Raw genomic sequence first — 72,089 nt, forward strand, 5'->3', positions numbered from 1 at the left:
TTAACATCTCAGTAGAACGCGATGAGCTTATTTAGGTTACTAGCAGCCACTCCATGAAGAATTTATGCTAGCAAAGGAAGTTAGTAGCACTATACTGACCTGGGTGATTTGGTGTATCAGGGCAGGCTATCCTGGTGCAAGCCCATTTGTTTTGGCCTAAACACTTGCTAAAGAGCAAGAAGAAATAAATAAAGACGAGCTATAGCGATAATTGATCCTCTCAAATTGCAGATATACTGCTAAATATTTCAATAGCGAACAATAAAAGCATATAGAAGTACTGATAATGAAGGAGCAGCAACACCTACCATTGATTGCACTTTTGCTTAACTGTTTCGCCTAAGCGGAATAGTTTCTCTTCGAAGATACACGTATCAGTTCCATTTGGCCTAGTTGGTTTAGTACCTGAAGAAAACAATCATATCATTACTAAACTAGAACTTGTAAGATATTTTCTAGAAAGAAATTCCACAGTTAGCTTGCATCATCGTTGGCCTCCTTTGTTATGAAGCACTAACCCCTATAACCAAATCTATTTACATCCATTATCGTCTAACGAATATGAAAGTAAAACTTAAATACCATTGTTGCATTGATCCCTGCGGACGAGCAGTTCTTCATTTGGATTGCATCCGTTAGAATTTTCGCAACATCTAGTTGAACAAAAATCAATCTTAATAATGCGAGATTTGAATACTCTGATGAGATTAGAATCATCTGTCCAATTCATTGTATGGCTTTGGTAATTTAGCCTTGTTCTCAGTTAGTTTACTCACTGGCTGCAGTTATCCCTCTTACAGAAAGTAGTGACCATCATGGGGCAGATTCGGTTATCTTGAGGATTAAAGGGACATCTTGGCAAGTTATTAGTTCCAGTAGGTTGGCAAGCCATCCTAGTGCAGCCCCAGCCACCATTCTTCAAGCACATGCTATAGAATGAGTCAAAATTTTAACATTAGATCTTGGCCAATTTAGCTGGATCATGCTATCAACTTATACTAACCAGGTATTGCAACCATCTTCAGCCTTTCGGTTTTCTCCAACTTGATAATTTATGTTGTTAAATTTGCAAGCTAGAAAAAATACCAATATCATCCATATAAGATTTTATTATAATTATCTTTAAATAGCGATCGAGAATCATTTAAAACCCAGCTCTATAACTTACTGGAACATGCTCCTTGTTCAAAACGGATAGGGCGGCCACTTTGACATTCAAGTCTTCTCAATTCGCATAAATTAGAGATGGTAGTGCCGGTCTCCGTATTGCAAATAGGTTGATAGATTTCAGGACATGCTTCATTACATCGACAGACGGCTTGGCTATTGAGGACTTGGCAAGTCTGCCTGAAACCGCATCGAGCGCGCATACATTCGGCTATTACCGGTAGAGAGGACAGCATTAAAATCTTTATTAGTAGCTTGGAAATCGATGATACTGAATATTACTAACTCTAGAGCAAAGATGTGCAAAGTACCAGTGAAAAGCTGTTTGTACTGTAAGCTACGTTTTGTCATAGTAGGAATTGGTATGATCATTTCCATTTTTTACTCCCCTTTTCGTCAAGGAATAATTTCGGAAATTATAGTAGACTACTTATATTATTTCATATGTCAATAAGGGATATTTTCTTTGCTTCAGTAGAATCAACAGTAGACAGAACTTTTGCATAGGTATGCTCATATGTTAGTTCAGGATTTTACAGAGCGAAATTGAAATTCTCAACTTTTAATTTGCAAGGATTCCGATTTGACTTTTGAGAGTAGAAATTCCTAGTTTCTTAGTATTAAAATGTACCTAATATGCTCGTATGCTTAAATTTGAGAATTCTTCAGAGCAGAACCTCGACTCTTCAAAACTAGACAGGAATTTTAATTTGCCTCTATTATAAAATAGGTCATATAATGTTCTTTCCCAAGTATAATATGCTAGGGTTGAAAATTTATCACAGCAGAATTTCAATAGTTTACTACGGAGTTTTTGACTTGCCCCTATAGCTAAAAGTATCTTCAATTTTCAAGCATAGTATTACAAAAATTCAACTGAGTAAGCTGCAGGTAAAGTAAGGTTAGCTTAGTTAAGAATCCTTGAGGGAAGAATCTTAATTCTCGGATGTTAAAACCATCAAAATTTTTGGGTCAAAATTTTGTAAAAATACAGCTAGTTCCGCTGAAGCATGAACTACCAGAAATTTCAAATCTCTGGCGGTCCATATCTGAATTAAAATTTCTGTAGTTTAAAATTCTTTAGAGTAGAATTCGAACTCATGGGTGTCAAAATCATTCAATTTTTGTTTTGCAAATATGCCATTGAATGCACCGTAGTTACGTTAGTGTAAGAATCCTTCGCAGAAGAGTCTTCACTCTAGGATGTCTAAACCATCAAGATTTTGAATGACCTCTACAGCAGTTGAAACTACTCTCCATTTTTACGAACAGTAAGGCAAAATGATCACTAGAATAGCCAATTTTACGATAGAATGGCATGAATGATAAACTACCGTATAAACAAGCATCAACGAATGCTTTGACGTCAAGATTGGCCAGCTCCGCTTGTTTTTGTCAACAGTTTTTAATCTCAATCAATAACAAAACTGAGAAAATTTTTGAATTGATAACGTTGAGAGTTATAATAAATAGACGGCGATTTAGATTTTATACGGGAAATAGAGTAGAACTGATTCTATTGCGCAATCAGTGTTAGCAAATAAACTACCCTGTTGTTTTTACGTCATCTAAGCCTAGAGTAGTTTATTTACACTTATTTATACACCCCACGTTGCGAACGGCATGAGATAAATGGATAAATTGCAGCTGGATGTACTGTACGATTCTAATATTTGAAGATCGATTAGAACTCAATACTAGAACTCTCTATAGTACTTTCAACGATTACGCTATCGGCTGTTCCGTCCAATCTCAGAACTAGGTGATATTGACGTCAAGATAATATTGCCTTATTACTATCAAAACAGGCAAGACGACAAGCAATTTAACAACATTATTTTGTTATAACGAGAGTATAGCAAGATAGATATAGGCAAATGGACTACTTATCTAATTAGTAGCACGATTTTTCAATCATGATAAACAGATGGTTTCATTGGCTGTTTAAAATTGCATAATAATAAATAATGTTTACTACAATCTCTTCTCATGGACTGTATTCGAATTCATAGTTCAAAAGTTCAATTTTAATAAGGATTGGATATGCTTCAAGTGCATGAATTGACTAGAAACGAATTAAAGTCTAAAATAAACGTAATATTTATAATTGATGTGACTTAGAGTTAATAAAGTAACCAATGCTTACTAGTGATTACATAATGGAGAAAATATTGGATCAGCTTTTAATCCAGCAGATAAATATAGTAATTTGTGTTCTATCCTTATAAAATTTTACTCGATGATAGCAATAAGCGTCAAAGTGATATTCGATAGGGGAATTCTTGCACGATTCTAGTCTGAAAAATAAGCCACTAATATACTGCAAAGTAGTTTAAAAAATGAACCAAACGGAAATAGAATAATACTACGCGAGAACTAACTGGAATGAATTGGAGGAAATGTCTCTTGCGACTGATTGATCTCATTTGCACTTAAGCCATATTTCAAATTTAAAGCGAATTAAATGCTACACTACACCATAAACTTAACTTGGGACGCGAGTCTAAAGTAAAATTCTTTCATTAACTAAGTTTGAATAGATAGGCATTAGGCTATCTTTGTCCACTAAAATAAAATACCTATGAGGTACTGATATAGGTGATCATGAAATTTCACGTATTATGAACTTCTTAAATGAGCATACCGATCACATTATTAATTAGAATCTAATTATCATACCTTAATTATGTATTTCCTTAATTAATGCATATGGAATTTTGGACTTTTCACATATAGTTTATGGAATGACTACAAAGATCTAATTTGCCATTCTTTTTTTATATTTCTTGCTTACTATAACAACTAAACATAAACGACTACGGCGGTATTTATAAATATCATCAATCAATTTTAGCTGGTATAAAATGCAAGCTTTGCTCATCAAGCAAACTGAACATTCATGCGCGTAAATACTGAAATGATTCGATACTCTTCATTGCATAAATAAGCGACTGTTGTCAGTAAAAAGTTTACATGAGTATTATAACAGAGCTGTAAAAATAGATAGAATAGCTTACCTTGCATGCAGGTGAAGTTTAATTGAGGTAAGCGCCTGAATGTTTCTCCAATGATTGGATTATCGATGGCTGTTTGGAAGGGAAGTACGCTACCATCGTCTTTGCGATGGGCGCAAAACAATCCCTCTCTACAGACACCTTGTCCGACAGGGCTCATTCCGATAGCGCAAATTTGATTTTCATTTTTGACGCAAGTTTGGCAACAACCGCAAAAATCAGAAGCAATTGGTTCCTCACAATCTGGCCTAGGACATCGAATTATTTCGCATTGTGGACACGTAGTGGCCCAACAAAGGCTTACGGCACTGGCAAGTGCCAATGAAAGAAAAAGGAATTTCATAGAGTCGATCCTTATAGTTAAGAAAAAGAACAGACGAACAAAGATTAAAAAAAAAATTGGCTGCATCTACCGCTCATTCTCTGTCAATTTTAAATCTTACAACTGAGCTAAAAGCACTTCATTTAATCTAATGAGTAACTATTTTGATTAAATCGTATCGATTAATAGTCTGTACTAATTATATCAATACTATCATTACTTATCTTTCCTATTAAAAAGATGAGAATAGGATAGCAAATAAAATGACGCAAAATTGAACACCTAATTCTAGTGCAAGACTTATTTCGATATTTTTTCTTAGTTTAGAACATCATCTTAATTCTTAAATTTATCGATTGCAGTCTTTTCAAACACTAAGCAATTATCATCTAAAATTTCCTTTTTAATCGATAAGCGATATTTTATAAAACAAAAATTTTGCTGCAATAAATGGCTTGCTTCATGCTATCGTTATTTTCTTTCTAGCATTGGTTAAACTATATAAATTTTCTAAAATAGGAATTCTCTAATGTCAAAATTATTAACTTGAAAAAAACTCAGCAGCAATCACAAAAGAACTGAGACCTATTCTAAGCTTACTGAAGTTCAAGAAGCGTATTAGAATACTCTATCTAGGAATCCACTCGTTACCATTTTGAAAAATAGTGACTAGGGTGAGTAAAGCTGTTTAAGTTTTATTACAACGTTTCTTGCAATATTAGAAAGTGCAATAGTATTTAATCAGGAAATTGCAGAGCTGATTAATGTAATTTCGTATGATCAAAGACTAGGAAGTACACGTATTATGCACTAATTTTTGCTTCACTATAAACATAACTTTTTTTAGATTACTGAATTGGAAGTTAATGAGAATAATTTTATCTGTACTTTTATCTCCTTTTTTTAGATAAAAATATGTTTTGTTAATGTTATCTAAGTGATACTGATTTGTTTACGTATCTATGGTAGAACTCAATTGGTTTTTCCATAAAATTTAGGTTACCAAATTTAGTTTTAAGTAAATTGAAGGATGTGTTTTCACTGTACCCTCCTGAAGACAGGAAACGCTTAGTATTTTTAAGTTATACGAAGTGCTAGAAGATTTACGCTTACTGTCTCGTTGCAAGCTCAAGTTTGTAAAATTTTACTCCATTTTCTCAACATCTTACTCTAAAAAGTTTGTTACTAAAACGGATATTCGTACTGCTGAAAACGATCCCTTATCTATCTTCATGTACCGTGAAATCAAAGACTATCTAATTAGAATTTGAAAATCTTGAATTTGCAAAATGAAATAAAAACCTACAAAAGAATTTGAATTCCAGCTACCCCAAATATTAAGTTTCTTAATATTTGTTACTTAATAAAGCATCAATGTCATTAATAGTGTAAGAGAAATCCATCAATTCTAGAGTGAACTAGTAGGGCTTTTAAGAGTAATTTTTTTCCAAATTTTACCTTACAAAACGTGATCTTCCCTATAAGATTGATTTGGACTTGATAGATTGGGTAAAGTTTAATCAATCGGGTCTTAAGTGATGTCAGTGCCTTGCACTCGTCTATATAGGTATGGATTTGAGCAGTAGGTGGTCTAACAAAATGATATTTATGAAGGCATTTGATTGTCATTAATAATTTTACCTATGATTGGTTACGCCATTGAAAATATTGAAATTTTTTCGTGAGGTTAATAACATGCACGACCCCATTCTAAGTTCGTTTCATAATATTTTTGCACTGTCATTCATCCTAAGCTTACCACAATGATATCTGATGCCGTAGCTTATACGAGCACCGAAATCAGTGAATTCAAAATGTGATGAAATAGTAGACATTGTCAAAATACACAACATGCTACCATGCGTAGCTGATCGTCATTCCATGGCTATTTGATGTATAGTCATTAAAATTCACAGCAGACCCCACGGAATACTTTAAAAGTCAAATGAATTAATAATATTTTTCCTATAATGAAAATATACACTACTATCGAGTAGAAGCACGCGGTGTTCAACGGTCCTTTTGGAACAACTGCTATGCATCGAGTTAGAAGACAAGCAGTACCGTTCTATTAATCAGACACTTGTTATTATTTTTATTTTTGAGACGGTATTCAGGTATTAATTTAGATTGGCTTTTTTTATCCAATTCAAAGGATAATCACTCAATATCAAAGCGTATATTCCTAGATTGAAGATTGCTGTAATTTGGTATAGCAGCAGTGTTCAATATTCATTCCACCATTTTATGCAAACGCTGCATCCATTTACTCATTGGTCTAATATTGCACTAGTTTCTAGTTTTGATATACGACATGTATATCAAGTTCAAGCGTAGCAATAGCCTGTATGGCTCCAATTTAAGAGCACAGATGAAATTCAAAAATAGTAAAACTATTCCAAGCGCCAGAATTAACCTCTACGTAAATATTATGCACGAGCGATTGCTCTCGACTGACAAAATCACTGCATGTAAATGTTTAACGGCGGCTTAAGTTCGATATTGATCAACAGATAGCTTTCCAATATCCATGTAGAAAGTATTTTCTTTAGCAAAGATAATGCAAACAATTGGGTGCATGCATAAAATTTAAGTAATATTCTAGGTTCAAAATGATGTCATTAGTACTAACGATTATTTGAGTATGATATTAGAATATGGCTTGAAATGAACGCATTGTTTTCGTCTGCGATTTTATGACAGATAGAGAGTAAATTTATTCGTGGATCGAGTGTGTTTAGGGTTATATGCATATTGATCTTAATTTTACTAAAATACAATATGAAGTATAACGTACAATGTGAGCAGCCTCTGTTATATACTTAAGTTTGAAGATGCGCTGTCGCTACGACTATTACAACTGGCTTCTATATATCATTATAATGAGCACCATGAATATTCAATATTTTCTAATAGCAGATAAATCTATTTGCACCAACTATGCCATATGTGACTTCGCATAGCTAATAAATTGTCGCTTTGGCGGCAAATTGTAATTCTTCGAAAAATATTGCACCAGGTACGAGCATGTTCGTGGTGATTAAAGAATTTATATTTTGATATTTAGATGAAAACCAAGTGTGATAAATAACTTTCGACACCCTACAATCGACTTTAGCTTTACAATAATCTTAATAAACTTGGTATTGCCTAGAATTTTCCCAAATTAAAGTATTTTAAAAATTTTTATCAGCATTCCTTATTGATAATCGGAATTTAGGAAATGAATGAATGATTTACTTTAGACAAATAGAGAATTAAAATTAGATAAATTTTTTTCGCATTTTAAACCCTGCATGATACTATCATAAATCCTGCATCTTCGTATGAAATAACTGAAATATCTAAAATTTGTTACCCGTTCTCTTATATTAAAATACTGCAGCTGAAAATGAAGCCCTGCAGTTGTGTCAGCACAATTTTTCAACTGCTAACATATTTTAAATGGATTTGGAAATACCATTCATTGAATTCCTTAAAAATTAATCATTTTTGCGTTGTTTTCTTTATGATGCCACTAGTTACCTTCATATAAAATCAACTAGGAGAAGATAGTCTATTTTAGCCTCTTTTTTAAAGTAAATTTTTATTAAATGGAAATAGTAACCGTTGATTCTCGAAAATTTTTGTTTGATATAGGCTCCATCAGACAGTAACGCTGTCCGGAGATTGATTTAAATTTGTTTCATCACCCTAAGCGGCGGCTATTGACAGTTACCAGGCGAATAGTTTATGGATCTAGTAAGCTCTGTTACTCGTTCATACCTTACATACATCGCATTAAACGCTCTACTTCTGCATAAACAGGAGAGGAATAAACCTTTTGCTACGTATATCCTGTGTTATGATAGGATTACATCGATATAAAATCAATAAACATTTAAAAACAACGCAGAATAAGATCTTTGTACTCTATTAATAAATTGATTATTTGATCTATATATCATAACAGATTTTAGCTTCTACGAGTATTCATGTAAAGACAATATTGAGGTATACATACGTTGAGTAACATAAGAAAAATCATTATATGTAAATTATAATGAGAACAATGCTGGCGTTTTAATTTTTGACTAGAATGGTTAGGATTGGTTATTCGCTCATTAAATTACCAGTAAAGAAAACAAATTAAGCCAGAGTAGTAGAAATTAAACACAAGTGATAGGCAAGAAGAGTGACGAAGTTAAGTTTAGCTCACCTGATTTCATTAATGATAAACAATAAGCAGTCTTGAATATTTAGATCTCTTCTTTATTTCTAGAATACAAGCAAAGCAAACATTAAAAAGTTGAGATAGTTGAAAGCGATGAGAAGTATAGAAATATCATTATTATCTTGAGTGAGACTTTGGTTATATTGATATATCAGCTAGTACTAGACATCAGCGGTCCTCCCAATATACTATCGCAGAATACTGTATCCGAATACATATTTTTGATTATTGCTTTAGTTTTTATAGCGATATCTTTTTTTGATATGCAAGTAGACTCTGATTGACTTTCGATGACTGCTCGATATTGCTTTAGTTTTCATAGATATAGCTTTATTCATATGCAAGTAGACATTGGTTAATTTTTGCTCGATATTGCTTTAGCTTTTTCAGCTATGCATGTATTCGTATATAAGTAGACAGAGATAGCAATTCAATTGTTTGAACTGAGCTATGCTATGTGACCAACTTATCAAATAAGTGAAGGTCTTGTCTGACGCTAAGTTATGAATTTTTTTATTTTTTTCATAAGATCTCTAGTGACGATGAGAACGGGTACCGGCTAAATCGTTTTGAATTCTAGCTGTAACTAGATAGTAAGATCGACTAATTCTGACTCTCCTATAGCTAAATTTAATTAATTTTTCAAAATTTGGATATAAAAACAAACTTTTACTTACCACTGCATTAATTATGTTTGCGGCGTATTGAATTTAATTACCGGTTTTAACCTGTCTACCAAGTACATTAATATGCAAATACTTTGCTCTATGACGTGCGAGTATGTGCTAAAATGCTGACTGTATGTATAATCAATCACAGGTTATACGAGATTTTACCGCTAAGCAGAAATTATACATCCCTATAACCAGAATTAGTCACTGAAGCTATTTATACTGGCAAGAAGAATGCCGTAAATTAGCTGCAATGCGATAGTAGCTGTAAACTATCGCTGCGGTAGCTTGAATGAGTAACTTTTGCTTTTATTTACAGATGGCCATCAGAATAGCAGTTACAGAAGTAACATCTGCTAAAATGATTTTTATTACCATGCTAATTTGAGGATTATGTTAGATTACCTTTAACTTCGGATTAAAGCGGACACTGTTGGGTTTAGTAAGATATTCTAATATGAGAAGGTATTAATTACCTATTAAAAGCGATAAGTTACTACAGAGTTCATGTTTGTCAATCTTATAGTTGGAATAGTCTAGTGTTATGTGAATATATTTGGTGTAGGAATAAATTACTGGGTGTTAAAAATCAATACTGTTTGGCACTTTAATATTGACTTGAGCTTGTTTCTATTTCGTTGTATAATAAATTTTTTACCTTTAGGAATAAAATTGAATGCAATTTCAATAGATGCTTATAAGACTATGAAGAATAGTCGACACAGATCAACTCGCCGTAAATTAGGGTAGGAGCCAATATTGATATGACAGTATGAAGCAAGTAATGCCAAATTAGGAAAGGTGATTGTGTTTTCTATTAAAACTGAACAGTAAGGTTTACATGGGAAAAGGGTATTGCTGTTCTACTGTAAATTAGCACCGTGAAAAGTTTAAACGCTCTCACACCATTACACGTATTCATCAAATGTGTTTGTAGCCGTTGCACTATCGAATTCTTCCAATGTAGCGATAGCCCTGCAAGGAAATTTCGTTGTTGATTTTAGCAAAGGCAATCCTATGTTCAAAGTCTACGATTCTCTTTTGACTGAAATTGCACCTATCTAGATGCTAATTATATCATTATTCTCTCATTAGTCGTTATTCATATAAAACATTGTTGGTATTAAGATATTAATTAAACTAGGCATTCCAGTATGGAGGACTTTAACCTTAGCTCACAAATTAGTGTTACAATTTCTCAAAAATAATCTTTCTCTGCATGTAGAATATAAATTGTTCAGTTTACGATCCTGTAGCGGCAGGTATGAATATTTGCCAGCCCGGATAATTCTTTTGAGTGAGATCATAAATCGATCGCCTAATTGCCAATGTCAAATTATTTTATATTTATTTTGATAAATCAGCAAGAAAATTAGAAATAGGAAATGACGGCTAAAAATGTAAATATAACAAATGGCATACGAGTATGTCTGCGAATGCAGATTGCAGACTTGATATGTCTTCTAGCTACTGTATATTATCTTTGCCTTTATTGCTAGAGTGGAAGAATTCGTTACCGATATGATTTTATAATTTCTATGTCTGGTAACCGGACCATATACCCGTAGTGCTAGACGACAATTTCTACCAGTTGCACAGTGGGTGTGGAATTCAGAAACGAATCAGTCTGCACTTGGAAATAGAAGCATTGACTAGCTAAAAGTTCAATAATAAAAACTACAGTATACCCGATACCTATTTGCCTGCTCGTATACGAGATTGATAAATGTTTAGCCTGTTTGATCCTGTGTTAGTATTGAGTTGCTTTTACTTTAGGCTGTAGTAATAGCAGACTAATTTTGGATAGTTTTCCTTAATAATTATAAAAGTTACAAATGAAATGATAACGCAATCTTAATTGATAGAGTATGATAGCATTAGTTAAACATTTTTTACTACAGCATCATTCGATATATGGACTGCAGTTAGTCAGTCACCATTTTATTTGATTGAACAGCTTCATCATTATATTTCTAGGCTCTTTTTGGTAATTACTGTAAGAAAATGTTCCAAGGTTGCCATCAATCAATGTTAGTAGTTTATTAATAAATACTGTTTAAGATCATGTAGCACGGCATTGCAATCTGTTATAGCCATCTTCGAGATAGCTTATCTCCTATGGAATACGCTACCATGACAGGAAGGCACTTTATTTCATACCTTTACATGCCATCACAGCCTTTGCCGCTATATCGTCGATAGGACATCATCAAGTGCCTCTATTTCGTCTTTTCTTACATTAAAGGAGAGGCTTGACGAAGAAATACCACATGAACCTGTTGCAGCAATGAATCTATCTAATGACATTATTCGATGCATTTAGTAGCATTGTACTGTGCAATAAATAAATGAAAGTATAAAAGCTGGGACGAATGTGTTTTGGTCATAAAAATTTTAATTTACAGCTAAGCCTAATAGCTAGATCCAATGTCAGACCTTGCAGTTTAGGCAACAGCGATGGCATGCAATTGGTAGAGCTACAAGAGATGTTCATAATTGCTACCTTGTCCAATAGCAGTATCTGAACACCAATGCTACAGTGCCCCCCCCCCCCAAAAAAATAAAATAAAATATTTTTTCTTCCATTTCTATAATCGAATTAGATTTCAACTTACTTCATATGATGGCAACAGAGATATTGATGGAGATGTGAGACTACTATACCTGCAAGTCACATTGTTATAGAGTTACTCCAATTTTATTCTTGATACGTTAAGAAATCCCCCAAATTGATTGAATTAGAACAGTAGCAAGTCGATTGATCATTTTCGATTCTATCCAATCATTACCTAACCATGTTGAATTCGTGTTGTAACTGAACCAATTCCGTCCTACTTTTAGTCTGCTGTGCAGCCATCAAACACGGTTCATGAATGAAATTGTTTCTATGGCTGCAAAGGATGCAATAGTGCGTTACTACTCTACGTTTATGCAAATACTGTAGGTATATTTGTGGGGGTTCATGGAAGTAGACCATGATAAAGGTGTTGAACAGCTAATTGGCCAGTATTGGATTCGTTTCATAAGGAAAAAATCGACCAAAGACATACAGTAGCAAATGGTACCAGGTAGATCTATAACGACGGGCTTTAAAAGTATATTAAATTACTACATGTTGGTAACATCGATAGCCAGGTGATATGCAGAAAAATCGCCATAAAGGAAAATATATGCGTAGACGTTGATCAAAAAGTTGCCTAAACAGGTAGACTAGTACCAATCATATCAGCTTAGAAGCAATGATGAGAAGAGTAATTCAACTTTATAGTATATCAAGTTGCGAAATTGCTTTGCTAGATCGATCAGGGTAAAACATACCTATTTTACAGAATGATCTTGAGTCACAAACACGGTCGTGACAATGATCTACATGAGAATCATGCCTGCTTCTAAATGCCCTTGTTAAGACTGAAAACTGCTTGTAGAGGACAGAAATGAACAGGAAAAATAATACAGTCTATTTTCAATGTTTAACAGGGATTTTTTCTCGCTCATTTCAAGTAGTGATGATGGGCTTTATGCGTCAAGATTAACTCATTCTTGAGTATGCGATTTATAGGAAAATGGCGCTGTTATACAGTATTTAAACGATGTAGATGAAGACTAAAGAGTCTACCAGGAAGGAAATAAGATAATCACACTATCATATAAGGTTAATAAAACTCTGCTCTGAGTATTTTAGCAATCTCTAGCTTAGGAAAGACAACCGACTATTGCGGAAAAGAAATGAACAAATAAAAGATAATATCATGTTGTCGATGATTATAATAATCAGCTGCATTTTTGCCATCAAAGTCTGCGAGACCATCTGCCAGCCCGACATTACCTTCAATTTAATATATGTCTGTAATGCATCCAATTCAGTATTATCCGCACAATAATGTGGCAAAACTACATAGGTATACGGTATAGGTACTAAAATTGAATTTAACCGCAGTTAAATTGGATCAAGACTTGGATTACGAAATTGAATAATCGAAGGTGAGTAGACTGAGCCACCTCAACAGAGAATTTTGGTTGAATTTCAGCAGTGGACGAAAATGAACGTTGAACGAGGTTGGGTCTACGCTAAAGGATCTCTTATTAGACCTATTTCTAATATGATTTACGAAATTTAGTAATCGTTAATCGCGTTAAGGATCTCTGGGAATAAATTAATTCATTACGCCTGTTCCTAATATATATATTTAGGATCTGGATTACCAAATTAAGCAAACTATGGGTGAACAAGGATTCAGTGAATAGGATTAATTCAACTTACTGTACTCTAAATCCGATGAGAACCTAGAGTAATCCATGGTTAATTTAAGAGCTTTAGAAATTAAATAATATCAATTAAATCTATAGCATTCCCAATAGGTTAAGGCCTCCATTACGAAATGGAGTATACCATGGTTAATCAGCTCGGGTATTCAATCAAGCCTGCTGCAAATAGGTTTAGGGTAAAGGATATCTGGCATTAAGTCAAAATCGATCTAAATATACAATTCTTCCCCAGTCCAGCCATTCTAGAAAACTGGCGGTAGGGTACAATATACACGTATATGCAAAATCGACGTGGATAGTACAGTACCCTACAGGAGGGCAAGATACCACCGCGCTAACTTGCTGCGCACGGTATCATCAAATACGAATTGGCCGCGTTAGTTTTCACACTTTCTGCCACCATTAGTCAACAAGGTAACGAAGAACTGGTGAATTACCTTTGTAGAGGCCTTAAGGTAAGGTAGAAGAATGCTATCATGAGTGCTATTATCGCGGTATGATAGTGACTTGCAAGAATCTGCCCATAACACAGATATTGTATGTTAAAAACCTTTGGCATCTTGCGTCGACTCTTCCATGAGGGAAATTCATCCATTTTACGGCACCATTTTGATCGGACTGTTGAAGTTTGACATCCAATAGTGTATCGCTTTATTAATTAATATTATCATTTTTATCTGCGTTCATGATCATCGGTTATTCATTTCAATTGTGCTTGATGTCGATGTAAAGGCTGCGTTGGAATTTCATTATCAAATTCCTGTCTGATCTCTTGTGTTGTGTTTATGAACATTTTTCTTTGATGACTGACTTTAATAATGTGGAAACTTTGTCCAGTCTAGATTGTACATTCCAAAATTGAAGGCAAGTTTAGTTGATCCAACAACGATAATCAACATTATCCGCGTTCATGATGATCGATTACTCATTTCAATTGTGCTGGATGTCGATGTATAGGCTGCGTTACAATGTTATTAACAAATTACTGTTTGATCTGTTGTAGTATTGATTTTTATGTACAGTTTTCCTTGATGACTGATTTTGGAAACTTTGTCCCATCTAGATTGTACATTCCAAAATTGAAGGCAAGTTTAGTTGATCTAGCAATAGTAAGCAAGATGTTCATCTACATTAAAACCTCTATGGGGAAATTAACGAGGTTAATTGTAGACCCTAGTGATACTATCGAAATGGTCAAAATGAAATACGAATTTGAAGTAGGTAAGGCGTAGATTAATTATTAGCGAAAATGACTTTAAGCTAAAGAGATTTCATCTTGAATGAATAGCAATCTGAATGCTGTTTTACCATGATTGTGCAATGAGCAGAACATAAAGTAGGCTACGGCATGATAATGTGTAGTAGAGTTGATAATTCTGCTAGCAATGGAAATGGATCTAAATTGGATCATCCAAGTAGTATTTAGATTAGCATGAAGTATTATTTAGGTACAAGTATAAATAAGTGCATGTTGCCTACAGTCAACTCTTTCCTGTAATGATTCGAATTGCAATTCCTGTTATCATGGACAGTAAGCGTTTTCACCAATGGATGATTAACGTTATAGGAATACCTTCAGGTAAGCAACGTCTAGTCTTTGGTGGATTACGCCTAGAAGATGAGCATACTTTAGCATATTATGGTATCCAGAACGGTAAGATTGGGCATGTTTCATCTCCAATAGAAGTGGAATAGTATATCACATTATTCAATAACGTATCTTTATTACAAAATCTATAGAGACAACCTTATTTTTGATGCTTACGTTAACGGGAAAATGATATGAAGATGCAAATTGGAATAGGCTTGTTTCTATAGTAAGAATGAGAGAAAGCAAGAGTGTCTTATACACTAATACCTAATGTTCGATGAATTGGTTTGACTGAGCATTGTACATGTCCATAAAATAAATAAAAGTATAAAACACTTTTGGACTGATAAACGAAAGTTGCCGCAAATCTTCATGGTTATTTTTCGTTGATCAAATATTGACCCGCTAATAGATGTAAGATCGTATTTAGTTTTGATAATTTCTCATCATGCCATTTGTTGGTATTGTATCTCATTTAGTATCGCATAAGATTATAATCACTTATCAGGCGTGTATTTTGAACATCCGAAACCCTATCGAAAGTAAAAAGAAGTGAAAGACATTTGCAAAGTTGGTGTAGAATTAATCGATTACTCGTTGTAACGATAAATTGCTGTTGCGGAAAATTATTCCCTTGACCAACTAGTACACGAGCGAGTAAATTAGTAAAAACTAAGATAGCTGCCAATCCGATTATTCTGATATCGAAGGATGTTGTGACAAAACTGCTATTATGAACAAAATCGCTTTCGAGGATCACTTTTATTCAGGAAAGACTCTCGTAAAGTTTATATTTGCAATGACGAATGGCGATGACCAGCTAATATACGCACCAGTAAGTTATTTAAATAAAATACACGGTATTTTATATCATTTCGACTATTCCGAAACCTGTAAGACATTATTACAAATTTTTTCGCGGCTCCTGCAGTAGATCTCAATTCTATCTACCACTCTGACCTGTACTGTAGTAAACAGTCGATATCCTGAACAGAAAATTCCGTAACATTTTGTAGCGACTCCTGCAGTGGAAGATCTAAAGTCCATCTACTACTCTGATCTGTGCTGTAGTAAACAGTCGATATCCTGTACAGAAAATGCCGTAAATTGCAACTCCTGCAGGCATCCATTCCATTACTTATAGCATCCATGTTCACTGGGTAGTAACTACGCTAGATGAGTTTAAGCTCTTCAATCTAGTGAAGCAGTCATGCAGCACAGAGATGGCAATCAGGTTATAACTTGTTCAGTAATTTCCTTGGATAACCCATCAAATGATGATAGTAATAGCAGTACAGCATTACTAATCATAATACGCAGATATTGCAGCAAGGCTACTATATTTCTTACTCTACGAGGACATACAGGTATTGCCAGTAGTGGAGTGGATTGAAATAGAAATATCAATAACTATCTATAGTCTCCAATAGGACCGATCCATCTCGAAATGATTATGATGAAGTTGTCAAGTTAGAGACAAAATCAAGTCAATCTAATGTAGATGATTAAAGCAAATAAATTAGCCATGCAACGAAACTTTTTCACTATACTGTAGATAAGATATATAGGTTATGTGTAGGCATATCCGTTTGAAATATTGGACCTCTTTTAATCTATTGCTGATCCAATGGTAAACCTAAATTGAGGCCATAACTGGCTATAAATCAGTGCTTACTGCAATTATGACCTATATTCAACAGGCATAGAAGATCAATTCCTCGCCAAGAGCAGTATATACGTGACATGTACACATTTCGAAATAGAAGGACAGCGGATTACAGTACTAACATGGAATATAATAATTTATTAATCTAAGAAAGGCCAGTACATACAACATCAATCACAGAACATTTTATATCAATTAGAGATCGATAGAACAAATAGATACAATCTTTCCTGAATAGGAAATGTATGCATATACGTACAGTATTACCATTCCTTTATCCTGGCTACAACGAAATTTATGGATTTATTTTAAATGAGTAAGTCCAAAGGAATAATTTATCTAATAGAGAGAAAAAATTTAAAATTGATCGCAGTACAGTTTCCTATTCCATCGTAATGATTATTGTAATTAGTAAAGCATCCGTTCTCGTTCAAATGTATGGCCTGAAACCAAACATGCTCTCCATGACTGCATCATACCAGTAGGACATTTTTATCGCTTATAATGACGCAGTTACATTACTACTATTTAAAACTTGTGAAATCATTTCGGCAATATATTTCGCGTGGAATTTTTGAACGTAGTGCCCACCATTCCTAAATACAATTTGCCGTGATTGACGTGTTCGTAGTTCATATAGTACGGCATCATTTTCTACGACTGAAAAAGTAAATAGAATCAATTCTGCTGGCAATAATGCAATGAGTGAAGACGGAAAATGATCCTTTTCCATGTGAAAATACGTGTAGAAGTTGCAAATCCATTTAATGTAAAATTGTTGAATCAGTTAATATTTCATCTTGTTTATGAAACTTACCTTGTCCATCACTAATCTCTGCTAATTCCTTCATGGTTTTTAATCCTAAAGTTTGACCAATTCCACTAAATATCGCATTTTCGATAAGTGCATCATTCTTCCCGTAAGCCAAGATAACAGGAGCATTTCGATCACGAATGCATTGTAAATTCTTGGTGTGTAGTGCAAAATCAAGACTGGCAACTATATCTTGAGTATGCTCGATTTCACCTTTGACGAATCTGCTCACTTTAAATCCAAGCATGCGATAAAAGTAAGGCAAAATCATTCCAATTATGACTTTGGTTAACCAGCAGAAATGGAGTAAGTAGGATAATAATTTCACCACTAATTGAAGTCAAATAAAGGTTAAGTTACTGAAGTAAATAAAACTCACTGTGTACGTACGATTATTTGTTGATAGCATAATATAGAAGGCAATTTTTAACCGTAACGAAATGCAGACCTATTCGACCTAATCTACTCGTAGCTGATAATGAATTGAACACGACAGTAGACAGTAGGTATAACATCGATATTGGTAAACAGTGTGGTAGAAATTACCTGAAAATGGACTTATAGAGTGGTGAGGTCTTAGGCCAGGGCCAGATATCAGCCCAAGACTTAAAACCAAGTTTGGATGTGTAACAAGTAGGTTGGAAATAACTGTGCATGAAAAGCTATGTGCAATTGCCATATCAACCTTGTCAATATTCAAACTAGACAAAAAGTTCACCACAAAATGGACCAGGTTCATGGGGTTATATTGGAGATCATCTGGCTTTTCTGTCTCTCCAAATCCAGGAAGGTTGATCCTTATCACTCTAAATCCTTTTTGAACTAACGGAGGAGCAAGATAACGAAAGTCATAATGGTTTCCTGAAATAAAATAGCAAACAGTTATCGACAGTTAGTACCGTCATGGATCCTTCGCCACATTGTTCAAGTGTTGAACAGTATTTCTGGCGATGTGTACGTTATTTTAAGGATCGTGTACAATATTGGCGTCGGGCATGACAATGATGAACAGAGTTATAAGTTTGCATTAAATACAACTGATTAAATTCTTATTTTATCATTGATGAAGATTGATCATTTACCAGGGCATCCGTGCATGGCTATAATAATTCGAGATCCTGTAGGATTTTCGTCCGTGTAGCTAGCCTTAAAATGGCGGACAGAAGTAATACCCATATTTTGGGTACTAACTTGAGTGTATTTTACCTCTGGATCCGATGGTGTAGGTAAATCGTACTTGTCATTTTCTTGTTGATGCGTGTTGCTTGACATGGCTGAGAAATTTCTAGGAATGATTGGATCAATTGTAGATCTATCTATCTTGTATATTCTACATTAATATATGTAAATGTACAATATGCTTTCTCTTGTCGGCTAGTACTTGGAATGGATGATAGTGTAAACAGTGCGTGTATCGTGTTTAGGGTGTGTCCACTACCTAGACGACGATACTAGGAATACGTAATGTTATTGGCATCCTTGCTAATTAATTCTTGTACGATGAAAGGAGTTTAAATTCTCATTCGTGACTAGACTTTAGCATAACATACAGTATACTATATTATTTACTGCCATGCATATGGTATCGACTAGTCTCCTTCATCAAAATAATCGGGTTAGGGTACTTCTGATAATAAACCTTACGCTGTAGATGGGTCGTAGATCATCGAATTCGACTTGTTTCAGTCACTGTTGATCCTTGATTCGTTGGATGGTATCGTGCCATATTTAAAGCAGCAATAAAAGTAAGCTCTAACGACTGCCTTTGTAATGTCATCGAATTCTACTTGTTTCAGTCCCTGTTGATCCTTGATTACTTGGATAATATCGTCTCATATTTAAAGCAGCAATAAAAGTAAGCTCTAACGACTGCCTTTGTAATGTCATCGAATTCTACTTGTTTCAGTCCCTGTTGATCCTTGATTACTTGGATAATATCGTCTCATATTTAAAGCAGCAATAAAAGTAAGCTCTAACGACTGCCTTTGTAATGTCATCGAATTCTACTTGTTTTAGTCTCTGTTGATCTTTGATTACTTGGATGATATCGTGTCATATTTAAAGTAGCAATGAAAGTAAGCTCTAACGACTGCCTTTGTAATGTACATTGACTAGGTAGGTGCAGTCGCGTATGAAATTAGAATTGCATCGACAAACTTTGATATCTTGAATTTAAACTCTCATCAATGAGTGGTATAATCGACACTAACAGAGGCACTGGATAGCAATAACAGTAGAAGCATGGCATCAAACAAGGATCAACACAACAATAATGAGTTTGAATTACCAACACCATCTGATCCGGAGGTAAAATACACTCAAGTCAGTACTAATAATATGGGCATAACTTCTATCAACAATTTCCAAGCTGGCTACACTGACGAAAATCCTACAGGATTTCGAATTGTTCTAGCCGTTCATGGAACTCCTGGTAAGTGATGATAGGGTATCACGGATTGATTCAATTTCAGACTGTTCCATAAATTTAACTTTTCATCAAGTTAAGAGTAATCGAAGCTAGATCCAATACTGTACACTGACCATGGTTAAAATAGGTTGGATGAGATGATCAGTATCGCTCATTAGATGACATAATGATTACGATGATCGGTACAACAGTTTGTCTTATGAGTAAATTAAATGCATGTGATTATAGGTAGCCATCATGACTTTCGATACCTTGCTCCACCTCTGGTTCAAGCAGGATTAAGGGTTATCAGAGTTAATCTCCCTGGCTTTGGAGCTACGAAGAAACCGGATGAGCTCGTATACAATTTTAACACAATGGCCCATTGGCTAGCTAACTTTTTATCTAGTATTAATATTCATACGGTTGATATGGCTGTTGGACATAGCTTTGGATGTGCAATCATTGCCACCTTGTCTGTTACACATCCAGAATTAATTTCAGCTTTTACACTCCTATCTACCTTTGGCCTAAGACCCCACCGCATTATTAGACCATTTGCAGGTACTACTTTGTTACTACCTAACCAACAGCTCGAGTATTAGTTTCATGCATGCGACATTTTAGTAATTAAATAAAACGCGCTTCAAATTCGTATGGGTTTGTAGTCATTAATATCTAAAAAATGATATAATAATCGCTTTAAATAAGCATCGATTTGTAAGCAATGATACCTGAACGTTATAGGATAATATACAAGATTCTATATTAGTGAACATCTACCTGCAAATGTTGCTATCCTGTAATTCTATAAGATAACATACAAATTTTAACTAGTCGTAATAAATGCGTCTCATAATAATTATCTTAGTCAAATAGTATTTCCTAAAAGGCTTCTATTACAAGGATTTAGTAATAGTAGAGCAATAATTAATTACTACAAGAATCTAGTCTAAAATCGAAAGTATTCCGAGCTTAAAGAGAAGTAAAGTCTCTTCTCCTCTGTGAGCTCATCTCTACAGTTCTTATAAACATTCGTTAAATCCATTTATGACAACTTGATTAATCTACAATCAGATATGAATCATCAAACAAAACACTTTTCTCTAATAGTACGTCATTATTTTCTACAATCGAAATCGTTCTACTAAAGATGTCACTACTCTTCCATTAACGTCTAGGCCCTTTCTTCGAAGGGTATTTTAACAACTACAGTGTTTTTAGCTACATAAATCTTGTACCATAATTAGTCAACTGGCTACTATTAGTCATCAACAATTTCTAATATAGTAGTTAGCAATCATCTAATATTGGCTTCACGGTAATATCTATCCAAAGCAGCCTAAATATATCTAATATAGCTATCCATATATTCAAATATGGGTGCATTACTACACTAGTGTAAGATAACAATGCTTCTTTTTTTACTAGCGATAAAGTTGTCAGCATACCTTCTGGATCTTTCATGGGTAACCAACTTTATAGCTACCAAGATTTTAACTTGTGCTTATAGAATGGCTGGATTTAAAATGAGCAAATTTGTTGAAAATGAAATGGTACATAGTCACCAGTTGACTACCAATATCGATTTTGACCAGCATGCCAATAATTTAAAATCCATTGGTAAAAGGAAAGTTCCTGTCATTTTAGCATACGGAAAGGATGATCCACTTATTGAAAATGAAATATTTAGTGAAGTTGGTCAAATATTAGGACTAAAAAGTATGACGGAATTAAGTGATTTAAATGGCGAACAAGGTGAGATTCATATCCCTATGTACAATATTCAATGATTTAAACTTAAAAACTCATAAACGACTTTTAAAGTATCTTCTCATATTAAACGTACATGTCGCACCGTTTTTAATAAGGGATTGTTTTTACTTTTCAGATATAGAAAATGGAGTCATGTATGAAATACAATTAAATCAATCACGAGAAATTGTGTTTAGAAATGGTAGCCATTATATTCAAAAATTCCATGCGAAATATATTGCAAAAATTATTATACAAGTTATGAATAAGCAGTAAATGATTTCATCAAATTGGATCCTCTGGTTGTGGATATAACATCAGAAACGATTGTTTTTGCTAATTATTATAATACATGACTTTTAGATATGGATCGTTAGAAGAGGATTCATGCATGAAAAAGTTTTTATTACATTATTTGGTAATAAGAGCATAGGCCTACACTTTGTAAGATAAATGTTGCAGTAGCTCGTATAGCAAGAAAAATTTTATCTCTATTTGAAAATGTATACAGTTGTACATTCACTAAATATCTATAAGGTTGATAGATCAAGAATCTTTGAAGACGTTAGAAAATTAAGATTTGTTGAACAAAACCTTGTTTACAAAGATACAACGTAATCGATCAGCTGAGGACCTCTAATGAGAAAGAACGAGTTTACTGTACTAAACCGCTCGCATATATACTTTTCCGCGTTAATAGCTGACTGTCTTGGAATCTGTTGAGAGATCATCTCTGCAGTGCAGTATCCAGCAACTCTAAGTGATGCAACACACTGCGGCATTTACGTATCCAGTTACATCGATGTCTTTCAGTGTGTTTTACGCTTACTTTGTAGCTGAATGTGAAATTTCAGAAATGTCTGAATATACTAATAATATAGTGGGCTACTGACACTAACTCACTGTAGATCAAATTATAACCCCCTAGTTGTATTATTCCACATGATCTATATTGTCAACCTCAAAGTAATCATTATTATTGATTGCAATACTTAGCCAATTTACGCTTCATTGTTATGATTGGTGTTCAAATCGGCAATTTTTATGTCGATTTTCAATGCAATTGTATGACTTTATCGAGTTTACCCACCCTGTACTATGGAATAGCAAGTTTCGGCCATTTTGATCAGACGGCAAGGTAATGCACGCTGCAGAGCACAGGTCTAAATTAGCCAACGATAAGCATCTTGGAATATAGTGTATATGCGTCTAATCATATGTAAAAATAGATATTTGGCTAACAGTAATTATCATGGAAGCTCTCAAATCCTGTATAAGCAAAACATGTTTGGCACAATTTAGTAGTGTACAGAATACTGGTTTAGACTATGCCTGTTCCAGGTCAGGGCTTCGCTGAACTAGCTCAAGAGCTAAAAGCGAGCTTTCGACAGCCAGGTTCAATTTAAACAGACGCATAGACGTTGGTCAGGGTTTCGCTGAACTAGCTCAAGAGCTAAATGCGAGCTCTCGACAGCCTGGTTCAATTCGGACCGATGTTGGTCCATTTTTTAAGTTTGCTATTCTGCTTCTACGGAGAAATGGACATTTCAACGAAAAACAAGGGAGAGCTATCCATGATAACCCATGATTCATGAAAGGGTTAAAGCCACAAGTAGAAGTCCTTGCCGTTGCCATGGCATTCGTGCTAAGCTGCAGTATTAGTACGGTATAGCTAATGCAATTTCTATATATTATATAGTATACATAAAGTAGCAGCCGATTTTTTTGTAATGCCATCACGGCCACGGAGAGTTTTTTTTTTGCAGCGGCTATAGTCCCTGATATAGCATATGCAAACAGAGGAATTATAGCTAACAGTCGTTCAGTATACTAAAAATGGCGGACTGACTATTTTGCATTTTGCTGGTCATCTTAACTCAGTCATATATCTGAAACGATATATGCGTTCTACTGTACTACCGTAGTATACTGTCCTGTCTGCGATTGGAGCTGCTAACAGTAGTTGGTTTTTGTACACTATGGCATACGGTTTCAATGATAGCGTAGAGTAGAAAGACCAGGAAAATGATTTTCCTTTGGCACTGCTCATAGGACATATCCTACAGTGAACAGCCTTCGGGACGGACAGACATTTAACCTCATTTCGTTCACAAATAGGTTGCTAAATACTTCGTTAGTGGATTCTGAACTGACTGATTTTTTTCTCGATGAAGTCATATTATATTGTATACCATTACCTGTTGCTAAGTTCTGCTTGGAAGCAGAGTAACTTTAGATCATCCATGTTTTTCAAATGAATACGAGTGATTAAGAAAACAGACAAGGAAGATTCGTACCGAATAGTCCTTTTTGAACATGGTCGGCCTCATCAGGTATGAAAAGTCCGTCCGACAGTCCAAGACTTTTGGACATGGTCAGTAGGCCTGATCATTTTGCATAGATTTTTATACACTTCGTTTAAGCATGTCTAACGTATCAGTAGGACAGCTTAAACGAAGTGTATAAAAAAATCTAAAATCTATCTATGCAAAATGATCAGGCCTAATGGTCAGCCGCATCAGGTATGAAAAGTCCGTCCGACAGTCCAAGACTTTTGGACATGGTCGGCCTCATCAGATCTGAAAAGTCCGTCCGACAGTCCAAGACTGTTGAACATGGTCGGCCTCATCAGGTCTGAAAAGTCCGTCCGACAGTCCAAGACTTTTGGACATGGTCGGCCTCATCAGATCTGAAAAGTCCGTCCGACAGTCCAAGACTTTGGACATGGTCGGCCTCATCAGGTCTGAAAAGTCCGTCCGACAGTCCAAGACTTTTGGACATGGTCGGCCTCATCAGATCTGAAAAGTCCGTCCGACAGTCCAAGACTTTGGACATGGTCGGCCTCATCAGGTCTGAAAAGTCCGTCCGACAGTCCAAGACTTTTGGACATGGTCGGCCTCATCAGGTATGAAAAGTCCGTCCGACGGTCCAAGACTATTGGACTGGTATCGTACCGTACTGTACACAGTGTACAGCTTCGATATCAAGCAAGTATGTCCGTATGCATACTGTAACAGCTGTCTAGAACCATACTGTAGCACTGTACTGTGAGTAAAATCACCAAATACACAGCGGAGAGGAACTAGCTTCAACCGTTGGATTGCGCATGATCAAATCTTTTCGCAGAACGCGTGTTCGCCCTTTCTTGCTCATTCCTTGGAAGCAAGTGGAGTCCATTGGCAAGGTAGCGACATTCAATGTCTTCAATTTTGATTTTAATCCCTTTCTAGCCTAATAATTCAGCAGTGAATTGATCATGGATTGTGTTTATAGACTATTTTACTTTTTGATAAGTTTGTTAACGTGTCCATTGGATGGAAATCATGTTATTTTAAATTCATCATCCATGGTGATTCCACTGCTACCATAGTGAACTCAAGTGGAGTTTTTCTATTATAATGGAATCGTCCATTTCAAAGGGAATACTTTACTTAATGCTTGTAGTAGAATGTTAGGAGACAGCAGGAACAAAGAAAAGTGAATTGAGTGATGTTATTTTTTTGTCCAGGCGAGCTAGAACTCGCCATTTCTTGTTAGAGATGATTTCTGATATTTTTTTTGCAAGTCAGTCGTCTTTCGTAGAGTAGATTGTATGGTTGACTACTGTACACTGTACAGTATAGTGGTGTATTCAGTAGCGTAGCAACATCAATTCCATAGAGAGGATAGCTTGTTATCCAACTAGGCTGATTCTTTCTTCCTTGAATGCTATATAGGAGAAAAGGAATTCGCCATGCAGATTTTTGTTAAGACTTTAACTGGAAAGACCATCACGCTAGAGGTCGAACCTAGCGATACCATTGAAAATGTAAAATCCAAAATTCAGGATAAAGAAGGTACGCCATGACAGTGTCGTTTTATAGTCGATGAAGTAAACCGGTTATTGTACTGTAAGGCATCGATCCATCGTACAGGATTTGTAGTTTGGATGTAATCGTCGACAAATGGCCATCATTCTGTATTAACCTTATCCTTACTATACTATTTGGCATTAGTAGCTAATGATAAAATGGATCATTTTGTCCAATTCTGTTATTGGTCGTGTTCTTCAGCCTCTTGTACTTGACTCATGGTTGTTGTAGCTGTCATGAGAGCAATCATGGTTGATTATTAGGAAACTGTCAACTACTGTATGATTATAGCTTATACTAGCAAAAGGATGATCAATCATCGTATGTTATTCGTACCTTATTACTTTACTGATGACTGTTGATCGTAAATAAGTGCTGCTGACATGGTTACGTTGCATTACCTACTTTAGTACACTAATCTCCAATCTGATAATCATTGCAGCTCGTAAGGATTAGCGTTTTCTTATTGATTCGTTTATGTACATGAGATTTTCAAGTAACCACACTCGTCGCAATCACATTAGAAGCAATATTGGATAGTTTACAACCCCTAATATCTTCTCAGTTATCGACAGTACACGATCGATGAGAGATGATTACTTGTAACGAGACAGTATGGTTGGGAATATATACTTTTACCATTCTAAAGGCTATTCGAATTTTTCGCTTCAGGTATCCCACCAGATCAGCAACGGTTGATCTTTGCTGGTAAGCAATTGGAAGATGGAAGAACCCTATCCGATTACAACATCCAGAAAGGTAAATATCTTATGGCAGTCATACGTAACGTATCGTTGGTACTTGTCGCTGCTGTCAATTCAAGATTTATATAACATGGTAATATTCTTTGTTTATTTTAGAATCAACTCTTCACTTGGTACTTCGATTACGTGGTGGCGTTATTGAACCTAGCTTGAGAATTCTTGCCCAAAAATACAACTGTGACAAGATGATCTGCCGCAAGTAAGTACGATGCAGCGACAGTAACTCAACTTTATTGATAGCTTAATGCGATCTATCTACATATATTGGTATCTTCTTTTACAAGTACATGAATCGATAAATATTAGATGTAGAACTTCTTGTCATTGACGACACAACTACAGTGACTCAATTTTACTGATAGCTTAATGCGATCGACGTACCCATATTGGTACCTTCTCCAAGTACATTAGTCGATAAATATTAAATTTAGAACTTCTCGTCATTGACCCGGCGGTATAATAACTGTCCTTCAAAACCGTATAGATAGGATTACAAGGACTAACCGCGAATCTTGTTTATTTGTTGCAATAATTTAGATGTTACGCTCGCTTGCATCCTCGTGCTAAAAACTGCCGAAAGAGAAAGTGTGGCCATTGTAGCAATCTACGTCCCAAGAAGAAGTTGAAGTAAAGGAGTGGATTCATCTTTTGTCGTTGTAAAGCTGTCACTGTCAAAAGATATCTCTCCAATGTTGTAATATCAATAAAACTCTTGTTCAATTAAAACTTGTGTTTCGCGAATGTTGTGTACTGACATTTCTTCGGGTGTATGAGCTACAGTAATTAATTATTTATGCGCACTTTCAGTAGTTTAATTGAAGATGATTAATTCAAGTTCCTTATTGCATCAATGTAGTTTCTGACTTTGCACAGTATGCATGAGGTATCTTTATTGAGAGCTATTGAAATATGAAGTTGAAATGCCCCTGTTGCTGCCGAGATGTTTTTCTCGTTAAAGATATTGAACAAGCCAATAGTGCAGGTAGTTAATACCTACTTATTGGCGTAGATATGCATATCACGCACATATAAAAGATCATCCATTTATAACTATATGATTCAACATCAGTCATAATTATACAGTATTTTACTTCCCGGTAACTACAGCTTTGGAGCTAGAGTTGAAATTAAACTTTAAAAATACAAGAGTAGCATTAGTAATAACATTAAATTAAGTTCATTACAGTATTTTATTTCGCCATGGCAACAGCTCTGAAGGGAGTCAAAAAAATAAGATTAAAATAAAAAAGTAGAGCTTCATGTCTACTGTAACAAAAATACAGCACTAGTCATTGGTACATTGATGCCCTTGAATTAAATCCAAAATGTAAGATCGCAAGACAGAAATTGAGTCATCTCCAAGGTGTACTAGTTATTGATTCGTGGTATAGTATTTATAAGCATATTTATTCTTTGGTTTAGTATACAATGTCAAAATTATAGCCTAACGATAGCAATGGCTTACACTCTAGCATTAGCTTGTCATCTTAATTTAATTAGGTGAACGTAGCTTCAAGCTACCAATCAAGATATTAATAACGAAATTAGTAATGCATCCGATATAGTGGACTGCGAATTTTGCGTATAAGCCAGGTATCAATATTGCACTATAGCAGCACTAATTGTAAAGCAGAAAGGAATTTCAACGCTCAATCCCTGAATATCTTCTTCAGCTAAGCTACTGATGGCTGCAATCATTCTTTATTATTTCTCTCTAGCATTCGTAAAATAGCTTCTCCAATATATCTTGCATGTATTTTGTGAATATAATGGCCTCCCGTTTTGAATACAATCTGTCGAAATGGATTGGTTTTAATATCATACAGTACGGAATTGTTTTCTTGAGAGTCTAGATAGTTATTTTGAAAAGAGAGTATATAAGGTAGCAGCAATAAGTTATAGGTCGATAGATTGAAGAAATCATTTTAGCGATAATCTACGTATACATATCGAAGTTCATTCGGTAAGAGCACTTTAAAATAATTGGCCAAAATAGTGTACAAAAGACATGAACAGATACTTGTACCTGGTTCTATACTTTCCGTGGCCATTTCCTTCAAGGTCTTTAATCCAAGGGCTTGGCAATTTTCATTCAAGATTTTGTTCTCTATTAGATGATCATCAATACCGTGAACCAAAAGTACTGGAATCTTGCTGCGACTAATATGTCGTAGATTTTGGTGATGCAGCTGAAAGTCGGCAATACCACACATGCGAACAGTATTAGGCATTTCGTCTTTGCTTAATTTATTGACATTAAAGCCCGAAAGTTGAAAGGCATAACGCAAAATACTGGAGATAGCTGCGCTGGTTATTGATGAAAATTCTAGCATGTAGGCTCCAAATTGAGTTACTGCAATGAAAGAAGAATTGAATTAATGTAGCTGAACGATGACATAGCGTTGATATGCTCTACTTTCTTATTTAAATCATTATTTTCTACACGGAAAGAGATGTTAGATATTCAAATGCTTTACAGTAAATCGTGCCAATGGTTATGATGTCATTGCATTTATGTATATCCAGTATCTTATATAACTTGATAGATTACTATCACAGTTGCATATCTTCAACTACTAAATATATTATACAGCTGCATTTATTAACTATAGTCAAATGGCTAGATAATAAATCTATTTTGTGTCCATTTCAATGCTTTGATACTGTTTAATATATCAGATAGAGATATAATCTTAGTTTATAGCTTAACATTTCATCTTTTAGCTTTGACTGAGACATTACAGAGAAATTAAATGATTCTTTACTTTAACCATTTTTCTAATAGAAGAGAAATTTTACGGATGGACAGCAACTAGTTCATAATATATAATTCGCGGCCGGAGAGCCATTACGGTAGCTTTAAGCATATCATTTTACGCGTACAATTTGATAAACTACCATCACGAGCTGCATCTTAAAGCAAGAACATGATGGTGTTGTGTACAGTATAGTAACTAGAACTTATAAGATTTAAATATTATATACCGTTGGATATAATAGATAGAGATATTACTGTAAATCTGTCTATCTTTTAAAATTAGCCATCCTTACTAAAATAAGGCCTTAGACCAGCATGCGGTCGGCCACCAACACTCGATAAAAGTCCATAGGATAAGACTAAATTGGGTTGAACAGTTGATAAAGAGGTTACGATGGAGCAGCCAAAACTAATTCCAACTGCCATGTTGATTTTTGTAACCCCGATATTATCTAAAAATGCAGCTACAAACTTAGCCAAATTGTGAGCACTATAGATAAATTCAGGAGGTTTTTCAGACGATCCAAATCCAGGCATATTAAGCCGAATAACGCGAACACCGGCTGGAACTAGTACAGAAGAAATATAACGAAAATCCAAATGGCTACCTACATTGAAATATTATAAAGTTAGAATAGATGAAGAGAAATTAAAAGCTAATGGTAATTTATCGTACTATCTTACTCTACCTAATTCATTTATTACGACATACAGAATATAAAAGTTTTGTAGCGCTTATAGATATCAATAAAAAGATATTTGACTATTTAATAATTACTAATCAGACAGTACATGATTAATTCATCTCCAATTTGTGGCAATTGATTAACATTTTACAACACTAGATAGAGCACTACACAGCCTAACAGGGTGCTTTTACATGACTGACGTACATTATTGCCTACTTTCGTCGTGTAAATGGCGATATTGAAGATACTTCTTCGTCAAAGTAGAGATCCTCCTTCTTTACTGCATTTTGCCTACGTTTTATAATACTAGCTATAGCACTATACAGGATGAAATCAACATGCCTAATGTGTATTATTGCCTACTTTCGTTGTGCTGAAGGTGATGTTGAGAATATTTCTTCGTCAAAAGGTAACTGATGCTTCTTTCTTTACACACTAGATATACTACTACTCAATCTATCAGGATAAATTAACAAACCTTATGTACATTATTGCCTACTTTTTTGTGCTAAAGGTGATTTTGAGAATATTTTTTGGGCATAAAGCAACCAATACTCCTTTCTTTACCGTAATTTGCTAACAGCCCTGCAACGTTAGTGCCGCAGATCGACTGATCAATGGACTCATGCATCTAGATTATATGTACTGTACTTTCTATCCAATGGTTTATCTTCAGAAATGCTCAACACTACAATAAGGGAATGTTTGTATGATAATAAAAGTAAAATGTCATTATTGAAGTTATTTGAAGTGGATTCGATGTAATGAAGGGGATGCAAGATAAACATTAACGTAGGAAGAAAGTTATACTGCTAGTAAATCGAATTGATTACCTGGGCAGCCATGGACTACCAATGTCACTAATGGCGATGTGCTATTTTCATCGGTGTAACTCACATTAAAATGATTCGTACTCGTTAGCCCTAAATACTTTCCTGGAACATTGGTAAATAGGAGCTCGGGATCGGAAGGCGTTAATAATTCTTGGTTAAATTTACTTGCCTGATGCAGTGATGATTTGATAATTGTTATATGAGGATGGAGACTCTTCGCAAACGGCATGGTAGCTGCATTATGACAATAGTAAATTGTAGATCTACGTGATATCACTCTAGCAATAGGTAACCAAGCCATCTTTGGTTCTATTTCAGACTAGTAATTCTTGGATAATAATTAATGTCAGTCTATCAAAAAACTCTAAATATCTTTGGTTGAAAGCTTTAAAAACCAGATAGCAGTCACGACAAGTCATTTATTTTCATTGAAATAGCTAGAGAGCAAAAGCGACGACAGAATCATAGTATTGGCTTATAGATACTCGTCATCATAATCATCTGTCGTGATGGAAGTAATTGAATAACGATGGCAATGCTGGCAATGGATCAATAGTAAGAATCAACCCAAACTTGACTTCAATATGGTCACCACTATCCAGGCAGTTGGTCGGCATTGACTGCGTTAACAGGATGGTGCTTGCGGTAATTGGATTGTTTACCTTTATTAATTATTTGCAGCAATGGAAATTAGTACAAAATTACTCTGTCCTAGCTTCACGAATAGCCAATAATACTGTCAGAACTAGCTAAAATTAAAGATAGATTGAAACATCGAGTGCTACTATCGGGATAATAATGTCATTTGTTAGGTACTATTTCATGCTGAAAGCGGATAATTTTGCAGTTAGAAAGAGTTTCTCCGACGTATAAATAGCAATTACAAGATGGAGAAAGTGGGAAAGTTCTTATTTGCTACCAATCACTCCTTTCAAAGTTGATAGATGGTCAAGCTAGTCTTAAAAGATGTCGATATTGTCTCTGTTGAGCCAGTAATAGCCTTATTAGTTTAATATGGCCTATCTTGCTGGGATAGATAGTTTACAATATCAACGAATCACTTTAATGGTATCCAATTCGACAGAAAGTTTATAAACAGACCTTGTAACTGAATTCTCTAATTCAAGGAATACCGGACGGACAAGTTGTTGACAAAGAATCAAATATTAGCAGTCCATTCTATTCTGAATAGCAGACAAGCTGTTATACATCGAAGAGGATACTACCTTAAATGGCCTAGCGCTTGATAGAGTAACGTAAGTGGAAATAGTTTTCTCAGCAAATTGAACCATTTTAAACTTAGATCTGTAACACTACTTCAAACACTATGAAAGAATTCAAATTGCCATTCATTGATACCATCGATTTGTTGTAGGTCCAACTGCTTTCATCATTTGGCTCGATTTACGATTGATTCTTCTTCATAAAGACTGGATATCTTAATCGCTGGTTGATAACGATTATCCGTTAACTTATTGTTTGTGTTATCTTGCTAAACCGTTAATGACACCGATCCAAGGGATGGCGATCCGAGAACGACTTCAACAACCCATAGCGACCATTATGAGTTATAATCCTTGCGATAAAGGTAAGCTGTAGCGTTTACCAGGTTAATACTGGATGATGAAGTCAAGTAGAAAGGAAGGTGATGAGCATTGTAGGGTGAGAGAGTGATATCATCATTAAAATAGATCGCCAGTAGAAGTGAACGATAGGAATCATAGGATGTTACCCATTATCTGCTATCCCTACTCTTGTCATTTTAAAAATTCCATTAGGATAGTATAGTGGCATGATAGTATAAGCCATATCACATATACAAGAAAGGACCACTAAAACTGAAAGCCACTCGTTTGTTTCGCACAATTATAAGACCAGATTTCGTTTATTAGTATCATTTGATCAGCCACAGTACCTGCTCTAATCATTTTAAGCAATTAGGATAAGGCAGTGGCATGATAGAATAAGTCATGTTACGTATGCAATAAAGGATCAATAAAATTGCAAAACCACTCAATTTACTTTCGCTTAAGGCCATATTTCGTCTTTCAATATCATTTTATCCTGAGTAATGAGTAGATGATGACGAAAGGCAACGACGACAACATTGAATAGCTGTCAAAGTTTAGAGTGGAACGATCGCCGTTGCACAAAACTAGCTTTCACTGTGATCTAGACTTGGTCATTTCAATATGATTTTACCACTACGTACAGTATTTCGCTAGATAGGATAGCGCCTGGTTGAATACTGTAAGAAAAGGAATAAATCAAGATCGTATTTGTATAAAATGGATTAAGACAATTGTTATCGCATAAAACAAACTTTTCCTTGCCATTTGATAGAGTCATCTTGAAACGAGATATTGGCATTCGTCGTGAGCTAAATACAACAACGATAAATTGAATTGAACATCAAAATTAATTAGTAATAAAGATTGTTGACCACGACGATCGTTGTTACACAAAGTTTACTTATGCCTATCTCTAGATTCGATCAATCTCTCCAATGCGATCGATGTTTCCATTCTTAGAGAGTCTATCGCTAGATAGAGCAACGTTAGGTTGAATACTACAAGAGAATCATGATCGTATTTGCACTAAATAAATTAGAACGGTTATTGTTGTATAAAACATACTTTCTTCGGGAAATTACCTTGAGTCATCTTTAAACGAGATACTGGCATTCATCGATAGCATCGATTGCTAGATAGAGTAATGACAGATTGAATTGAACAGTGGCATTAAATAATACCCGGAAATAATGATTTTGACCATAACGATCGCTATTGCATATTGTCTCCTTACGAAAACCTCCTTTCGCATATCATTAGATGGAATAACAGTGGTTTGAGCTCATCTAAATTCGATCATTTTAATGCGATTTTACTATTCGTATCATTCTATTGCTAGGCAGAATAACATTAGATTTAATACTACAGAAAAGTGGAAAGTAAAGATCGTATCTGCATAAGTTTCCTTTCATCTACGGCTGGACTTGATAATAACTATGATTTTCTCAATTGTATAAAGTAAAGTATATTGATAGTTGTCATCAGAGTAAGTTTAATGTTAAAAGGAGTTGTTAGTCAAGGTTATACTTTTCATGAGACTAGCCTAATCAAATCTTTGATCATTTTAATTTACACTTTGAATCTTTTCTTCTACCATTTTATCTTTCATAAACAGCAGATAGCGAGATAGAATAATATTCAATTCAATACATTTAAAATCTGTCATTACAAGGACTGCCGTCTCAACATGTTCTCTCCATAACTCAACACGACTGAATATTAAATCGTTCGTAATAACATTTTACAAATAAAGAAATGGATACCTCCATAATGGAACTAATAACTTCAATTTTTGAGACAACGATACTATTTTTCGCTACTTGTACTTACTTTAGATCGCGCTAGATCCATTAATTAAAATAATATCATTATTCCTCGTAGGCTGAATTTCTTATTAAAATATGGGTATTTATGTTTTGTTGATTTGAAAAATTATAGTCGATACCTATCAAAGCAAAGGATTATGGAGACTATTTATTAATGAAGATGAACTAGTTTGTGAAATTTTAGCAACATGTTCACGCTTGGAAGTTCTATGCCTAGCTGAAATTAAGGTTTATATCGTACTCTATTCTTACCGTATGCCTATCTATTTTAAAAAAATATTAAATAAAGCCGGAATTTTTTACAGATGATTCGACTAACTGATCAACGATGCTTATTTCATTCTATTTTTTAGCAGCTTTATTTTCATAGATTTATTGGTATTAACTGATAAAATTAAAATTTAAATCAGTTATGTAGTATTAAGCAGATATAATTTAGCTCTTTTGCTCTTTCCTTTCATCGTGATTTCGTCTTATTTTTACGTATATTTTCGTCAATAAGCAGTTAATTTTGTCGATGTAAATATGATGCGATAGCTTCCATAGCAATGGATAGACGTGTATGGGCATGGATGTACAAAAAATTATTCAACTTGACACCCTATCATCATTTAAGAGATTACAATTTAGCCGCTGACTGTCCTTAAAAGATTGCTATTATTTCATTCTATAGGTGATGCAGTTAGCTAAGCAACAAAATTCCATTTTGAAGCGATCCTTTACCACCACTTTTGATTCAAAGGGTAAGCAGAAAAGAAGACAAAAACATAATGCCAAAAGACATCATCAATATCCATCAAAAAAGGATAAATTTCGGATTAAAGTTTATCAACTAGAAAATCAGAAGCATAGTGCTTAGTATAGACTTCAATCACTTCTCATAGTGATTGGATCATCCTATTTGATCGTAAATATATCTTCAGTTTATATCAGAATCATCATTCTTTTAATCCTAAAATTTATAAAATTACAACTCAATAGACAGTTTGATGGATTTTATTAGTAGATACTCGTATACAGTAGCAGATATTCTGTAGAGCTGATTAAATTTTTTAAGTTAATTAAATTAAGGCCTTCTCTATGATATGCTCTTGGGATGTAGGTTATTGCTTGATAAATTTAAATTACAATAATATATAAAAATGTTTTTATCAATACTACTAATTAAACTACAAGGCACAAAAAAATTTGCACGGGCCCCGTGCAAACCCTACGGGGCAGTAGGACATTAACTGTTGCTCGTAATAGGCGTTATATTAAGCCTGTTAGCTCTAGAATTAAACGTACGGATATGCCCTTTGACTTTCTTTATTTAAAATCTTTTGCCAACTGAATTATTAGAGCATTTAGCCAAGTCTAGAGTCCAAATCTATTTCAAATACTTCAAGTGTATGAATTAGATTAACATGAAAGTCTATCCAATTGTGACTTAACGATCCCATAATATTCATTCAACAACAATCAATTTTCTATGTCCATACTGTACAATATACAACTCCTACAATCTTCTTTGCCAATAACTATCAAACGTTATATCATATTTGAAAATGTCCTAAGCTAAGCTCTATAATCATTTCCTAGAGCTTAGATACTCTTTCTATAGTCTAATAATCGTAAAGAATGGTTAAATTATCCTAGTTTAGAATTATTTAAGCGACAAAAATTTACAGATCTATCGATATTAATAACTTTGTAATTGCTTTCCAGCCTACTTATTTTTAAATGAAATGCATCGATATTTTAACTACATCTCGGATAAAGAAGATATTTCATTACCTGTATGTGAGCTATAAAGTATTTAATATTACCCTAAATTTATTTTTAAAATTCTCAACTGCTAATGCTACGTATGCAACTTGATTTAAACTTATTATAGGTGTATTTAAGGACATTAGGAGTCGATATGCTTTTTCCTCATGCTCTTCTATTTATTGATAATCCCAATAAATTACTTACCGTCGAGATGAATCAAAGTTCGCCCATGACAGGTACCTTAATATGTATTTTAAATCGACTTTGCGATGTAACTATCTGGATACATATTTCTCTATATTATCTATACAATTAAATTTATCTATCTAAAATTTGAATCAATCTAGGATACTTTGACCAGTTGGCTAACTTGAATCATATCTTGACCATTAGCAATACTTTACGCGATAAAATTGATGAAGAACCTTTCCATAAATATATAGCTCATCAATTGGCTTTGCTATACGTATGTAGGAATGATACTTTGTAGCAACTTTAACATTATTTCTCTTAATTAAGGCAATCAATTTGTTCCCTTAGCGCGCTGTAGACCATCTTGGGTCACGTAAAAAACAGTATAAACAAATTATCCTGGAAAGATTTGAAGAAATTAAACAAGCATGCCAAAATGTTAATCAAGATTCATCATCTACTTTAACACCAGAAATGAAGTCATGGTTAGCCCATAAACTTATTTATTCATTGCATTGTAAAATGATTCCTTGTGATTTCCTTAGCGTTACACGTTTTGCTGTTGCAGTATAGTCACATTATACTACTGCTAATGAACACACATGCAAATTAATTCTATTAGCATGACTAATTGATTAATACGATCAGATTACTTCATATACCGATACTGAATTAATTCTGTTGTTCTTGTTCATTTTTAGGATTGTTGACTTAACAACTTCAATAACTGATACTATAAGGACTTTACCCCATGATATTACAGATAAAATGCAGCCATTTATTAATTTTTATCTAAAATATAACAATTACTAAGTATTCAATTTCTGCCATACCTTAAGAAGAATACCCATGACTCTCTCGTGCGATAGTAAATGAATTATATATCTATATCGACATGAGATTTGTGTTATCTTACAAAGATTACTCGTATACGTTTAATTATTCTGATATAGAAGAACTGTTGCGTTTCTTTTCGATTCCTGAACCGCCCATTAGGAACTATTGTAACAAAATGAGAATATTACGAATGGCAGATCTTAAAAAAATGCAATACTAGTGGAATAGTTTCGACGCTGAAGAGGAAAATCCAGCAGTTAAATAATAGTTGACAATTAAGAAATACAAGCATTTATTACTATTTATCAACAGCGATTAAAGATGCTTATCCTTTATTCCATCAATTAATCAATATATAATAAAATTGGTTAATACTACAGTTGATTATTTCTTACTCTTTATCGATGAGGAAAGCTGCTGTAGCACATCAAGTTTTCCATGGTTTTGACTGAGAATACCTCATTTTCATATTGAAAGGTGGTTGAAATTAAATCCTTTTGTAAAATTTGTAGCTAAAGTAAATAATAAGAATGTGATGGGGTATCGTAATGACTAAAAAATGTAGTTTATCACTTTATACGACTGGTAGACTAGATGCGAAGAGTCATGTACTCCAATTAGCCGATTTTTTTTAACTACAAGCCATAAAAATACTTTAAAACCGACCACCGTAATAAAGAATAATAAAAACTTCCCTAACCACTAGTCAAGTCGATGTAAAATAACTATTTTTTATTCAAATGCAGATTCATAAAATTGGAATAATGAAAATAGAATAGAAAAAATGGTAATATTAATGATGATATAAAAATAATAATAATTAAAAATGTCTATTTCAAATATAGCGGTAAATTGACACATCTCTCTGCATTGTTGGATCCATAGAAGTGATCAGATCTTGATAAAATTTAAATATCTATATAAAAGCTTTGGTAGATAGCTAAAGAAATTTCACAAAGCTTATTGTCTGCATAGCAGGATTAATAATCGGCGCTAAAATGCCAATAATTGTAATCAGTCCAAAATGAATTAATCAAATTCAGTTTCTTAAATAGTGTTATTGTGATAATCATTTTGAAGGTAAAAGCTTACAATAATGCCATAAGAAATATTTTATACATTTTTTAAGGGTAAAATTATCCAAGAATGTATCGTACCGTAGATATAGCGGAGAATCTCAATATTCCTAGTCAGGCTGTAACAAAATGCATGCCACTATACATTAATGGCCAGAAAAATGCCGTAACATACGAAATATAAAATTATAAACATCCAAAGATTGTTATACAGATTTACAAAGTATGAGAGATGCATACATCAATGGTAATACAGGTAATTGTATGTGGTGCAATCATACTGCAACACTGAACATTTCATAATTAAGTTTTGGCAATAAAACGCATATAATAATTAATTCAAATTTGTCGATGATGAACAAATTTTATGATTGATAATATTTGAATCAAGTATTTTAGTAAAAGTAATTCCTATTCATTTGATCGAAATTGCAATACTATTAGCACGTCCAGCTTTATATGATCCGTTTAATTTCGTAGAATAGAGATAATTTCTTGGATTGTTGTACAGATACGTAAAACGTCCCTTTCGTTCATAATATCTCCGACAGAACATAACCGATGCTATCCGAAGATAAATAACGTTAGAGCTATAGGTTCGGAAATATAATATCTATATGGAACGTAACCTGATTAATGATATACCCACCTTTGGCATTCCGAAAACACTACAAACGTCAATAAAGGCACTGACATTTTGAAATTTTTTCGCCTGGCTTATTTCCGGCTAGGGAGTAAAAACCATCAATATTATAAATAACAAAATTAAATAAATGAACTCTTATTTATAAAAGCAGCATGATATATACGTCTCATAAGCATCACACAGGTACCTGATCGACTGAGGGTTCATGTACTCTGCCGATCGTTCTTGGTCTTAAGGCATTAACAAGATAGCAGAGGAGTATACCATCTGACAGAGCTGACAATAGATTTTGGCTGACATTTGTTTGCAGAATATTTTCCATTAACTACAAAGAAATGTTATATAAAATTTGTCAATGATTTCTAGCAGAAATATACTGTATACTTGTTAAAAATTAACCTTTATGACATAGTTATAATAAGAAACTGCTTACTTGTCTAGTGTACTCAATTTGATCAACTTCAGGTCTGGATACTACTCGCCAGCGAGCATCTGCGCCGCTATTAGGTCCAGGAGATTTTGTTGGCGACCCGATTTGGCTTCTAGTCCGAGTATTAATAGTTAAAGACTGCGGCCGATTCACAGGTCCAGGAGATAGTTGTTCCTCCTACGAATGATTGACAATGATACCAAAACACATTGGAAGTGTATCAGTTAGATCTAAGATTAGGCAACCCAATGATATGTCATCATTACGTATTTACAAAAATGGATCTTATGGAAGTTTTCATTTCTGTAACTTTACGCTACATTAAGTTATCTTAGATAAAATAAATAACGAAAATTAAACATTGAGATTCTACCTGATAACCCAAATCATTTATCATTTCTTGGCTGGTATTATGCTATTCAATAAACAGTAAGTCATTACGAAGATATCGCAGCTAATATTAACATTTATCAGATAGTCTAATTGCAGTATTGACAGGTAATTAACTTACTCGTTCGAGGTTTTGATCACTGCCTAGCTCCTGGGAACTATATCTTCTATTAGGTATCTCCATCTCTTCATCGTAAACTTCATGATATGACGCCGCTCTCCGAGGATTCTGAATCTAAGGTGAAACAGGTATATCACCAGTTGTAAGTTAATTTGTTAGATAATTTTTATAAGGTTCATCAGTTCATGTTATATAGCTACTTACGGTGTCTTCATCATAATCTGGGTCGCTGAATAAGATTAAAATGATTTTTAAAATAGTCAGCAAACATTCAGATTAATAACCAATTTTATGCAAAGTATCTTCGAAAGTACTTTTACTTACTCAATTGATATTATCTCCTCATCATTGTATCCAATAGAATTTGATCTATCGTTCTCGGAGGAATAACTATCACTTGGCTTGGAAGATGTTGGCGATCTATTTTAGTGAATGAGAAAAGCTCTTAATATAAATTAGGTATGGCTTGACTTTGAATAATAATATCAATTGATCGTACAACTTAAAATTTTAACGCTGTAGTGAATCACGTACAAGTTGATAGATTCAGAACGTTGCCGTAAAATCATTTCATGTTGTTGTTGCTGAAGTTTTTTAGCCATTCGCCTTCTTTCCTCCCTAATCAGGTCGTTATCGAATAATCTCAAGCTTTCGTTACTGGCAAACCGTCTGATATGCGCTTTTTGTTTAATGGCTGGCGTTCTCCGTAATCTTGGTGGAGGTTGTAAAGACACATTTCTCTGAACAGTTGCAATTTCTTCAGCATCTAAATTTGCTTCATTTTTACCGTTTGTTAGCTGTATTTCGAAAATCAAGTTTAAAAAGGAGGTAGGATTACTTAAAATCAATAAATAACCTGTAGTTTAATTTCTACATAATATAGTTTTTCAATTTTCGAAATATCATCAATATAAGTTCTCTTCAACATTGAAATGTCTTATCTGAATGGAGAAAATTATACTCACAGTCGACGAATCATATTCCTCATCGTAGATGTCACTATCTTCGTAATCCAATTCTTGTTCGGTTGCACTCATGCGCGGACTACGATCTTGGGAGCCTTGGGGTAATGGCATTGCCATATTATTTACATCTGTCGTTTGATTAGCGTCTGATTCCATATTTTCCATAACGCGATTTTTGGCTATTGTAGCATTAGATAGGCGCAAGCTTGACCTTCTACGGGTAGGTTTAGGAGGGGTTGGAGTAGATCTACTTCTGCTTCGATTACCAGAAGGTTCAGAATAAAGTCTAACAGGTCTCTTTGAGGGGAGTGGAGATTCCTTTGGTGAATCTGTTGTTCGCTGATAGTCAAAGTTATCAATACTGTGAGTTCGTACTACTACTCCGCCTTTGTTTTGCATTGCAGCAGTTGTATGCCTATCATTTTGTCTGAATTTCATTCCCGATATAGATAGCTGTGCATGTTCCTCTCTCAACGTCGGTAATTGAGAGGCATCAGACGTTAAGCTAGAAGATTGAGTGGAAGAAGTGGTATCGATGGTTGCTATAGAAGAAAGGCTTAGTTCTGATACCGTATCATCTTCCTAAAGTGTTGTATCATAGCGTTCAAAAGAAAATTTGATACAATCTTTTAAAACATGTCGGCTTATGTCAAAGTGTCAAACTATGCTAACAGAAATTAAGGCCAAAGTGATATACGAAGTTAAAGGCTATTTGTTCTTTTTCTTAGACAGGATGACATACCTTATGATTTGTTGGGGTTACTCTAAATTATTTATTTGTAAGAATAAAACATTAATATATTTTAAATTGGGAAGATTAAATTTATATATTATGTTCACTTAATATGCGTACATATGAGTTTTAGAGCCGCCATTGGCGTGCCACAGTTTTTTGTTTCTGTTGCCATTCTGTAGTAATAAAGAATGTATAAACTGAGCATGATCAATTTTTTTTGCAGCGCGAGAAAGACATAGGAATATATAAACAGTTGTATTAATTATAGTTTTAGATCAGAAGTTACACTGCAAGTAATGCATATTACAGCATTTAGTTAATTCACTCAGAAAAAGAAATATCTGACAAGCATCGTACATCAACAAGAATGATTAACATGCTTACATTTGCGTCAATCGTGGATAAATACTTGAAAATGTGTAATCGGCCTAAACTACATATCTTGTATAAAAAGAATGATCATATTAATTCAGGTTGATAAAGGAAAAATATAGGTATCATGAAGTTCTAGCCATAATAATAAAGAAAATTGGTCATGTTCTAACCTTTGATGGAGGTGAAACCAATGGATTATTGAAGACAATAAGTACGTCCAAAGTTGCAATACGACAAAGTGATGGAGGTAAGTACGAAATTTGATTGAAGGAAATATCCAATTTTGTTAATCTCAGAAGACCAAGTTCTAAAGGAATTGTTATGTAATGGGTCAATATTTCTAAGTTTATTGATGTACAGTATTAAATTTCACTAAAGCAAGTAATATAGACCAGATAATATAGTACATTAGACTGTTATATGCAACCATAATAAATTAATGGTGCAGTAATATGGTTTACAATTTATGATCATACCGGTAGGTAATTGCGTAAGTGAATTATGTCTGACATTAATTTCTCGTAATCTTTTCAGTTCAACAGTTACATCAGGCAATGAAGACAAAGCATTATAACTTAAATCCTAAAATATATAAATAAAACCATAGTTAGTTAAGCTACACAATAATTATGGCAATTTCCTTACAAAAGCAGATAATTCATGAATATAAGTCATTTTATAAAATAGTACATGTATAGTCTGCTTAGGTTGCTACAATATCATACTTTTATTGTTTAAAACAGAAATTATCGCATATTAGGATGACTACGCTACATGACTGAGGATAAACCAGACAGTTGATGAAGATTAATCATTATACAGGGTTATTAGACATATTGTAGAAGATGTTACAACAAGAAACTGATTGAGCTAACGTCTTATTACTTTTATGGTATGAATGAAGACAATCGTAGTAAAATAGTCATTAATGCTCGCAAGTTAAGTTACGGTAACCCAAAGTATGATTTCCATCCTGCATAATGAGCAGTTGTTAAAATATAACTGAAAGAATCGCATACAATATTAGACTTACAAGATCTTGTAAGGCTTGTAACATAGACAATTCAGTAGAGAGTGAGGAGATTTTGTTATGGCTAACATTTAAAATTGATATCGGCAGTTGGCCTAAACCAGGTGGTAATGACGTTAACTTGTTATAGCTAGAAAGTAAAATCGAATCGAACCAAAGAGAACAATATCAAGCCGTGCAGAGTATATTATTAAAAAGAAACAATTCAACATATTAGGTATGTTTAGCTTAAAATTTAGTGGATATGATTAGCGACATAGAAACTAAACTGATTTTCTGAATTTTAAGAAAAGAGTCAAAATATGGTATTTACAGTTCATAATTTTACCCCAGACAGATTGTTTATTTGATGGCATTAATTTCTTGAAATATGTAACTTACCTCAGATCTAATACAGTTAGACATTTTAGGAGATGAATATCATTGACGGCTTTAATAGAGTTATGTGAACAATTCAACTTTTGTATATAGTCACCAGAGTTCATCAACCAATCGATTTGTGTGAATCGATTCCGGCTAAGATCTATCAAGACAAAACATACATCTGTTTATAATCGAGATACGGCAAATAAAGTTATAAATCATGATAATTGAAAGAAATATCACGCTATTATACAGTTAATGAAAATATGTAATATTAATTGATATTAAGGGTATTATTAGTGAAGTATTACATATCTATTAATGTTCGAATGTTGATTCGTTTTCGTGGCAGGTGTTGTCTATTATATGGCATAATGTAGATTTAGTGAAAACTGATTTGTGATGCTGCAGTAAGATTAGCATTGTACAGTGTGATATTTTCTTCAGTAGACTGCGTAGAAGTAAAAGATAAAAAGAGCCACAGTCCTTGATGATAATAAACCGTACTGAAAAATGTCCTGCAGTAATTTGGGCAATTAATCCATATATTTGGTAAAGATTTATCAAGTCTGCATAATCTCTTAAATTCCATTTTGCAAGCATCATTTCGATAGCATTTCACAGTGTTTACAGCGTAACTATGATATTGACATCCTTTAGAGTTGACAATGTTAAGCATGGTGGATTCTGTATTTGAAACATGCATTTTAGTTCAAATTTAAATTAGTATTTATTATTTTTATACGAATATGCCAAAGTAGTCAAGTGTAGACGTATATAATATGTATTTTATATATACGTGTATCAGTTTTGCGCTTATCAAAATTTCTCATTATGTTAAAGTAGTACAGCTTTACATGACTTTATTTACGCTTGCATCAACCCAGGTATAAAAGTTAAAATTAATATTATTATTTGGGAGAGTTGAAAAAGTAAAGTCCATAGTTTAACATCTTTCTTATACGTTCCAAAACATTTATATCACTGACAATAACATAAAAAAGTTAGCGATTTTATCAGAAACAATCATGAGAAGATATTTATTGCAATTTTTTCCTTTTATTTTGCAGGTAATATTAGTGTTGTGAAATTGTAAAGCATCACAGAATAATATCGCAAGATTGTGGGAGGCTCGATTTTAGTTTATAGAATATTTTTCTCCCTTTGGAATTTGCTGTTTACATACATTTAGCAATGATTACTGCATTCTATTCTATTTGTACACGGTAAATTATGTTGTAGAAAACAGTCAACGTCAATCAAGATGAAGATTCTTGTCTTTTGATTGGGAGAAGTTATTCCCAGCATGACATAAATAAAATAAATTTTAGTTAAAATGAATGCCAACGTAAAATCCACAATGACTAAAATATCACCAGGTTGTAAATCAGTGTTAGGATGAGAAATGATTATCATTCATATTATGTCATCTCGATGGTTAACGAACTGCCCGGATGTGTTTATAATTATAAGAATAACAAGATGGAAAACTTTAAATTTTGGAAGAGACCAATGTAAATTGATAACCTATCAGCAATAAAATGTAAATGCCCTTCGTCTTGCGGTAGCATGTGGAATCTTTCTGGTCTAGTGAGGTGGTACAGCCGCGTACAGTTACGGCCTATTGTACTTCGAACGTACATCAACTATGCCTACAATACTTATAATTTGGTTTGTACTGCAAAAGCAATAAAGACCATCAAGACGATAATGAATTAATTAATTAATAATCGTGAATGCTTGATCAACGTGTTGATAAATATTTATTCACAATGCAAAGCATCTTTTCTCTAATGTACTACTATGCTTTCATTCAATTTGGATTAGCACAGGCTGATTGCAGCAAATAGTTTTCAACAATTCATTAGTATGACAGTTATGTAGGAGAGGAAGTTAAAGTTGAGAGCTCGTCTTGATTTCAAGTAAATACTAAAATATATAAGTGTTACTAGTTAATTAATTATTTACGTATCAATGATGATTATACCGTACAGTGTACAATGTACTCTATAGAGTAGGTGTATTAGTTCATTATTGCACGCGTCCGAGTAGGGTATTATCATGGCACTGTATTATTATACTCCGCTGCGAGTATCAAGAAAGGCTTAGTACTTGGTTGGCAATAAATTTAATTTAAAATCTACTTGTATCTAGGGGAATGAATCGCCAAGGAAAGCAATAAGACTATAATTTTGTAGTAGATGAGTCATGAATTCATTTGCGAATGGCGATTATAACGAGCAGATGACTCATACTTTTAATAAGTACAGTATAACGCGTTCAGTAGCCATTACACGAGACCTTATGGAAAAAGTACTAAAGGTTGTTTATACACAATATTGAATTATACCAAGAACAAGTAGTGCAAGACTATAGTTAGCCGATGACTCACAAGTTTCATAATGTAAAAAAGTTGGTCATTGTCAGGCTTAGGATGATTAATCTGAGTGAGAAAATATTAAAAAGCGTGCGGTAATTCACAAGTGTACATAGTTTAATAAAGTAAAAATGACTCCTGCATAATTTTACATTTAATAAGCAAATAAACTTCATGATGACAATAGGTGTTGCCACGAAAACCTCTTCCAAATCTTTTGTTTTTATTGCTGTTAAGGTCGTTAGACTAGGTTATGATCACTCGCTGTAAACAATTTAGGAAGCGTTCCTGAAATATTCGAATTAATTACTTTTAACACCCATCATTCATAAACGGATACTTTTAATCTAGTGGAAACCTTGAAGCTTATGCGTACAATTTGTTAATAATAGTCAATACGAAAGTATAATGAACGTCCACTGCTGCCGTGAAAGATATATAATCAGAGATTGATTGAAAATTGTCCCTTAAAATTGAAAATAAAATTTATCAAAACAGTTAAAATTCAAGAATCATTACACTCGTTCATCCGATGATACAATTAATCACCGTTAGAAATGGCGTGATTGCAAAGCATAACAGTCTACTAGTAAATATCTCTCTTATACAATGGACCACTAGAAAAGTAAGATAGTTTTCTAATGGTCTTTGCTTATACGTATGAATTTTTTTTTAAATAATACGCAAAATACGAGCTGCAGTAATTAATCATCGATAGCAACAGTCATTGATCGATAGCGAACTGCAGCACCGTATCTAATACGTATTGCTTGTAGCTTAAAATGAGTCAATGAAACTATTGGATATAGTATAGTATGATATGGTGAAAAGTCAAATTTATCGTCAAGAAATTGCTTTGAATTACATTGACAGAGGCGATACTTGGGGGTTGGTACAAGGACAACGCAACATTGTTTTCAAAATAAAATAACATTCAATCATACCCTATCAAATTAAGTTTAAAGTATAAAAGAGAAATCTTTGCATTTGAAAAGCGATACAAGTTTAGCGATGGAGCAAAAACCACTTACGCGTATATATAGAAATTCTAACGTTCACGGTACAATAATTGATAGCCTGCATGTCGTATTTGACAATTTTAATGGTCAAAACAGCACAAACTGGTAGGCTAGATACTGTCCCAGAATAAATGCAAGATGTTGTTACATTAAAGATTGATATACGAAATCGATAGTTACCAGTTAACGATAACACCGAATGAATTTTAAAAATACTGTATTATGTTTCTGTTATCGGATAGATCGTATCAATGAGATTAGGTGTTGGATTCGTTTCTATTTAGCATAAAAGCAGTGACTTTTACTGATGACTTTGACGCCTAGGCTTACGAATTACAGCCATTGGCAAAGGATTGGAGATTATAGCCGATCCTGTATGTACTGCAATTTGATCAGAGTTAATGTTCGATTTAGCAGTATTAAGAGTATGAATATTCGTAAGTCGATGTGTTCACAAAATAGCAAAAAAGGATATTGTGGAACGATTGCATGAACAAACTCAATCGAATCAATCAGATCAGAATACTGGTATAATCAATTTCTTGATCATGATGACCATTTCACTTCCGTTTGTTCATCACGGTATATTACTGTATGAATTTGAAATTGAATGAACATTTAGGCAACTACAATTGATCTAATCCGCTTTCTCTAGATAGTAGTAGCATTGCCAAAGGCCTCTGCAGTGGTACTTTGCCAAGTGTGTTCAAGGTAACTTGCAAATTTTAGCGATTCTATAACATTATAAGAAACCTCTTTGGATCGACTGGTGTCCAAAATATAATTGATCATTCTTGTCGTATTGTTTAATGTCAACGATTGATGAATGTTATAATAGTAAGGAAGTTCAATTTGTGCCGTTTAGGAACCAGGGGAAAACCTGTAGATGCATTATGAAATAGGAAATGATAAACGCTTTTATTGTATTACAGTAATATAATTAATGAAATTTAAGGCGAGCCAATGATTGCAATCAGAAAGAAGATGCCAGGATCGACGAGGTGAAATGTCTCTATTTGATCGTCGAACTTTATATTCAACTACTTGACACAGTGTATCCGTAGATCGTCTAGAGAACGGTTAGATCTAGTCATCATTAGCAATCTTGTCTCTATTTTATTGTGACACAGTATTTTATGTTGGAAATTGTATTTTGAATCTTTTGTATATATAAATTAATTATTCATTGCGATGGGAGGAACCCAAAATAAGCAGGAATTAAAAGGACGATTTGTACAGTACTTGTGCACTATTTGGAGATAAATGACAGTAAATGCTCGTCATCGTCATTCGTTCGTTGATAACTAGAATCAACAATGATAACAAGTTAAGTGTAGCCTAATACACTATCTATGATTTGTGATTGAATAATAATTATTATTGACTATGGGCCAATTTAGTCTGGGTTTGCAGCGACAAAGTGACTGCGATGAGAAGATGGTGGTCTAGCGTGTGTACGATATGTAGTCATTGACTTTAATTAATCAGCTGATTGAATATTGAGCTGTAAGAGCTAAACCACCCTTGCCCCGACCGACGATCACTACGTCTGGTAAAAAAAAAAAGAACCAATGTAGAAAACTCATGGGCATAGACCTTCATCCATTCTATTTCTATTGACTATCGAGAAAGAGTGGTACCTAGAGGGTAAGTAGGTTAGCGCAATTGGGACAAGTTGTTAGACGGTTTTCAAGTATCCATTTTTTTCCTCCCTTCAATTAATTGAAAGGAATTTGAAAGTATGAAACGAAAGTCTTTGTGCTAAGACAGACTGCCTTGCCCTCAATTTGAAATTATTAGCCTACATAGAACGTTCTATCGTACCTGCTTCGATGACTCCATAGAGGCCATTAAAGTAGACATTGGGTATAGACTTTAATTTTCGGCTGCTTAAATTTAATTTACCAATATCATTGGATTCTTGTAAGCATCTTTCCACTGATTTCTTCTTATTGGAATAGATTGCAGTCGACATGACGTACCATGTTTTTTGCCCCTACAGTTTTAGGGTCAATTTAGCATAGCAAGTAGTAGGATAGCATGAAATGGAGCATTTATTCAAAGGCAACCAAGGCAGAAAGTCTTGATAGAGTGAATTAATTGATGTAGATTGACAAAATGGAGGAGAATTTCATTGAAATCCGGCAAGAATGTGTTTGGTCTGGGGAAATGAGCGTCTGACTCTTTCTACGTCCAATCAATCAACAACAGTCTGACGCCAGCTTGACGACAGTACCGAGTACTGTACTCAGTCTGTCTCAGTGTATAGTACTGTAAACCAAGGCATGAACACTTGCAGTACAGTACTGTATTGAGCAGGCCTCACCGTACAGTGTACAGTACACTGCCTTACAATACTATGTACCGTAAAGCGCTCTTATTGGATCGGAGTCAGTGTACTCAGTGTACAGTACAGTACTAGTGAAAACCAAGGCATGAATACAGTAGACCTGAGGAAGGTTCGGTTCGAAGTTCGAACCATTATCATCTACTGTACTGTACTGTATGCCCGCATGAAGAGGCCTAACCTTACAGTGTACAGTACACTGCCGTACAATACTATGTACTCTTACTTATCGGAGTCAGTGTACTGTACTGTAATGTACAGTACTCAGTGTGCTGTAGTACTGAGTGTACAGTACAGTACACTACGGTACAATACTATACTGTATTGTACAGTACAAAACAGCGTATCGTACAGTACACACCACTGTAAGTCGATCATAAACACAGTAATGTACAGTACAGTGTACAGTGTACAGTGTACAGTACAAGTGCTTGTCAAGGGTACGGTACACGAATAGACATAGAAAATGTCCAAGAACTGATTTCCCAAATTTTAGATGATTGAAAAATAAATTGGTTTGCAATTTCAATTCATTTTATATCTATCCAAAGAAAAAGAGTTGAAGTACAAGATATCCGCTGATAGAACATGGATTGAAAAAGCAAAACATTTTTTTCATTAATATAGAAATTCGGGAATTAGTTCTTGGACACTTTGTACCATAAGCTTTTGCTTGGTATACAGAATGACAGAAACGTTTCATTTAGTTCACTTTGACCTTGGCTACCATTGGATGATGAAGGTGAAAAAAGAATTTGAAATAAAATAGTTTACATCCATATGTTATGCTATAGTATTTACTATGAATGCTGCTGTTCAATCAGCTTAGCAAGCCTGCCTGAAACCTTAAACTGTATTCTTAATAGAAATCACCATATTGAAGGAAGTCCTTCTGATGTGACGGTTCAAGTCATTTCATTGCAATCTTGTCTTCATCAAATAAACCGTTTCAGTGATTTACCCCAAAATTTCAAATTTTTTTCAATCCTAATTCAATATGCTACCTTAGAAACAAATTACAATGGATAACTTAATTATTGAGACCCGAAGAAAGATCACACAGATGCTGTTATGATATCGAATCGCAGTAGATTACATTGACTATACTGTACTTGATCAATTAACGGAAGAGCAGGTAGGAATAATGTAGGCGGATCAACTTTAATACAATCCAGTCAAGCAAAGAGGCCATTAAGCTCTTCCAAATTGATATCAAGTTCTTGAATTACCGATACGCTTAAGCGTAAATTAATTAGTGTAAAAATGCAAATGAATAAAAACGAAGGACTAAATTTGCATTTATTAAGGAATTAGTACGACTGCTTAGGCAGAGCGTAGAAAGAATTCCATGAGAAATTGGCAAAAGCTGTGTGCCTAGCACAAATAACTTCTTATGGAGGCGGTCGGAAATGAGCTGCTTCACGGGCGTTTTTGAAATTTTCGACTTGAAAATCAAGATCCAAAATATTATTTTTTATACTATCAAAGATGAGTTTAAGCTAGTTGATTTGAAATAATCCTGCAAGTCTGCAGCTGGCTGTGTTGGTACTGTATTGTAAACTAGACTTGAATTTAGAAATTCATGTTTGAAAGATGATAATATCACCTACTCATGATCAAAGTGGCTTACATTGCATTTTAAAGTACTAGACAATCATTTACTAATGCATACGCATAGCTGCACTGCTACGAGTGTATAACAGTACAGCTAAACGAAAAAGTACCAGAGAAGTCAAGAGTTTTAAATTCTGAATAAAAAAGGAGACTAAATTCAAAGTGTTCTTGAAGTAATTCGAGTGCTATAGCACTATTAAGTTATACTTCGACTATTGAATCGCTTTGATCTCCTACTTGTTAAAACCTACAAATATTGCTTAAATATTTAATCTTGCCGTTTTTGTAAATACTATTGTCAAGTCAAACATACAGTATATTCGGTAATGTTAGTAGTCGCTGCTGACTATGGAAGGATCCAACTTTGGGTATTCGTGTTCTATATATAGCTCTCCCTTCTCAGTTTATGTCATTCACAAAGTTGTATCTAGCAAAGTGATGGTCGTCGGCTATATAGCTATTAGATAGAGAGATTTGAGACCTGAGAGCAGACCTGAGAAAGGTTCGGTTCGGTGCTGAGAGGTCTGTCAACTTTCTTTTTTGTTGAACAAATATCTTGTCAGATAGTAGTATTGAAGTGGTTTATTATAGCGCAGGATAAACTAATAGACTTCATTTCATCGATATCGAAATGATCACAACTGCATTGTACGATTAAGTAAAATTCCTTATGGACAGATATACAAAGTCAGTAATATAGCTTGAGATATTATCTTTATTGACGGACAGATGACAGCAGGGTTTATCAAGACAACGGAAAGAGGAAATTCAGTATATCGATATTAATTTTCCATCAACATATGGATTAATTTAATTATTTTTTAATGTTTCCAGCTACAGGTGTACAACTATACATCATCCTTATATGCTACAATGAACAGCTGAACACAGTTGGCGTTCTTGGGCAAGATGGCATGTTTTGACGCTACATTTTGGATTTGGGCACTGTAAAAAGCAACCAATGATCAGTTTTAGTTATCGTCATACTGAAACATTGCCAAAATAGTAGAAATTACAAGCCATTCATTCCATGATGCAATAACGCTAGTAATATCAAGGACTACTACAACAAAAAAATAAAATGTCAATTTTAATTGAATTATAGATTACTTGGAACTATGATGACACTGCGCCAAATACCATCACAAAAGCAAGTTTTGAAATTTCTTGGGGAAAGTCGCAGGCAGTAACCAGTGGCAACCAAGGTGTGGCAACGGGTAGAACGCCCAAAACCAAAGACTGAGTGGGTGCGTCCAGTTCGCTCAAATTGCTCTACCAGACACCACTGTTACAGCGCGTGTTTCTTTGAAGGTCGATGATGATTCCTACCACTCCCTACTCCTTAATTGCTCCACAACAAGTCCACATCAGTAAATGTTGTAGTACTGCATCAATAGGAGGTCTTGCATCCATTTGAACCCATACCTATGTGTCTACTATGCAGTATGCATTGGACTCTGCTTTGTTATTGGTTTGGTAGTCCGAAGGAGTAGAGTGGAGGGAGTAGTAAACTTGTTGCTTGCGCATCCAAGCAACCAAGTCCAATTCTTATTCGATTTTGCCCGGAAATAGTACAACTGTCATCTGTATTCCAGTACAGTACTCGATTTTCAGTTTTTATGCTTGGTTTGCAATGACTGAGATTACGACACAACGATTAATTATTGATTCATCGTGTGCTGACTTGCTGCTCTTGTTGTTATAACAACTTATTATTGATAAACTGCAAAAACTATCGTGGTGATGAAAAAGGCCAAACTGGCTACGAATCATTCATTACAGGTGAATAGGAGAAAAGTAATTATCTATTTTTTTATGTTATTTCATCTTGTTAACATGTTTTAATGATCCCCTGAAATCGATCAGTTGTACGTACAATGATTGAATATCAACATGAATAGGCTGATCAGTCATTCTGTGTCATGATCATCACCATCAACCGATTGTCATCATCCTAAATACGGTTGTGCCATGTCATGTACTCCTCGATGAATTGATCTAGAACAGTCCGTCATTTTATTTCTAAATTAATGTTTCCAATTTTGTTTCCAAAGATATGACAATTGATTCATTTGGTCATCACCCTTATCGTCTCTTGTTATTGCTGACGATAAAACCCTTTCCTAATGCTTACGGCTTACCATCATCAGCTTAACTTAAACAATTGGCCTTCAATTCCCAATGACGTGCAGTAGCGGCCCTATTTATATTATCACGGAGCCACAAGGGTCCTATTCAACCATCGCCATGCTGTAGAGTCTACAGTATACATACAGTGTACAATATCAATCGGTAAATGCAGTACCTAGAAAGTAAAGCAGATCTTACTAATCGACAGTTGGATATTAGACCATTTAGAACAACTACTAGTATACATTTAGACAGGAAGAACAACTAATCGTATACATTTAGACAGGAAGAACAAGTAATCGTATACATTATAGACAGGAAGAACAACTAATCGTATACAATGGCCCAATAGCACCAGTCATTAGAATAATACGATAAGAAGTTAATACTGAACAGACGGGCGGGGCCCAATTACATTCTTGATCGTTATTTTAATCAATTAATACAATTCCCCTTGTAATGTTATTAATAACTAATAAGCAACTCTAATGATTTTTAATCTTGACTTTCCACTAACGCTATCAATGGCAACGTTAAAGTTAAAACTTTCGTACTAGCTATCGATGATGAACATCCGATAATGCTTTAATGATGGTTAGAAAAGTGGACTTTTGAGTCAGTGTTGTTGATTATACTGTACGACTATAATCATATGTTAAAACTTTTCAACTGATGGTATCAATAACAATGCTACAGCGAAAACTCTTATGCTATCGATGATGAACATCTAATATTAATACGATGATCATGGTTAGCAAATTCAAAGTTTTCAATCATATCGCTAGATGGATTACTGCTTTACTGGACAACAGTGTAACGTGCAAAGTGTTGTTGATTACATACAGTAGGCGTACAGTAATTGCATACTGTACTGTATACCTTCATCGCTCTAATCGTGCCCGTACTAATGAGACCTTTCCAAAGGCCCGATGGCTTTCTTGATCACTACAGTATTGAACTTTACGAATATGTTCCCTTTCCTTTAGCTGCCGCTAGTATCAATAGCAAAGTCGTAGATCACTCTTACTTCAAGTTACTTGATTGATGATTACAATTACCAATGTTAGTTATGTCATGAATTATTTTGATAACTGTCGGAAAACAAGAAGTTGAAATATTGGTATCAGGTATTTGCTTTCGTGATCGTTCTTTGACATGAGAGTATCCAAATGAAAATGTCGTTTTCCCTTAATTTTTTTTAGCTACTGGTATCCATAGCGATATTGTAGCTAGAAACCCTTGTATGATTGATAACTATAATGGTTAGAAAACTCTGAATTTTTTTTTAAATCGTATTGTGTTACACCAATTACGCTACAACGGTGCAGCGAGGCAAGTAATGACTTTTTTATCGTTATTATTCAGCTTTCTTATGCTACCTAATCAATAGCAAGTAGTACAGCTAAAAACTCTGCCATGATTCGTTACTACCGCCATATCCAAATGCGTTGTGCCTTGATGAATGATAGAAAATTATATCTTTGAGTGGCATTGTTAGACTAATTATGAGTACAGCGAGCCAAGTCTATGTATTGTTGATTCAACGTAATCTCTTGTGTTTATCGTCGGGCCTAAGGCTACTTGATCTATAATAATGTTTTATTTTCTTACCTTCAACTGCTGGTATTAGTAGCAATGTTGCAGTTGAAACTAGCATTACCGATTACAAGCTCCAAATCCACATTGCATCTCGATCACTGAAATTGGAGTCCTATCGCTAGACGGATTACAAGAGTACACGGGGGTCTAGTATTGTTGATTAGTCTACAGTTGAGAGTATCATGCAAAGTCTTGTCTACAGTATGATTGAATACCAATTGCAACATGTGTATCCTTTTGCCAACGATGCGAAACTTTGGTAGATACCTTGTCAACCATTAGTGTTTGAGAGTGGAGCAATATTCTGCACGAAAGTGTATCTATGCTCGTATACAGAGTATTCTACAGCTAAGACAATAAGCGTTAGCGGTAAATGATTATTAAATGACTACTGTATCAGAGGATTATGTTCATAACTAATGTCGATATTTTAGACCAGACGCAGGAGAGTAAACTGCAAATGGACGTAGAATGTACTGTACTGTAACGTAGGATTCTTTTCAGCTTATCGGGTAGTATAACATCATTTGGATTGCAACCCAAATAGTATATCCCATGTTGGTTAGTGCAAGCACTACGAATATAGGCGTAGTAGCTTAGCTAATGTTGCCATTGATGGCTTAAGAGTCGTTATCAAACAATAAGCTGCTAGTGAAATACCTTATGCATGTGTAAAGTTTGGTTAGTCAACCATGGTTTAGGCATGCATAATTCATGAACGAGCTTCTACAAATTCATTGACAGATCTATTTTAGGTAGGTTTGATTTGTTTTTTAATTTCCTTGAGAACTCTTTCCTAGCACAGGTTGCTGGAATAAATGGCATAGTACCGTAGCCTTGATGGACTACGTAGGTTAGTCGAATGATACCGTGTAGTAATTACCGTTTTGATTATTTTCAATTCTTCTTGAAACCCATTCCCCCTTATAACGGGCTTGGTACAAACCGAAATTTATCGCGATATCATCTGGAGATTACAGTCCATTAATTAATTATGCATCTTTATAGGCGAAATTCAACCCAACTTTGTTGTAAAATCGGTGGATTGAACGTCTATAAACATGAATTCGTTATCAATACCTAGATAACATTCTAGAACTACACGGTTATCTATAAAGTATGAAAGTTAGCATAGATAGCGGTAATATTAACGATTATCCAATAGCGTTGTATACGGAAGTAAAGTGTTTATCTACGAATAGAAAGTATTGCTCAGACAATAACCCTTTCGTGATAGAATACAACAAGTTTAGAACTACACTGTTATCTATAAAATATGAAAGTTAGCATAGATAGTGGTAAGTAATATTGACAATTATCCAATAACGCTGTATACGGAAGTAAAGTGTTTGTCTATGAATAGAAGTACTGCTCAGACAATTACCCTTCATGATAGAATACAGCATGTTTGTTCATGTCCTTCAGCATGAACTAGTAGAAACTCCCGAGTTTCTACTAGTCTTTGTCTTCTTATAGTTATTGCTATTACCTCTATGTTTTAGTCGAATTTTTGACTAATATACACAACCGGCTGTTGCAACAAATTACTTGAACGAGTCTTGATTGAATACCCAATACCCAATATGTATTCGGGTTGCTTTGTCAGCAGCGATTTGTTGCTGCTTATAAATATTCTTGTCGCATTATTTTTCAATTCAGCTTAGAGCCCTTTTTCCATACTACTGTACCTTGTACAAGCTAGTGTAATCAATTACTTGAGAGGCCTGATTAAATACCCAAGAGGTTGTCCAATATTCAAGTTATTAGTCGGTAATTGTTTGGGCCCATATTATTCTACCCTAAGTGATTTTTCATTTCGACACGCAGCCCTTTTCCATAGAATAAGCTAGTGAGTGGAATATACTGCTTGGGAGGGCCTAATTGAATACCCAATGTGTGTGGTAGTAGCTTAGTCAACAAGCATTTCTTTACGCTTGCAATATTCCAATCGAATGATTTCAAATTCATTCCATCCTGAGCTCATTCCTATACTGCAAGCAAATGGAATTGATTACTTAGGAAGCCTGGTTGAATAGTAGTAATAAACATTCAATAGACGTTGATATTGGTGCTAATTCAGCCACGGTTTATTTACGCTTCCATTGATTCTACCCGAATCATTTTTGAATTCAACGCACAGCCTAATTACTCTGAGAAGGCCCTATTAAACAATCAAACTGCCTACAGTATTTGAGTGTCCAGGTTCGGAGTAGTCAGCAACGGTTTATTTAAGCTGCAATTCTTCTCGTCCAATGTACATTTATTTCTGGAATTCAACTACACTGTAAGAAATGACTTCGGAAACCTAATTGAATCAGCAATGTTTGCTCATGCTAGCCAGTCAATGAAAACTTACCTTGTTATTGATTTTAACCCTTCTTGTATATCAATCTTCGTTCATCATCATCATCATCATGACATTGAAGAGCATGCTGATCTAATCAATAAGGAAGTAAAATAGACAAATAAGACTTAACCATACGGTTTACCACACCCGTTATTCAATTACAAGATGGTTTATTGATTTAGACCCTGAGGGAAGTGATTGAATAGGCTAGGATTTACTAGTGTGTCATTTAGTGGATTTCTACCATTTGTAAAGGCCTCGATGGAGATAATTGTAGAGTTGATAAATGGAGTGGCCTAACTGATGCACCAATCCCACCAGGTAGGAATGAGATCATCATCCTTTTCGACAATGGATTTTTACTTACCTACTAGGCTGTAAACTTGGCTTAAATTACTCGTCTGAGGACGGTATGTCAATAAAGAATGCTAAGAGAAATGCTGCTTATTGTATCATTTCGACTGGTAGAGTAGTAGACAAGGGATAAAACATTCGATTCTCTATCCAGTCGAGTAGCCATTTTATTAGGCAAATATTAACTGTTGCAATCCATAGCTATTGGCTTACAGTTTCAATTCTTCGATGGGGGCTGAGCTGATGAAAGTGGTTGCATTCTCTTCCTTACCACCTTTTTATTCCCATATTGCATGTCTTGAATCATCATGATAAATTATTTTTCCATTAGTCATCGTTATTTTACATCATTACTAGTCAACGACATTGTAAAGGATAGCTTGGCGATGGATTATTCCCCAGCTTGATCATCATTCTCTTATCCAGAAGTTGTGCTCTTATAGTGGCTTACTACAGTGGTAGGGTAAGGTGCAAATGGCGATAGTTTAATGTTGTAGCTTTCTCCATAACTAGACCATGTTGAACTGTTAGAAAAGAAGAGATAGTAGCCATGATTGCATTATTGAGTTTAGGCGTTGTTCATCATCCTCCGAGTGTGGAGAAGACCATTATGCTAGTGTTGTCGTTTACATTCCCAAGCCATCGATACTAGACAAAGATTCTATTTTACTGAACAGGAAGAGAGACAAATAGCTCTCCATCAGTATCATAGCATGTCGATAGATTGGCTTTTTATGCTTTCATTCCTTTTTAATATCGTTTGCTTTCGAATTAAAAATGTTTTTTTTCCATTGGTATTGCTTCCACTACTCGTGATGGATTGCAATGATCAACGATACTGTACGATAGCAAATGGATTAAGCCCTTGTCTGTGAGGAGTGTAATGGCTTTGCAAAGCAATCACTCAAAGTTGCTTTCATCAACAGACTAAAATAGATTCATGACGCGACTTCTTTTTCATCTTCTTCTTTCTCTTCCATTTTGTTTCTTTAATACGGCAGTACACTGACATTAAATTTGCATTTTTCTTACATTCCTTCAAGTTCAATTGACTGTGTAGTAGTACTGTAATTTAAGCAGTTCATTTTTCTCTTCCATCTTTTCTATTTCTTTCTTTATTTCATCAATACGATACTATTTTTGACACTGAATTTCCATTTTTCTTGCATCCATTGAAGTTCAACGAACTGCTTAGCGTAGTAGTGTTGCAATGGAATAAGTATTTTCTCTTCCGCCAATACTGTTTCTTGAATTAATACGACACCATTTTCATATAGAATTTGGATATTTCCTACATTGTCTGAAGTTCACCGGGTGGACATACTGTAGTTGAACTATTATTTTCTCTTGCACGAATCCCATTTCTTGAATTAAAACGACTCTATTTTGGCATTGAATTTGCATCTTTCCTGTATTCGTTGAACTTCAATTGACCAAATGCTTTTTCTTGAATTAAATCGACACTATTTTGACATTGAATTTGCATCTTTCTCGCATTCGTTGAACTTTAATTGACGAAACACTTTCTCTTGAATTAAATCGACTCCATTTTGATATTGAATTTGCATCTTTCCTGCATTCGTTGAACTTCAATCGACCAAATACTTTCTCTTCCATCTTCTTTCTTCAATGTGATTCGACTTTGACATTAAATTTGAATCGTTCTTGCATTCACTAAAGATAAATAGACCGTTGACTAATACCTTCATTGAGAGTTCAGAAATATCCTCTCTCCCTTCTTATTTCTTGAATGAACATGACACGACTTTTGGCATTCCATTTGGATATTTCCTAGCATTTACTAAAGTTCTCTACTGTCATTGAAGAAGTACTTTCTCTTCCATTTTTGTTTCTTTGAATAATGATACTGTGGTAACCCATTTGGATATTTCCTGTTTTCATTCAAGTTGAATAAACTACGTCGTAGTCATTAAAATGATACTTTCTCTTGCATCTTGTTTCTTTGAACGGCGATACTTAAGCCATTTCCTACGTTCACAGGCGGTGTCGGTGATGATTTCAATGGCATAATACTGAGTTGAAAATTATTTAATATCTAATGAATGAATAATTAGGTGTATTATCCATTCTCTCCTTTTTTCCTTTTGCTTAAAGAATGCCTTTTTCAACTACTTTGTCGTGTATTTTGAATGATCCATTAACTCGATATTGTCCCTGAAGAAATTTCTGATGGATCAATTCGATCGACATGGCAGCTACTTGCAGACATTGATGGAAGGCTTTTTTTCTTTACTTTCAATTTGTTGTCGAGTTGATTCTCTTCCTCTTTCATTTTATTGATTCTTTTTACCTCTCTTGAGCGTATCCCATTGACATTAGCCTTTTCAAAGTTCGACCTTTGATTGCTTGCCTATTTGATTTTCATTTAAAACTGCTTTCATTTGGTTACAATGTGTGATTGATTGAATTGTTTCATGATCCTCCATATTAGACCGTGATTGCAAAAGCGCTTTCTATTCCATTTCCGAGCTATTTTTTAGTCACTGCTATAGTTGCTTGCCATCGAATTGGCAAGAGAGTGAATTATTCGGTTTGCCTTCAACAATTGAAGAATTAGCGCTCTTCGACAGTAGAGATGGATTGCTCAAGTTTCTTTTCAATCCAAGTACCTTGTAGCTTTGCATGCCCACTTTCTTGTGATTTGAGTAAACTACTGTATACTCTTCCACGGTACTTCCATGCTAGTAGACTTTAAGACAATTTGATTTAAAAATAACCTCGCTACTATTCGAAATCTGATGATAGATGGAAACTATCCGTCATGGAATTTTCTCAATCAGCTTCTCTATCCTAACTCGTTGATCCCAACCGCTAAAATATTACAGCAATATCGATGCCCTTGAAATATGTCAACACTCCTCATCATCAGCCATTCAAATATCCTGATCCAATGGATCTACTCTATCATTTAGTCACGCATTCATAACATATCCAGTGAAATTTTCCAACAAGCCAAAACATGGACTGAATATGCATGAATTGGCCGTATCATTTTGCCCCTACTTTATTCCTCAAGGGAAAATCCAAACACGACAGCCATGTCGATAGCCTTAACATTCTTCATCATCATCATGCCATGAAATTTCAGTTTTCCAATAACGACTATTCATTTTCCCAACGAGCCCAAAATGAATTCACTATCAATCCATCAACAGTATCATCCCATTCCTCAAGGGAAATCCAGCTATCGACAGCAATGTCGTGAGCTTTAACAATCCTCATCATTCGCAAGGCATCCGTATGTTGTGTAACTTATCCATTCAAAATTCCCCCCAACTAGCCAAAAATAGATTGAGCATCCATCAGTGAACAATACCATCTGGTTAAGATTGCTTTCATCATTGAATGGATATCAAGGGAAAAGATCTTTTAGCCAACAGTTTCTCCATGTTATAATGAGATAGAACCAACACTTGGCAGCAATCAATAGGCATTAAGGAGATGTTATTGAATAGCTTTTGTTTGTATTGACTATTTCTTTTGGTCTATGGATGCCATGGTTATTCTATTCATTTTGATGGGTATTTCTTTCTTTCCCCTTTTTCTTATTAGTGATATCAATTGATTGCATGCGGTAGAAAACAATTTGACTAGGAGAATTTTCACTTTATCCCAAGTGTTGAAGATAGCCAACCTCGATCAAGATGGTCATCGTTGCCAAGGTAAAGCATCATGATTGAATATATTGGATTGTCATGGCTTGGCTAAGAATCATCGATTGAAAAAAAGCAGATGATGACGGCCATAGCTTAGTCATCCCTTCACTTTTTTCTTGATATGTATCCATTGCCGTGTGGTGGATGGAAAGGAGGATATAGATTGAAAACATGTTTTGCCATTGCCATACTGTAACAAAATATTTTCCTCTTTCTTCTCCTCTCTTGTAGGGAGACCACGTTTGGTTGGATCAGCAAAAAGGTGGCGAATTCGATTTGCCCATCGCTGGTGTAGTAACCTTTTCTGAGAAAGGAGAAATTGTAGTTATCGACGACGATGGAAAGGTAACATGGTTTGATTGCTCAATTGGATAGAGAAGAGTGTTTAATTTGATAGGGTTAGGGTTCGATGACGCTTATATTATGTTGTAGAGAGTGAACTTATTTACATGATGGAAAGAATAAGCTATTTACTCTTGATGTTGGTTAACTTCCATTGTGGTGATGGATGATCATAGATTGAGAAAATCAACTCAATATCGTACTTCAATTGACTAAGGACAAAATAGAGAATGTAGCTTTAACAAACGTTAATGTTATAGCACGGTAACAGAAGGGAAAATTAGTTTCTACTTGAAGCAGTTAAGGACAAAATATACAATAGTGCCTTGACATAAATGAACGTTATAGAAGGATAATGGAAGAAAAAAATCAACATAGTGTCCTATTTAATTGTCATTAATTAAAGATAAAATACAACATTACTTTTGACACAAGTTGACGTTGTGTAGTAACAAGGAAAGGGGAAGAATCCACTTCATGCCGTTCTTCAAATGATCATTAATCCAGGATAAAATATCAAATACAGTCTTGACATAAGTTTACGGTATGCAATGATAATGGAAGGGGAAATCAACTCAAGATTGTAGTTTAAGTCGTTAAGGGATCAATGCAAAATATAGTCTTGATAAACGTAATGAAAGAAGAAAATCCACTCAATGCCGTACATGAAATGATAATTAATTAATTTATCAATTATAGTTTTGACATAAGTTTACGGTATACAATGATAATGGAAGGGGAAATCAATTCAAGATTTTGCAGCTTAAGTCGTTAAGGATCAATGCAAGGCGCAGTCTTGATGTAAGTTAATGTAATGAAATAATAAGGAAAGAAGAAAATCAACTCAATGCCCTATTTGGATTATAGAATCAATTAAGGATAAAAATACAAATTATAGTCTTAAATTAAGTTAATGCTAGGTAATGATAATGATAGAATAGAAGGTAATAATCAACCCAGGATCAATACAAAATGTAGCCTTGACGTAAATTAACGTTCAGTAATGCTAAGGAAAGATAATGATCAACTCAATACCGTATTTTGATTGGAATTGATTCATGAAGGTAAAAAAAGCAAATGTAACCTTGACATAAGTTTACATTATGCAATGATCAGGAGAGAGGAAAATCAACTCAATGCCATATTTGAATTTGAATTCATTTTGGAGAAAAAATACAACATGTAGCCTTGATATAACTTAACGTTATGCTATGATAATGCAAGGAGAAATCAACTGCCTACCATATTTTACTGGAGGATAAAATACAGATTGTAGCCATGGCATGAATGAACGTTATGAATCATGATGATAAAGTTAAACCAGTTCATTTCGATGTTATAAAGATACGAAACGAGTAGGTCTTGATATTACTTACGGTTAAGGGATAGCCAACGCATGTGTCTATCTATAATGATGGTATAGCAAAACCAGTTTATTTCCATAGTTCACGAATATAAAATGAGTTGATCTGGAGTTTACTTTAATGGAAAGGAATCAAATATATTGAATGAAGGATGAAATGCTAAAAGTGTAGCCTGACATGAGTTAGCATTTTACAGGATGATAGAAAAGAGATATAGGCTCAATTGAAGTAGACAAGAAGAGGTGATCTTTATTTAACTCATGAATTAGTTATAACTGTACTTATGCTAGATTATGCTAGATTAGACAAGTGAAAATCAAACTCATTTGAATGGCTGTACTGATAAAATAGTTGGTCCTTAAAGGAATTAAAGTTACGATTATCGATGATGGAAAGTAAAACTGATTTCATATGACGTAGTTTCGGAATCATATCCTTAGCTTTTGCCTTAGTTAACGTTCGTTGCGATTATTAAAGATTCTGGAGAATAAAATCCGATTAGTGGCATGTTTTTAGCATAGAATATTGAATTAGTCTTTTTAACAATTGCTAACCGATATCCGATCGCTGGTAATGGAAAAGAAACGCCAGTTTCTTTACATGCTGGAAGGATAAAATAGTTAACCTTAACATTCATCATATCTATTTCTAATCTATCTAATCATGATAGTACTACTTCACATAAAAGTAAATTTAAATGTAAAACCATCGAGCTTTAACTTAATCGACTCTTCTGCATCATGAAAATAGCCGTTGCACAAATCCTACAAATAGTAATCCATCTTCATGCACATTGTAAACTATCTCCAGCCTTGATGATATTTCTTACCATGAGTGATTACTTTGGATGTAACTACTACAACAAATTCTTATCCATTTTCTGATTTATCACGTTGAAATGATGCTTAGTGTAGCCTAGAAAAAATGGCTAGGCTTTTAGCTAGCTTGCATCTATTGCAGAAATATTATTTGGTAAATCGTTATGCTTTTAGCCATCTTGTGTCCCTTTCTGAAGTATTTAGTGTTAAAATCGTTCCTTAGCTTGCATCCATTTCTACCATTTTACATCCATGATCGATTACTAGCGTTAAGGATTTTGCCTTTAAGATATTAAAAATATCCAAGTAGCATTGTTTAATCTTCTTCCATTTTCATGTGTTTGTAATAGTATTCGATTGAACAATATTCTAGAAGACATTAATCAATGTTACTGAATCTTACTTACTCAATATTATACGCCTATGACAGACTGTTAATTTGTCAACCAAAAATCTAATTTGACAGGCGATATGGTAGCATTTTATTCTGTGTTATATAGAGATACAATTACATTTTGTTTTGTGCAATGTCGACAACGCTTTCTGTTGACTTTGACATCTATTTTGTCACTTTTGATGTTTAGTACATAAGAAAATAGTCCATACTTTAAGTAATGAGATATTGATCCACATACTCAACACCAACGCTTTGTTATATAGTAATTTACAAAAAAAATGGGATTATACGATATTGCTGTTATTGATCATGAATGCAGTTTAGGTTAAGCTATAATTTTTTTCACAGTTTGTTATTTTAGATATAGAAATTTGAAAGAAAGTTGCGAAATTTGAACAGATTATTATTACACTATTGTCTATCAAATATGAAGTGCTTCAATTATATTCAAATTTGCTACTTAATTAACTACTGAAGTATAGTCTAGAATACTAAATAGTTGAACAATTGTAATACATTCAGGTCCATCAGCGCATTTGGATCTTTTTATTGCAGTATTAGACGTCTAGGATAAGCAGTAGCAAGTAGTACTCTCACATATTTTACTTCCAAATTGTCATTGGCAATGTCTTTATTTAAGAATTCTTTCTACTTCACCAACTACTCTACTGTAATAGTACAAAAGAGTTGTTTACAAACAGGAAGTAATCTTCACTAGGTTGGTGCACAGTTTTATAAATTGTCAACTTTGGTGGGCAATGTTAGAATTGATTACTTTTCCGACCACGAGTACTAACTACTACTAGTATGCCAAGACTGCATATTAAAATCAAAACTTCCACTATTTCATCATTCAATCAAATTATTGATCACATCAGAGCCCAATATACAATAGTTAAATTGAAACAAAGGCGCTAGATAGTTCATCTTCAACTAGCTAGAGTGACAAACTTGTAATTCTTAATCTTTAATCTAACATAAATGTGCAAGGAAAGCGGTTATACTAAGGGTATTTCAATATCATATCGTTGAAGCTATTTGACTGCCAATGTTATCAATAGGAACATCCTGTATCGAAAGCCAAATCCGACAAAGTTATTAAGATTATGCACCCAACTAGTATTCAGGGTGTTGAGGATATGGTAAGTATATTATTAAATTACATAGGCAGACTTAGAATTTAATTTCGATTTTAAGGCAGATTTGTATCATCAGACTTGATGCTGTAAGACTGTTGTATCATCTATTAGATTGATTGCATGTTATTGTAGATAACGCAATAGAAAATGCTTATTAAACTTAATGGTGACTAAATTTATTATCATTGGCATATAGGTTAATCTAGACGACCTGCAAGAGTCTAGTATATTGCATAATCTTCAATTAAGATTCGATAACAATGATATCTATGTAAGTATCTATCATGTTGTATGATAGAGCATAAAATTTGTGAAAGAAAATTGACAGTATGTCAAATCTAGTGAATTAGCGTAAAGCTACACTATACTAGGTGATAGTTAATAATTAGATCAGATAGAAAATGGATAAATCCGCTATCTTTCTTCTGTACCTGTATCTCTTACCAAGACAAAGAAATTGACCGTGCATGTGCTTACACAACTGATGGTCTTGTTTATTGTATCGTCCTAGACCTATATTGGAACTATTCTTGTTGCCGTCAATCCGTATGAACCACAATCTATTTACACTGCCGAATATATCCAAAAATATCAAGATCAACCTTTTGGAGATTTACCTCCACATATCTATGCTGTGACTAATCATGTTTATAATACAATGAAAATAGAACATGCCGATCAGTGCTTAATTATCAGGTAAAATTACTTTCAATTCCTTATTGATGAAATTAACTTCGTACGTTATTTGTAAATCGCAATTCACCGTATTGATTGCAATTAATAATATAATATTGACCTGCATTAGCGGCGAATCTGGAGCTGGCAAGACAGAGTCTGCAAAGTTGGTTCTGCAATATTTGGCTACTATTAGTGGTAAAAATTCTTCCGTCGAACAGCAAATTTTAGAAGCAAATCCAATCCTTGAAGGTAACCATGATCATTTGCAGTTATGTATGAAGTGATCTATGTCATTGCTTGTACTTATTAAATTACCCTTTCCAATCTTTGTATAGCATTTGGTAATGCTAAAACTATTCGTAACGATAACTCAAGTCGTTTCGGAAAGTACACCGAAATAAATTTCAACGATTACGGAATAATCGAAGGTGCTCATGTTGAGCAATATCTACTGGAAAAATCAAGGATTGTAAATCAGGTAAAAGCTTATATCAAGGGTTCTCATGGCATAAATAAGCACTCTCTGCTCATATACACATACATCAATTTAAGTGCTTTATCTCTGGAATAGCAATATACAGACTACATTACAGGGGTATTTTAGCTCGCTATAGGCTTAGTCAAATATTAAAATAATTAAATATTTCTATATTGATTATTTTAGATGAAGGATGAACGGAACTATCATATCTTTTATCGAATGCTTGCTGGCCTTCCAAGTAGCGAAAAAGCGAGGCTTCAACTTACAAAAGCGACAGATTATTATTATCTTACTAGGGTAAACATTCGTCCAGTATCTGTGAACGAAAGGATGTTGCTGCTGCTTAAAAAGATATTATTCTCACTTTAGTACTACGGTATCAGTAGCTGACCGCTTTAACCCTCGTTTTACTTTTAGGGTAATTGCACTATTTGTCAAGATGGAGATGAAAAAGAACTATTTAATCATATCAATAATGCAATGGAGGTACATTCTATGAAATGATTGGTACATTTTTTAATGTTGTTAAAATCATTAATACAGAGTAAAGGCTCTAGTACTAACTTCATGCTCTCATTGTATTGACCACTGTTTAGGTCTTAAATTTTAATACCGACGAAATTAAATCTATATTCCAAGTTCTATCTGGGATTCTTAATCTAGGAAACATTCAATTCTCAGGCAATTTATAAATGCTTGTAATGTTGAATTAACAATACATAAAATAAAATAATCTCCTTAAGTTTCATTCCCAACTAATTGTAATATGTTATTTACTATATTAGAAATGATTATTGAACATTTAGAAGCCTGCGAAGTCAGTAATCCCAAACAAGTAAAGATGGCATCAACTCTGTTTCAGGTTATCAAGCTAATTTTCTATCTTAACCAAATTTTTACTATTGAACAATTAACTTTATTTTAATTATGCATTTTACACTGTAGATCATGTTGCTAAAGAAACATTGCTAATATTTAAAAATTTCATGCTCTATTTTTCATTTGATAAAGGTTAGGGCCAGTGATTTATCGGAAGTGTTAACTAATAGAACCACCCTCACGGGAGGAGAAAAAATATATTCACCGGTTGAGTTATCAAAAGCTATCAATATCAGAGATGCGTTGGCCAAAGGAATTTATAGCAGATTATTCGTTTGGATTGTCAATAAAATCAATCATTCTATCTATAAATTTTTGGTAAGAATACATAGCAATTTGTACGATGTATACGAGCACATGTGTCTCAATTCCAAAGAAGCATAACTGCAAGTATTGTATAGCTGCTCTTAATGAAAAGCTCGCCTTTCAATCCTTACATAGACTAATAAAGCGCATCATCGCACTTCTATCGGAGTTCTTGATATATTCGGATTTGAAAAACTCGAAACTAATAGGTTTGTGATCAAAGTATTACACACTAGGGTGCAAAAGATGTATTTCTTTATCACTATAATTCCTTCTCTGTCTACCTCAGCTTCGAACAATTGTGTATCAACTTTGCGAATGAAAGCCTACAGCAATATTTTGTAAAATATATTTTTAAGCTTGAGCAGGTAAAACTACCTGATAATTTATGATATATAAGAGTTTTCAATGTCATTAAATTGTCATCTCTAATGATACAGTCAGAATATACGAAAGAAGGCATAAATTGGCAGGGAATTAAATTCACAGATAATCAAAACATTCTTGATATGATTGCCTATAAACAAATGAACATTATATCGATTATTGATGAAGAAAGTCGTTTTCCCAGAGTAAGAATGCCAATACACTAGCTTATCTACAACTGATTTATGCGTTTATAACTTGTAACTTTAATCGAATAGCTATCCTATTGAAAATGTCTCTATGGTTTACTCTAGGGTACAGATAGTACAATGCTATCAAAGTTACATCAACATCACGCTAAGAACTCAGCTTACGTGAAGCCTAAATCTCAAATGGAGGCTAACTTTGGAATCCGCCATTACGCTGGTGTAGTGAAATATCAGAGTAGAGGTACAGCAACATTAATACTGAAATAATTTTGATTGCGTTCGCATAATGGATAGATGCAAGTCTTGAAATAATGCCATACTCAACATGATGTCATTAACTATTCTAAAATATTTTCTGATCTATAGAAATGTTGGAAAAGAATCGTGACACATTTGGTGGTGATTTATTAGAGGTCGTAAAATCGAGTGGCTTAGTGCTGTTACGAGAACTATTCGAGAAAGATCTGGCACAAGAATCACGTAAAATGCCATTAACTGTTGGTATTCAGTTTAAGAAATCACTCGACTCTTTATTGAGAACATTAGGCGATTGTCAGCCCATGTTTATAAGATGTATAAAACCGAACAATGGGAAGCAACCAAAAGTATTTGATAGATTAGTTTGCACTCGACAGCTTAGATATTCTGGAATGATGGAGACAATTAAAATTCGTGTCGCTGGATATCCAGTTAGACACTTGTATACAGACTTTATCAAACGTTATGGCATACTCGATTCCAAGCTTCCCCACATTAACAAAATAAAAAGTGCAAAGGATGCTTCATCCCGTATTATGGCTAAAATAAATGTAAAGTCTGGCTATCAATTGGGAAAAACAAAATTATTCTTGAAAGATAATGTTCAAGAATCATTAGAAAAGGCCCGTGAAGAATCTTTACACAAATCTGTGATAACTATCCAGAAAACTTATCGCGGCTACCTGTGTCGTAGTAGCTACATAGAACTGAGAAATGCAGTTATAGTTATTCAAAAAAATTGGAAGGCTAAGACTACAAGAGAGAAATATATTAAAGTACATGTGTATATTTCATTTAGATCATTGCTAAACTGGACTACTTTATAACTTGATTAACGATAAATATCGTCGGAGAATTTAATTAATATGATAATATTCTGTTTTAGATGAGTACTGGCTTTACTCGACTACAGGCTATCATAACAAGCAACCGAATAGCAAATGACTATAAGGCAAAGAGAAATATTATTTGTCGGTTACAGGTACATGAAATAAAATCAAAGTGATATTACGTCTTGCCTATCAGCTATAAATTGATGATTAGTTAATTGATACACATTATTTTCTCATACGTATACTTTTTCTCACAGCCTCACCTGAGAGGTTATCTTGTTAGGCAAGATTTCAAAATAAAAAAAGCTAGTGTTATAAGGATTCAATCTATGATTAGAATGATGATTGCAAGGAAATTATATCGCCAGGCTATTGAACAAGTATGCAGAATTTATACTTTTATATTTTGTAATCGTTTGCTGAAACAGCATTTAATCGATTCCAGAAACGACGACGTGAAGAGATTGAACAAATACGAATTTCAGAGGAAAAGAAACTCGCCAAAAAAATGGACAAGGAAAAAGCTCGTAAACAAGCGGAAGTGCTTCAACAGGTTTGCATCTGTAAAGTTACGAAAAAAAAATCTATTTTGAAAGCATCTTTCTATGCAATGTGACCATCTTAATGTCAGCCTTGTTGTATCGTATCTTAGCCATTCTATAGCTGAAAACGCTGACAGTAATAAAATGCAAAATATTTTACTATCTCAACAATTGTAGCTGAATATATTGTGACTTTATCAGTAACCTAATCTTATAATATGGATATTCTTTTACATTAGCAACGCCTTCAAGAAATTGAGAAAGCAAAACAAGATAATGAAGAAAGAGAACGTCGGGAATTTCAAGAGAAACAAATTAGAATAGAACTAGCTAAGAGTAAAGCAGATGAAGAAGTTGATCATTCACAAGTGGTTCGAACTAACTTACCAATATACTTCTATAACTGTAACCTGTTATTATTACCACTTATTTGAATACGAATTAATTAATTGCATTTAAATAATCAATTAGGTGGATCAAATGTTTGACTTCCTTCCACCTGATGATGAGAAAACTGAATCTACACCGGTTCATTTTTCATTTTATGATTTAATATCGCCGTAACAATGAAGCTGAAACTATTTTGCATATCTAATCCGCATGTAATACTGCTTTTTTTATATATAGGATTTGTCCGAAACTACTAAAGATGTTCGAAATAGCATTAGAAAAAGCAGCTCCACAACTGTATGTACTCTTATTTGAATTGATTACTATGCTGCAATATTATGACAGTGTCTTGCACAAGATTGCCAGTGTTACATGCCACGGAACTGTAGTTGATTTATTACAAAATAATTTTTGACTGTTGCTAGATGGAAGATAATATTTCAAACTACCAGTTTTCAAAGTTTGCGGCTACTTACTTTGTCGGCGATGCTACCGGTGTCATTCTGCGAAAGCCTATCAAGCGGCCATTACTCGACTTAGTAAATGAACAAGATAGAGCCGTAAGTAGAACATTATCCTGCAATGTCGTTAACTAAATAAATAACTGCAGCAACGATTGCGAAATTCTAACAATACATATGCATATATATTTTCAATGACTTTATTTGCTTACTTGAGCAATTTAAAAATGCAAACTCTGCATGACGTCCTAACAGTACCACTATTTTCTTAAGATTGCCTTGTCGATATGGATTGCAATATTAAGATTCATGGGAGACCTTCCAGAGCCAAAAGCCGCAGCTCAGCCATCACCGTTGCAGGTATGTGCAATAATGTTTTACTTGCTACTTTATAGTGATGAATGTTAATGCCGAAATTTTCTTTACCCTTTTGAATTATTAGCCTCAACAGCAAATTGACGACACGGATGCCCCTGAAGCTTCCTTATCTATAATTCATAAACTGTATAACAAGACAATAGGACGTAAAGCCTCAAAGCATAAGAAATTTTTTGAATCTCAAAGCGGTGACTCTGTTAAAAGTGGTCGTTCGGTAATACTAATTATGCATCCTACACGTGTATGAGTACTGAAGCTGTTGTTACCTTAATTTAAGATGATAGATAGAGATAAAAATTATGCCCTAACATTTAAATTTCGTATTGTAGTTGAATTATAGCGAAATACTTGCAATTTTCGGATATCGGTAATGCGCCAGGTTATAACTTCCATGTTTTGCTTTACATTTAGGGTAGTTATGGTAAATCGGTTTTAAAATATTTCTCAATATCTCAAAGAAAGAAGAGCAAACATAGGGTATAAACGCATTGCATGCTCAATTATGATATATTACAATTAATAATTAAGTTCTTAATCACTTTCTTCCATTCTTTAATATTTAACAATACCAGACTGAAATCAGTAGCATAACAAAGCAGGGTAAAGAGGAAGAACTAGATGCCACTATAAAAGAGGCTGCAGGTTTTTTGCAAAAGCATACCACCAATCTAGAGAAAATACGATTTATCATAGGCCATGGTATTCAAAGAAAGGATCTTCGGTATTGCCTAAATTAATAACTTTTAGCAACCGTCAGATTTTATATTTGCAAGATACTGACGCGAACTAAAAACCTACATTGTAGAGATGAGATTTATTGCCAACTATGCAAGCAACTTACCGAGAATCATTTAAAATCAAGTTATGCGCGTGGATGGATATTGATGTCATTGTGTTTGGGATGTTTTACTCCTAGTAGTAAAGTTAGCTTTAGGACATGTTGTAATCAATAAAAATCATTGTAGCTTTAAAGTGTCTGTAAGGACTAATAACGATATGTATTTATTAGTTGGAAAAATATTTGGTGTGTTTCATCCGTGAAGGCCCAGCTGGATACGCTCCTTACTGCGAAGAACGTCTGAACCGAACGTATGCAAATGGTGCACGACAGCAGCCTCCTTGTTGGTTAGAATTACAGGTGACAGCATTGCCTCTATAGATTATTTTGATAACCCTCCAATTTTATGTTGCAATCTACGTCAAAATGTAATACAGATTCCTTATACGTGTATTATAGGCTACAAAATTAAAAGAGCCGATCAATATTCCATTAACCTTCATGGATGGAACTAATACAACAGCAACGGCCGATTCAGCAACCACGGCAAAAGAATTATGTGCACAACTTGCTCAAAAGAAATCTATGAAAGAAACATTCGGCTTTTCTTTATATATTGCATTACATGATAAAGTAACTAGTACTGCTAAAGTTAAAAATTGTAAAGTGAAATATGTTACAAAATCAAAATTCGAAATTAATGGTAATTGATGTTGCAATTCACAATAGGTATCCTGTTTAGGGAGTGGAGATGACCACGTTATGGATGCAGTTGCTCAGTGTGAAGTATACGCTAGAGAGCAAGGATATCCTGAACGCCATACTCCTTGGCGTATGTTCTTTCGTAAGGAAATATTCGCGCCTTGGCAAAACGGTACTAATGATCCAGTTAGTACCAATCTTATATATTATCAG

General features: G+C 34.2%; 11 protein-coding genes across 11 annotated transcripts in view; 5 read left to right on the plus strand and 6 right to left on the minus strand.

The window, feature by feature from the left end:
* Positions 1 to 1,545, minus strand: part of TRIADDRAFT_64394 (uncharacterized protein) — a gene marked incomplete at its 5' end in the record, with an annotated part of 19,811 nt that extends 18,266 nt beyond the window's left edge. The window contains 6 exons of the mRNA XM_002117906.1: positions 100 to 167; positions 309 to 405; positions 583 to 653; positions 777 to 929; positions 1,004 to 1,073; positions 1,386 to 1,545. Of these exons, the coding sequence (XP_002117942.1) occupies positions 100 to 167; positions 309 to 405; positions 583 to 653; positions 777 to 929; positions 1,004 to 1,073; positions 1,386 to 1,545 (619 nt within the window). The remainder of the gene's footprint in view (positions 1 to 99; positions 168 to 308; positions 406 to 582; positions 654 to 776; positions 930 to 1,003; positions 1,074 to 1,385) is intronic.
* Positions 1,546 to 2,102: 557 nt separating this feature from the next.
* On the minus strand, positions 2,103 to 6,036 carry TRIADDRAFT_64395 (expressed hypothetical protein; the record flags this gene model as incomplete). The annotated part of the gene is made up of 3 exons (XM_002117907.1): positions 5,962 to 6,036; positions 4,185 to 4,534; positions 2,103 to 2,230 (listed from the first exon to the last, which is right to left on the minus strand). The coding sequence occupies exons 2-3, from the start codon at positions 4,522 to 4,524 to the stop codon at positions 2,103 to 2,105; spliced, it is 468 nt and encodes a 155-aa protein (XP_002117943.1). The 5' UTR covers positions 4,525 to 4,534; positions 5,962 to 6,036.
* An 8,735-nt stretch (positions 6,037 to 14,771) lies between these two features.
* On the plus strand, positions 14,772 to 15,348 carry TRIADDRAFT_33247 (uncharacterized protein; the record flags this gene model as incomplete). The annotated part of the gene is made up of 2 exons (XM_002117886.1): positions 14,772 to 14,874; positions 15,221 to 15,348. The coding sequence occupies 2 exons, from the start codon at positions 14,772 to 14,774 to the stop codon at positions 15,346 to 15,348; spliced, it is 231 nt and encodes a 76-aa protein (XP_002117922.1).
* A 2,061-nt stretch (positions 15,349 to 17,409) lies between these two features.
* Positions 17,410 to 18,996, minus strand: TRIADDRAFT_61960 (uncharacterized protein; the record flags this gene model as incomplete). Its single annotated transcript, XM_002117908.1, has 4 exons — positions 17,410 to 17,570; positions 17,728 to 18,054; positions 18,271 to 18,585; positions 18,807 to 18,996. 4 exons carry the CDS (start codon positions 18,994 to 18,996, stop codon positions 17,410 to 17,412), a joined length of 993 nt encoding a protein of 330 aa, XP_002117944.1.
* A 969-nt stretch (positions 18,997 to 19,965) lies between these two features.
* On the plus strand, positions 19,966 to 21,924 carry TRIADDRAFT_61961 (uncharacterized protein; the record flags this gene model as incomplete). Its single annotated transcript, XM_002117887.1, has 3 exons — positions 19,966 to 20,155; positions 20,381 to 20,695; positions 21,563 to 21,924. The coding sequence occupies 3 exons, from the start codon at positions 19,966 to 19,968 to the stop codon at positions 21,922 to 21,924; spliced, it is 867 nt and encodes a 288-aa protein (XP_002117923.1).
* Positions 21,925 to 25,616: 3,692 nt separating this feature from the next.
* On the plus strand, positions 25,617 to 26,704 carry TRIADDRAFT_33280 (expressed hypothetical protein; the record flags this gene model as incomplete). Its single annotated transcript, XM_002117888.1, has 3 exons — positions 25,617 to 25,722; positions 26,410 to 26,496; positions 26,598 to 26,704. Coding segments are annotated over 3 exons (300 nt in total), but the record flags the coding sequence as incomplete, so codon positions are not given.
* A 1,491-nt stretch (positions 26,705 to 28,195) lies between these two features.
* On the minus strand, positions 28,196 to 28,834 carry TRIADDRAFT_61963 (uncharacterized protein; the record flags this gene model as incomplete). The annotated part of the gene is made up of 2 exons (XM_002117909.1): positions 28,196 to 28,350; positions 28,528 to 28,834. The coding sequence occupies 2 exons, from the start codon at positions 28,832 to 28,834 to the stop codon at positions 28,196 to 28,198; spliced, it is 462 nt and encodes a 153-aa protein (XP_002117945.1).
* A 704-nt stretch (positions 28,835 to 29,538) lies between these two features.
* Positions 29,539 to 31,082, minus strand: TRIADDRAFT_61964 (uncharacterized protein; the record flags this gene model as incomplete). Its single annotated transcript, XM_002117910.1, has 2 exons — positions 29,539 to 29,867; positions 30,782 to 31,082. The coding sequence occupies 2 exons, from the start codon at positions 31,080 to 31,082 to the stop codon at positions 29,539 to 29,541; spliced, it is 630 nt and encodes a 209-aa protein (XP_002117946.1).
* Positions 31,083 to 32,302: 1,220 nt separating this feature from the next.
* TRIADDRAFT_61965 (uncharacterized protein) lies at positions 32,303 to 36,935 on the plus strand (the record flags this gene model as incomplete). The annotated part of the gene is made up of 8 exons (XM_002117889.1): positions 32,303 to 32,369; positions 34,291 to 34,406; positions 34,852 to 34,921; positions 35,886 to 35,956; positions 36,055 to 36,166; positions 36,278 to 36,396; positions 36,471 to 36,607; positions 36,824 to 36,935. 8 exons carry the CDS (start codon positions 32,303 to 32,305, stop codon positions 36,933 to 36,935), a joined length of 804 nt encoding a protein of 267 aa, XP_002117925.1.
* Positions 36,936 to 41,856: 4,921 nt separating this feature from the next.
* Positions 41,857 to 42,860, minus strand: TRIADDRAFT_33284 (uncharacterized protein; the record flags this gene model as incomplete). Its single annotated transcript, XM_002117911.1, has 3 exons — positions 41,857 to 42,005; positions 42,175 to 42,280; positions 42,732 to 42,860. Coding segments are annotated over 3 exons (384 nt in total), but the record flags the coding sequence as incomplete, so codon positions are not given.
* A 17,683-nt stretch (positions 42,861 to 60,543) lies between these two features.
* TRIADDRAFT_61967 (uncharacterized protein) overlaps positions 60,544 to 72,089 on the plus strand; it is a gene marked incomplete at both ends in the record, with an annotated part of 16,044 nt that continues 4,498 nt past the window's right edge. The window contains 29 exons of the mRNA XM_002117890.1: positions 60,544 to 60,561; positions 60,787 to 60,900; positions 64,538 to 64,618; positions 64,812 to 64,886; positions 65,127 to 65,311; positions 65,421 to 65,542; positions 65,629 to 65,771; positions 65,958 to 66,071; positions 66,192 to 66,260; positions 66,786 to 66,971; positions 67,095 to 67,168; positions 67,249 to 67,327; positions 67,400 to 67,531; positions 67,640 to 67,775; positions 67,901 to 68,568; positions 68,679 to 68,774; positions 69,071 to 69,178; positions 69,407 to 69,538; positions 69,639 to 69,695; positions 69,795 to 69,854; positions 69,983 to 70,117; positions 70,292 to 70,378; positions 70,461 to 70,610; positions 70,808 to 70,873; positions 70,969 to 71,117; positions 71,202 to 71,319; positions 71,406 to 71,534; positions 71,634 to 71,807; positions 71,904 to 72,089. The exon at positions 71,904 to 72,089 is cut by the window's right edge and continues 42 nt beyond it. Coding sequence (XP_002117926.1) covers positions 60,544 to 60,561; positions 60,787 to 60,900; positions 64,538 to 64,618; positions 64,812 to 64,886; positions 65,127 to 65,311; positions 65,421 to 65,542; positions 65,629 to 65,771; positions 65,958 to 66,071; positions 66,192 to 66,260; positions 66,786 to 66,971; positions 67,095 to 67,168; positions 67,249 to 67,327; positions 67,400 to 67,531; positions 67,640 to 67,775; positions 67,901 to 68,568; positions 68,679 to 68,774; positions 69,071 to 69,178; positions 69,407 to 69,538; positions 69,639 to 69,695; positions 69,795 to 69,854; positions 69,983 to 70,117; positions 70,292 to 70,378; positions 70,461 to 70,610; positions 70,808 to 70,873; positions 70,969 to 71,117; positions 71,202 to 71,319; positions 71,406 to 71,534; positions 71,634 to 71,807; positions 71,904 to 72,089 — 3,843 coding nt within the window. The remainder of the gene's footprint in view (positions 60,562 to 60,786; positions 60,901 to 64,537; positions 64,619 to 64,811; positions 64,887 to 65,126; positions 65,312 to 65,420; positions 65,543 to 65,628; positions 65,772 to 65,957; positions 66,072 to 66,191; positions 66,261 to 66,785; positions 66,972 to 67,094; positions 67,169 to 67,248; positions 67,328 to 67,399; positions 67,532 to 67,639; positions 67,776 to 67,900; positions 68,569 to 68,678; positions 68,775 to 69,070; positions 69,179 to 69,406; positions 69,539 to 69,638; positions 69,696 to 69,794; positions 69,855 to 69,982; positions 70,118 to 70,291; positions 70,379 to 70,460; positions 70,611 to 70,807; positions 70,874 to 70,968; positions 71,118 to 71,201; positions 71,320 to 71,405; positions 71,535 to 71,633; positions 71,808 to 71,903) is intronic.

This window comes from Trichoplax adhaerens, genomic scaffold (genome assembly GCF_000150275.1).
Source record: "Trichoplax adhaerens TRIADscaffold_32 genomic scaffold, whole genome shotgun sequence".
NCBI classification, from domain to species: domain Eukaryota; kingdom Metazoa; phylum Placozoa; class Uniplacotomia; order Trichoplacea; family Trichoplacidae; genus Trichoplax; species Trichoplax adhaerens.